Raw genomic sequence first — 72089 nt, 5'->3', positions numbered from 1 at the left:
AAATCAGTTATATTTTATATTTTACAAATTTTAATTATCTATATTATATAAATATGTATTTATGCAAAGTACATATATATTTTAGATATTTCAATACATAATTAATTCATATGTATAGATTATATACATATTAATATTAATATTATATTCATAATTCTCTGTTCCTTTTGCTATAGAATAACCATATATATCATCCTTCCAAATCACAACTTAACATGAATAAATAATTATGCCAAATGTATTGGCAGTGAAATAGATACTAAAATGGAATAAAATTATACAAGCTTTGTAGGGAGTAACAACTATGAAGAAAACTGAAAAGAGAACAGGACTGGCCAGATGAGAGCACTGGGCCATGATACCAACCAGAGAGTTCCTGCCAGTGCAGATGGCAGTGCCAGAGCAGAGATTGTCCACCAGAAGAGGATCTCATTAAACAGACAGAGCTAGGTCCTTGCTTACCGTCCCTGTTCAGTCATTGGCTGGTTGCTGTCTTGGGAAGAACACAACCTGCTTAAAAACAGAAGCAGGCTCTGAAAAATCTCACTACTAGAGCCTCAGTTAACCATCCTCTTAGCAGAGAAGCAGTATATCATTTTTTGAAAGGGGTTCTAAGTTTCACATATCTGTGTGCCCTAGTAACTAGCTCCAAAATGGCATAATATAATGATTCTTCTATAATGGATATCAAATTTTATTCAATCCCAAGGAAAAGAACCCAAATATTATTAATTTCTGCATTAGGTTCACAAGTTAAGATTTTTATGTAATTCCTATTTCTAATCAAATCCCATCTCCATTTCATATTTTTATAATTCAAGTCACAGCCTAAATTTGAAATTTAATTACCATCAACAGTCTCTATAAGTCATTGAGGAAAACAAATGAAAAAGCACAGAGCAAGTATATATAATAAAAATCATAGACAATAATTCAGATAGTATATTTGTGTGAGTGTGTACGTGTGAATGTGTGTGTGTGTGTGTGTGTGTGTATGTGTTGGGCTGGATGATTTTGTGACTATTTCTAGTTACCAATTAAAATTTTTTACTATGTCTTCAGGTAGCACAGAAAATCAAGACTCTTTAAAAATAAAAGCATATATATAAACATAAAAACTTGTTAACACATCTTGGCTAAATACAAAAGTACTGAAAAAAATGATAAGAGGAAGATTTAGGGGAAAATTACAATATGATTGATCACAGTGATTGACATCTTTACTAACAACAAAGCCCTTACCAAAGAAGAGAAAAAAAACATAATTCCCTTTTCTTAATGAGCAATTTATACAAGAACACATTCAAATGGCTATAAATCATATTAAAAATACTTATATTCAACATTGAAAATAAAACACTTACTGAAATTAAAATAAATATAATTTTAAAGTCAGCCCTTTTGTAAAAATTAAAATTACATTAAGTTTGCTTGCTTAATAGTTACTGATAATTTTATAAAATCTCTATATATGCTTGTAGGAATATCAGTAGCATAACACATTAAAAAAATTGGACAGTGATTCCATTCCAATGAAAAACACTTTAAAATACACATATTTGAACATATTCTTGCATATGTGTGGATAAGTCAGGTATGAGAAGTTTGTGAGGAACCGAAATTTGTGGAGTTACATAGCTTGACTTTTGAGGCTAGGTTAAAAAAGGTAATGCTGCTTCCACCTTGTGTCCTCTTGTTGGACACTCTTAGAAAACAATTTCCATATTTTGAGCAAGGTCAGGTCACATAATGAGGGTCTAGCTTGCAGAATGCAGCTAATTTCCCAAGGGTTAGCAGGCAACAGCTGAGAAAATGAGCCTTCAGTACATTCCAGTCCCCAGCCTTTGAGCCACCCCAGATGATGCTGCATGGAAGAGTGTACAGGTTGATCCCCTGAACCCTTCACAATTTGCCCATTGTTGTCATTGTTTACAATCATTAACTTTTGGGGATTTTCTTTTTTTCTTTTTTTTTTTTTTTGAGAGATAGATAACTGGAAAACTTGTATATCCCATAAATGACATGTTGCATTAAATGATATAAACATACTTAACTTTACTAATTACTATTATTATGTGCTCCTAAGTATCTGAATAACTTTGCCTGGCGTACCAATGCTAAAAATTTGCTACTTCCTCACATTTATGTTAACACTTTAAAAAATAACTTTAAATATTGCTTATGTAATGGATATAATGTAAAACATAATCACTGTTTTGAATGTTATTTCGTTGATTGTAAATAATACTGACCATTTTGTTCTGTGCTGATAAACTATTCAGTTTTTTCATTATGTAATTTGTTTATGCAGAAAATGTTTCTATTATTATTCTGATTCTCTTTGTCTTATTATTTACAATAATCAATGCTTTTCTAGATATGATCCTATGTTATTTTTAGCTGTGCAATGATCTCACTCAGCTAGCTAATGATTATTTTGACAAGTGTGTCTATGTAAAGTAAAAATCATAATTTTGATATTTTAAAATCTCTTTATCTTATGCTTTTGTTTTCAGTATCCTTTTTTTCCTCATTCCAAGTTCACATATTATTATTCTATACTTTTTTCTATTCCTTTTTCTTCACATTTAGGTCTAGATTTTCTCTAGATTTAATACTTATTCATGTTGTAATCTCCTACAAGTAGCTTATAGAGATACTTCTTTAACAACTATGAATTTTATAAAAATCGAAACAAATATATCTCCTGTCTTCTGTTCTTTCAACATAGCTGGAATCACCAACTTTTTCTTTTAGATGAATAAACATATTTTATAACCACATCTAAGAAAGAAAGAAGCTGCAGTGATATGACTTGTAAGAAAGTATTTATTTTATTTTTTCACATATTTGAAACATGACTAGTTTTAATTTATTTAAGAAAGATAGGGAATGCATTCCTATGAATTGATTTTCACATTTTTTTGTCTTGTACCTAAAGACTTCAATAAAAAATTTCTCAAATTATTCACAAATTCAAGACTTGTTTGGCTGTGTGGAGCATACTGTTTCTATGTCCTGAGCTTGATACATTTTTCACTGGAATTATAAGTAGTATTCGATTATATTATTCAACCCATGATCTTCAAAATTATTTTTGAAAGGTCATTTTCAATGCAATACAATATTTGTGAGAAATCACTAATAAGCCAATGTTTGAGTATTTTTTATTTGTTGTTAATGTTTTTCCTCTATGAATAAAATAACTTTTTGTTATTAGTATCAGAGTAAGATTGTTATGTTCACATAATGAGAATGTATCTGATTTTCCAACTGAAGGAAAGAATCACAACTCATAACCATAATTGCTTACAATTTATAGAACATTTCCCTATACAAAATTTTATCTTGTCTTCATAAAACCCTGGGAGGAAGATGTATTTATTATCTTCATTTTATACCTGGCCAGACAAAGCTTTATAAAAGTTATATTATTTATCTACAGAATCAGAGTAAACTTCCAGGATTAAAATATCAGTCAACAGACCTTATATAATGTTAGGAAAGGTCAGGCAAAGGTAAAGATAACATTTATAGGAGACTTACAAATGGTACAGTTAGGAACAGAGAATATTAGGTTAATGAGCACTTTCGAAGCCAACAGGGGAGGATGACCTAAGAATTGGTTGCATTTGTCCAGAGAAGGAATATATAGTGTTTGATATACCATGAATCAGAATACTTTGGTTCATGTCCCAACATTTTCACTGTGACCTTGACCACAACAACATTTAATTTCCCTTGGCAACAGTCTCCATTATCTATAAAATTAAGGGTTTGATCAATATAATCCTCTACATCAGTCACCACTTTATGGTTTCATTTTAGAATGGATATATTTAGCAATAAAGCCAATTCTTCAACAATGCACTGATTATATCTATCTTCTGTCATGATAAAGAAGTCAAAGATACACAATTTGAGGACATCCCTCAAAGTATCTACTCCCTTTCACAGATTTATATATCAGATGTATGTATCATTTCAGACATTAAAATATCTACTAATATACAAGTATTTTTAGCTGGCGCTGCCATATTATACCATTACCACTGATAAACATCTTTGGTTAGAATAAACTAATTTTGATCATCAGGTATTGATTTACCTAGTTCAAATAAGTTCCAAAAGCTGATACTGGAAAAGCAATAAACACCAACCAATGCTATAGGATACAGAATGCAGAATGCTTAATGTCAAAAATGTCCAATTTTCATAGAGCATCACTTTAATAAAATTTATATTTTATTTAGAATTTATTATATTTTATATGTGATAATATATCATATAAATATTTTAAAATCTTTTAAAAACCCTTCACATATAACAACTAAAAACTTTCCTTTTCCTATTCATGATTCTAAAACATTTGATGATCATGAGTGATAAATTCATTCCTGAGCCTACAGAAGTTTGACTATGCCCAATATATTCTATGAGTACTACTGTCACTGTGGTAGCAGATGATTCTCCCACTTTGTTTATTAAAGTGAAACTTTATTTTAAATCCTACTGTTATTGTTCTGTTAATAAATAAATTTACCCACTGCTGTTTTATTTTCTTTTTTACTACTAGCTCCCCTTAGCTTTTGTGATTTACTAGTAACATTACTGACTACTCAGTCTCAATTGTGAGTGTGAGTTCCTGTCTCTGTTCATCTCATGCATTTATATCTTTCCAGGTGTTCTTTCTTAGACCTTCTATGTTTCTGACTTTCCAACAATGATTATAAGCTAAACCAGACCCCAAATTTCTCCTAAAAATATACTTCAATACCCTTTTACTCTCCTGAAATAAAAGATGAATATTTCCATTTCAGATACATAAAGAGAGAAAGTAAATTAATGATTCCTTTAGAATGGGATTAGAAGGGAACTGGGGACCATGGGGTATCTTCTTGGACTGATAAAAATGTTCTCAAATTAGATACTTGTACTAATACTTAGATACTTGATGCACAACATTATAAAAATACCAAAACAAATCACAAAAACCCACCCAAAATGAATTACACACTTTAAAATGGTTAAGATGGTTAATTTTGTTTATGTTAAGGTCACTCAAAACAAACTCCTGAAACACTTCAGCTAAAACAATACATATATGTCATCTATATGTATCTATATGTATATATGTATATCTCTGTGTGTGTGCGTGTATGGCAATGTGCTGAGGCCTGAGGACCTTGCAAATATGGTTCCTGGAGGTAGGAAGCACAACAATAAAGTGCTATTTAAAAAGCTGGGGAAAAAGTGACCCATACTGAGTAGAGGTGGAAATTTGACAATAATGTTGTCTATAGTAACATAGTAAACAAAGAGTTTGTATAATGAACTTGTCATTGTAGCTAAATATTTTCAGAGATATTTAGACATATTAGCACCTTCAGCCCAGAAGGTGCTAATTGGCTTTGTCTAGCTGTCTAAAGTAATATATGAGAAGAAAGACATACAATAAGAAGAAATTTTAAAAGTTGCCGAAGAATATAGCTATATTAAGGATGCTTTCCACTCAACAAATGTTTTTAGGAAAGAAGTGTCCTTAAGAAAAATATGAAACTCAGGGTTTAGCCAGAAAAAAAAAAAAAAAAAGAATAGTTTCAGTTTGAAGATGTTGTATCATATTTGTTTAATACTTCATAAAAATTAAAAGTGCTACTTCATATACCATTATTGGAAAAAAAATAAAGAAATCAGAAAATCTTAGAACACCTCTCTCTTCAGTCTTTTTGTTAGAAATGAAGTTTTTTAGGAATCCCCCATAAACATGACTTACAGCCTTAATTATAGAAGGACCTATGCTGAAAATTTATGTGGTTAAAGCTTTTGTTTAATTGAATAAAAAATAATTTCATTCACACAAACTTCTACAGTTTTCAACCAAATTATACTTGCTAAAAATCAGGGGAAATTAAGTTCTAAAGATCTGCTGTGTGACATTGTCCTATAGCTAACAATAACGTATGTATACTTAAGAAATTGTTAAGAGGATAGATCTTATAGTAGTGTTCTTAATATAATAAAAACAATTCATTCATTAAATTAAAAAAAATAATGAAATAGTGCCTCTCATTTCCCCACTTAGCACAGGCCCTTAGCAGGCTGAGAAAGCTGGTCACCTGGTAATAGCATACTTAGGAAAAGGAGCTCCTCATCATTAGTTGAGGAAAACCACATTAACAGGTATGGGTAATGGTAAACTACAGCAGGCAGGATATCTGAATTGCTATGAAAGGCCATCTCCCCCAACTGCAAACATTTAAATGCATGTGTGATGTTCCAATCATCCTGTTCTTTTCTCAACACAGTATGTTGGATACTTAGGAATTCGCAAGTCTTTGAGTCCACTTTGACGCAGCTGAGATGCTGAACTCAACAAGCCTATCTATACCTTGACTTGGTTTAAATGATAAAATCTTGAACCTGTAAATAATAACATAATTAGAAGAGAGGGAAAGAGAGAATGTATTTTCATATGGAAATGCATTATTGTAACAAGAGATTGAACAATGGTATGTAGTTTTAAAAAATAATATCCCCCAAATTCCTTCCTTCCCTGTAAAAGCCCCTGAATCTAAGATTGTCCTATAATAATTTGATGAAGAGATGGTGACAGAAATGACATTTAGAGGTTTCTAATCCCAGGCCTTAAAACAATAAAATAGATTTGATTATTTTCTTCTAGAAAACTTGATCATGGGTTGCTCCTCTTGGAACTGTACCATACCAAAGAAGGAACATAGTGGGAAATAGGCAGCCTGGTTGACAGTGCCAGCAAAGCTCCTAAGGAGACACCAGCATCAACCTCTAGGCATCTGAGTCAATCACCTTGTACATATTGTGCCATTGATATCTGCAAGAGACTGTAGACCTAACTATTATTCAGAGGGGTAGGAGATTCAGCTGAGCTGAGTCCATGCAAGGTTGTGAGAAATAATAAAACAATTGATTTAAAGCATCAACTTTTATGGCCTTCTGCAGTAGGGAATTACTTAAATGTCCACTCAGAGGAGCTTGTATAAAAGGACTGTCACATAGTCCTTCAATAAAATAGGAGAATGCATAAATATAAAATATGGAAGAGACTCACAACTGTGATGTTGAACAAAAGAAGCCAGACACAAAGCACTGCATACTGTTTGATTCCAATAAGATCATATTCATTCTCTACCAGGCAAAGCTAATCAGGGATGTTGTAAGTCAGGGTATTAGCTGCTCTTGACAGGAGGCAGTGACTGAAGGGATGAACACAGGGTTTCTGGGGATCAGGCCATGAGGCAATATTTTGTTTTTTGATCTGGATGTTAGTTACAAATGTGAGTTATAAAAATTCATCAAATGATGCATTATGCTCTGTACAGTTTTCTGTATATTTGGTGTAATTTAAAAAAAAACTTGTATTTGACTGAAAAATTATAATGATATACAATTTCATTCCTATCTGATTAGCAAATTTTAAAAGACTGATAAAGCAAATTGTAGCAAGTATTTACAAAAATAGAAATATTCTTGCACTACTGGAACATATACAGATTATTAAAATCACTCCAGAAGGAAATTTGGCAGTAGATAACATGTGAAAATGTACTACTACAGGACCAGAATTTTTCATTTCTGTCTATTTATATACCTTAGTGAAGTTTGTGCATGTGTGCATGAGGAAATATGTACAGGAATGTTTTACTTCAGCATTCTGTAATGTAAGATTTTCAGAAAAAATAAAAACAAAAACAAATAATTACTCCTCATAAATAAAGAATGGCAAAATAACTGAGAGTATAATTGTAAAAGTAAATATGATACAACTACTAAAATGAATAATTTTAGGGGCACCTGGGTGGCTCAATTAAGCATCCTACTTTCGATTTCAGCTCAGGTCGTGATCTCATGGTCCTGTGACTGAGCCCTGCAAGAGGGCTCTACGCTCAGCTTGGAGTCTGCTTCAGATTCTTTCTCCTTCTCCTTCTCCCTCTCCCTCTGACCCTCTTGTTTGTGCTCTCTCTCAGATAAATAAATAAATAAATAAATAAATAAATAAACAAACAAAAATATTTTAAAAAACTGAATAATTATAACTAAATTTATCAATATGAACATACTTCAAAAGAAAGTTTAATTAAAAAGGAAGACATTGACATATACTCTATAGGATATTTTTAAAAATACAATAGGTTTTTATAACTTTTTACAGATACAAAAAAATCTAGTGACTATATAAAAATACTTTAGTAGATTACTTTAAAAAATGTTAATGTCTTTGGGGAAGGAATGTAGAGAATAGAATTGAAAAGAACACAGGAGCTTGAAAATGGCATCTGCACTACTTAATTCCCAAAAGATAATCTGAAGCAAATATGGCAAAATATTAATATTGAATGATATATTCCTCATAGATAGGTAAAATTAAGTGTACAGTTTCTCTAATTTAGAAATGTAGTTATTTATCAGATGTTTATGAACTTAGGATTTTTGTCTATCTGCAACATTTGACGATTAGAATTCAGTTTTGTGTCAAGATCTGACTTTAGGGTAATATAAATTTTATTTTATTTTTTATTTTTTATTTTTTTAATTTAATTTGTTTTATTTTATTTATTTATGATAGGCATACAGTGAGAGAGAGAGAGAGGCAGAGACATAGGCAGAGGGAGAAGCAGGCTCCATGCACTGGGACCCCGACGTGGGATTCGATCCCGGGTCTCCAGGATCGCGCCCTAGGCCAAAGGCAGGTGCTAAACTGCTGCGCCACCCAGGGATCCCGTAATATAAATTTTAAATCTTTACAATCAACTTAATAAGGACTTTACTTAACATAATTCTCACTGATATATTTTGTTATCAAATATTTTGAGGGTATGAATTTATTTATTATGCTACCTGTGCTCAAAAGTGTTTTATCCCAATTAAACTGAAACCCTTTGGACAATCCCAAAGGAGATATTGAAAAGCTCACAATAATAATGGAAATGCCATTTTGGTTTAGTAATAAATAATACCTTTATGATTGTTATCATATCCAAAAGATTGTCTTTAAAATTCAGACAGACACTGAACCTAGACACCACCAAAACCCTAGTGTTCTAGGTTGCTATGTTTGGGCAATTTGTTGTGACATTCAGTATTATTTATACTCTGTTGGTGGTAGACATGTTCCACTGTTTACCTGAATAGAGCTTCCGTGCTCTATAACTACTTTGACTATTACTAGGATTACCATTGACCACCATTATTATTATTTTTTAATCACATTTCCAAAAATCAGAATTATATTATAACATAGCCAGTTCCTTATGACACAGTTTTGCATCCCAGTACTCAGGTCATAAACTGATAAAGGACAATTTATTTTTTATATTAGCTGTTTTATAAACCTTTGAAAGAACTCTGCCCCAGGAGCTAGAAAATAAGAATTTGAGTATTTACAATAGAAGTTTATTGAGCTCCTGTGATATGCCAAGTTGTGAAGTGCTCTCCTTAAGAAGCTTACGGTCTAGTGGTACATACATTTAGGTAGTAAGTAGGTTCTTTACTAGGCAGTTGGTGGAGCACACATCAAGGTAATCGATGCATTGCTATGCAATACAGTAGGTATGTAGACAGTGATAAGTGAAGGATTGATGAACAGTCATATACAGAGACACCCAAAGGAGGTTTTGGGGGAACTGCCTGGAATCATAGGAGGAAAAAAAGCAAATGCACTTTAAGCGGCTGTTAGAAGGACATGTCCATGTTATTAAGTTTGAATTGAGAGCTGAAAGAGGAGAGTTCTAAGATGGCAGAGTATCATCAAAGGTAATAGATGCAACACAGGAAAACAGCATGCAAATCAGCCTTAAATAAATATCTAAATAAATATTCAGTGAATGTGTGAGTGGTATTGACAGGAATAGAGGGATAAAATAAAGACCAGATTATTATAGGATCTTTATGAGGGATTGGAAAGAGATCACATTTTAGAAATAAAATCAACAGACTTTGGATGTACCAGATTCTCACCCATATGGTATGTCTTTCTTCTCATTACTACAAAAGAATTATCCAAATACACTGCAAAGGCAATTCCTTGATGTTGCACCAGGTTTCATTCTCTCATCTACAAATAAACTTTCCCTCCCTCTTCTACATAATAATTATTTTGCATTAGGTAGGATAATCTCCATTGGTACACAAACATGCTGTTTTTATAGCCATCTTAAAAACAAAATTGAAAAAAAAAAAATCCTTCTCTTGGAAGCTACTACTCAATATCTTTGCTCCCTCTTGTCAGATTGTCTTCAAACTCTTTGCCTATTTATTCTTGTGTAACACTAACATCGGATAGTCCTTGGTCATTCCAGAAGAGTCGATGGCTCCTGATTCATGCCTTCTATAAGTCCATAGTGCAAATTTGATGTGCAGTTCTGTTATTATATCTGCTATGTCCCAGGATGCATTGGGCAATGAGGAAATCTCACATCTGCTTATAAATATAATTCTGGAAGCTTATAATGTGTACTATGTTGTTATATGACATTGATAACCAGTTTTTTATTGTTTGTTTGTTTGTTTTATACATAGCCCACATGGCTCTCATGAAATCTAAAAGCATATTGGGCATCTAAATTTGGATGTACTATAGTCCTAAATATTCCCAATACTATACCCACTTTTCTTATTCTGCTTCTCTAACTATGCTATTATTCCTGTGTTTTCTAGTCTGACAAATGATAAACGACACATCAATCTATTCCTACTCTATCCTACATATCAGTTATTTATTCCTTTGGTCTTTCAGAATATTTATTAACACTTGCTATTTCCTAGGCAATACTCTAGATGGTGGAGCTTTAGCAATGAAACAAAAACAAAAACAAAAACAAAACAAAACAAAACAAAACAAAAAAACAGTCTCTCTCTACCTTTAATAGTTTGTATTTCAGTGATTGAGATGAACAGTACACATCTGGAAATGTCAATTTCTTTTCCTAGGGGCAGCTCTCCACTCTTTTGCAATTCACATAACAGCCCTCTATTTCTATCTATAAATTGTAGAATTTTTTCTTTGGTATGTTGGCCACCATCCCATTATGTTCTACTAACTTGGGTGAATTCAAATAGAAACTTGTAAAATGGTCTTCTTGAGTTTATCTCATTAGGCTTGGGGTTCCGGAAGAAGAGGAAGCATTCCTGTATCAGAGGGGTGAAGCTCAGCCCACAAAAAACCTCTTCCTAATTTCCACCAACTCATCTGTCAACTTCAATCTCTTTCACAGCCTGGAGGAATTTGGTCTACTTTGGTCTCAAAATCAGTTTTCTCATATCTCCTCAGTGTATTATGTCCAAGTTCTTAAATACATAACTTTGGAAAGTAACTATAGTTGTCACCTTTTAAAAAAATAAGTTGTAATGGAGAAAGAATATGTTAGAGGCATGGATGTAATTCCTCTAGAAATAGTAGAAAGCTATGATTCTTAAAGGGTCCAACCACTGGTAATAAGAGTATTTTAGAAATTGTTGTTGCTATTGTATTCTATCTTATTCATTGGTACTATTTGTTTTTAGTGGTGTGGTGATATAGCACACTGTGGATGTTATTTGATTGGCAATATACATATCACTTTGGGATTTGTATAATTTGAGCATGTACAAATCACTCAAAAACAAAAACAAAAACAAACCTTAAGTGTTTTCCGTAATCCTCCAGAACATTCAAATATTCTGCTAATCATTCATGGTGGTGAAACATATGAATATATTTGTCTAAACAACACAATTCTATATAATAAAATGATTTTTTGCAAGAGTTTACTCAATCTACAAATGCAACTACCACATCAGTTGAAAGAATATAGTACTTTGCATTGTTCAAAATTATACAATTTTTTCATTGTGTCAGGAGAACATGCTATTATCTTGGTAATGTTGCTTGTGATTTGAAATTTACCATATAGCATTCCTATGACATTAACAGGTAGGCTACCTGTATGTGTAAGTAGATGATAACTTTGTTATGTCTTCCACGCTAGTCAGGATACACATACACTTAACTGTAAAATGCTTTCCTTTTATTTCAATTTTATTTTAGTCTAAGAAACCAAAGAACCAAAAAGACTATTAAAATATATTTGATTGTGGTTTCAATTAGCATTTCCCTAATGACGAATAATGTTGACCATCTTCCCATGTGCTTATTGGTCATTTGTATATCATTTTGGAGAAATATCTATTCCATTTTTAAGTGGATTACTTGTCTTTTTATTGTTCTGTTATATACTGAACAGTATATTTTATATTTAATATATATTTATATGCTTAATAAATGTATTACTATTTTATATATTTAATGTAGTTTATATATTCTGAATACTATATTCTTATCAGATATATGACTTGTAAATATTTCCTTCCATTTAATGGTTTTTCTTTTCATATTCTTGTTATTGTCTTTGATGAACAAAAGTTTTCTGAGATAATATGAAATTTTTTTTAACAAATAAGATTAGGTCAATACCCTTTTCAAAACTATATAATATGGCACAAACATTACTGATTTTAGTATGTCAAAGTAAATTTTCTCAGAAAATTACAGCTACATTTGACTTTATAGGTAAAGTAGATATTTGTCTATTTGCCCCTGTTAAAAGAGATATATAACAAATATTCTTATTTAACAAATAATAATTGAGACTTAGGGAACAGTATAACTTTTAATGTTAGCTTTTCATAGATTATAAAATAAAGGCATTTTTTATTCATATTAAATTCATATAAATATACCTTTAAGATAGAAAGAAAAATATTTTCCTTAATGGAGGTTATGGTCACTAAGCAGATCATAATATCTGCAGGCCAAATTTCTAAATGTGAACATGGGAATCTATCTGTAACAGGAAATAGAGAGAGGAAGGGCAGAGTGGAAATCAAATGCCACCTTTGCCCAAGAAAAGGCATGCAATTTTTAACAAGTCACTGTGAAGACAAAACATTTCTGCCTAAACTTTTCCTTTATCTAATCTTATATACCACCATTTTCCATTTCTACTTTACACCTACACTTCACTAGGCCATTCATTATGTGGAATTCTTTTATCATAACTCACAAAAAAATCTCCCTCTCTCTCTTATTCTGTCTCCTTCCAGTTTGAAGGCTCTGTGTGCTCTATTTTGAGATGACCAAAAAAAGACTTTGAAGATACATATTTACTCCCATATTTATATAACTGTGCTATACAATATGGTGGCCATTGGCCATATGTGGTTATTTACATTTATATTTAAATTAAGTAAAATAAGATAAAATAGAAATTTTCTTCCTCAGTCACACTAGCCATATATCAAGTACTCAATACATGTGGTCAGTGACTACCATAATGTACGATGAAGTTATTCAAAGTTCTCTCATTGAAGAAAATTCTCTTGGGTAGCACTGTTTGAGATCATGACAGTATTCATATACACTACTTTAAGCCACTAAATTATTGCCATTCACTGTGGGAAATCGTTGAGGAATTATTAAGAAAAAACATATAAACTATTATTACAGTATTTACTGGAAAATGAAAACATTAGGAAAATCCATTAAATTTTCAGATGGTCATATTTTCCAGCATATTCTATAGCCCAATATTTCCAAAAGTATTTAAAATGTGAGAGAGCTTTTATATTTAACAAGGTTGAATATAATTAAATATATTTACGAGTATCTTTCTAACATCAAAAATTATACACACACACATGCACAGATATATTATAAATATAATTTCTCAAAATAAGTTAACTTAAATCAATGATTAATTCTAGGAATATTATAAATCTCAGGTTAGATAGAGTTTTTTCAAAGACTCCACAATTTCTAAAATTACTGGTCTCTCCCCAGCTGCTGCTTTTCAAATGTATCAGGGTTCAAGTACAAAGAGAAAAAAAATGAAAAGAAAATAGGATATTAACATTTCTTAATTTTTATAGCACAAATATCCCAAATCACTTTAAAAATAGATCACATGTAGATATATATCTGAATCCAAATTATTGAATATATAAGTAACTAATCATGAGAGAATTTGTTGAATTTTCATCAAATTGTTCAAGTCAGTAGGGTGCATACATTTTGCATTCCAAAAGTATCCAATAATAGTGTTCAATAATGGATAACATACTGCATTGATAATTTAATCATATATAAACATGTAGACTATATTAAGCTCTAAGCATTGCACCCAGCTCAACAAACACATACACATACACACAGACACACACACACACTCTTAATATTTCCTATTACCTTTGTTCACTGGTTAGAGGGTTTCATTCACGTTCTTAGAATTATTCATCATAAAGTTTATTTTCCTTATTGTTATTTTATATCTATAATTAATTTCCAGAGATCAAGTCTAAAAGAAATATTAAATAGTCGCCTATCTACATGCAATGGATTGAGGACTGTTTGAGAATTTGTTTCCAGTTGATCTCTGGAGTTGACTCGATCTGAATAATTAGGTGAATTTTCCATTTTCCCTACGGGCTTATATCAAACATGCTCACAGGCCCATTCATAATATAATTTGAGGATCTTCTAAATATCTCCAAAGAATGTCTTATATTCTGACTTTAGATAATACATTTTTCAACTCCAATCTAAGGTGAAATAGATTAAGAACTTTCCTCTAACAAAACTAGTTTGCTGGAAGCAAGTGCATTTCAAAAAGCAGACTAGAGAGATTAGTCTATGATACCGAATAGTGCCTTAGGAGGACATGTCAGAAATTACCATAAAATAGGGAGCTGTAAGTAGTGAGAGAATAACTGGTAAGGAAACTAGAAGGAAAGAAAAGTAGAACACGATAAGATAAAAAGAAAATTTGGCATTTTTCTCCGAGTACTCACACTAACCTTAGGCTTTATCTTTTAGAATCATATCCCAATTTTTTGTTTGTTTGTTTCAAGTACAGAAATTTAATAAAATCAAATTTTTGCTTAAGATCTATGAATTTTTACATATAAATCTGTCACCCAAGGTGTTAAATAAGACTTACTGCTATAGAAAACAAACTGATGGTTACCAGAGGGGAGGTGGGTGAGGTGATGGGAGACATAGGGGGTGTATATTAAGGGGAGCACTTGTCCTGATGAGCACCAGGTGTTGTACAGAAAGGCTGAATCATTATATTGTATACCTGAAACTAGTATAACATTGTATGTTAGCTACCTGGAATTAAAATAAAAACTTAAAAGACTTAATGAAGTGTTATAATTAATATTCTTCTAGACTAATGTATATAATCTTGTATTAGTTACTTATATTCCATTCCATAATATTCTATTTTAACTATAGAATTATTTTAGCAGTGTGTTTCAATAATTATTGCTCCTCTCACCATCAGTTATAAATTATACCTTTTCTGGTTCTTTGTATAGCAGACACAAAATATTTTTTTCAAAGTGATTATGCTTTTATTATTACTCATTAAGTATTTATTGAATGTTCAGTCTGTGCTATGCACTGGATGTACAAAACTAGGTATAATCACTGACCTCTAATGTCTCCAATGAATTACATTCCATTTAGAAGGAAACATTCTAAATAATTTACTTTCGACAATGTGGTTTCCTAATAAAGAATCTCAGTGTTCATAGAGCAATGGAATCAATTTTCACATTTTCTGTTTTAAATTGCCTAACCAATTGCCACCCAGCCAGTAGGACTTCATGGCTCATACTGAACTTATCTTTATTTATATTCATTGGAATGTTTTCTGATGCACATAATATACCTGTCTCAATTGAATTTTAAAAGTAAGGAAAGTATTTTCTCTAACAGAGCAAAAAGTTCCAAATAAGTGTTCCGAGAGTTCTTATCTATTCAATGATAGCACTAAAGTCTCCATTTCTTTCCATTTACTCTGTCAGAAGCTTTGCTGCTTTCTGTCACATTCTAAAGATGGTTACTATGGTTTCAGGGGAATAAGAGGTGGAGGTTGAGGGGAAGAGAACACTCTTCCAAAGTGTTTTTGTCCTCTGAGTTAGAAAAAGCTTTTAGAATTTTGCCAGATATGTTTTTCCTATATTACAGTTAAGAATTATATCATAGTCCCACTCTGAAACCAATCCATGATGATAGTAATTGGACCATCACACATAGCTTAGACCAAAAAGATTTTATTTTGTGTACTAAATTCTATTCCCTTGGAGGATTGTGGCAACGTAAAGTAGGGTAAATCCTTGAGAAACAAACAAACAAACAAACAAATAAACAATTATGGCTTTACTGAAGAGGAAGAGAAGAAAGATAAATCTGGTGGTGAAGGCAGGCAACCAGGGCCTTCTACCCTGTGATCTATAACATCTTCTCAATCTGGCAGGACTTACTAAACCATCTGCTTTATAGTTTCAAAGTGCTGAGAGGGTCTATTTATCTTGCCTAAAATTACAGACAAAAAAGAGCTACTCATTCTGTCACCAATAAGACTATTTTCCTAGACACCAGTATTCTCAATCATTGAAGTCTTTTTTTTTTAAATAATATTTAGCTTCAAAATATCTCCCCAAACCTCTCACAGCTGTAGAGCAAAGAAAAACATAGCCTTACTAAATACGCAGAGATTTTTACACAAATTACTGCTATTTCTTAATTCACTTTAATTTTATAAATTTAAAATTCTTATTCCTGCTTCATTGGTACAGAAGATGGGATTCAGGGAGTATAATAATTTGCCTAACAGCTTCATTCCTCTATCAAAATATTTCCCTTTTTTGGTGTTTGCAAGGCAGGGGAATATTTACAGGGAAAATATTCTTGCTAAATACATGAAAGCTGCAGTTTGTGTGACACAGCTAGTGAAAATCAGATCTGAAACTGGAACCCAAGTTTTCTCATCAACTTCTATGTTCCACTACAACAATATTATATACAGGAATCATAACTATAGGCTGATTATTTTCACCAAAATTACCTTGACTTAATTAGGAAATTTCTAAAGTTAAGGTACAAAAACAATAGGCTATGTACAATCACAAGAGGCTATTACTCCCATCCTAACTACCACCACCCCCCCACAAAAAACTCATCTTTCATAAGCTACAGAAAAAACATTGTTTTCTTCCTCAGAGAGCTGACAATAGAAAAAAGGAGCTTAAGAGAACTAAATGCTAGAAGTGAGAAGTATCATATGAGAGGACAGATTGATGACTTATCTTGAGACTGGAAAAACAATGAGAGAATCCACCAATATGGTGTGGTAAGAAACCAGAGAACACATGGTTGAACTCTTAATGTAGGTACAACAGATTAACAAGGTTCTCTAGCCAAAGAGTACGTTGTAAAGCCGGCGATATTTTCCTAGGATCTTAACCAAGTGATTTGGGACACTAGGCCGAAAGATCAGGCTCTGGGTGGAAGATGTGAGAGAAATCTTCTCTGAGGCAGTTGGAGCTTCCAAGTGTACACGAGGTCAGGAGAGTCAGGAGAAAAAACTTGAGAAAAATCACTTAAGACCTGTACCTAAGGGAGCAATGATCATTATCCATTCATGTATATATCAATTTATGTATTTATTCTTCTCCTGCTTTAATATTAATAATCAATTATCAGTTAGATACTATATGCCAGGCACTGTGCTTCATGTATGTAAAGCCTTGTATTATAAAATTAGTATAATGACTCCAAGAACTCAAAGTAGAAACTAAGACTTATTGAATTTAAGTAATTTGCCCAGAACCATGAACTAGTAGGTAATGGAATCATAATTTGAGTCTATGACAGACCATAATATCTGTGTTCTGCCTGAATTATTCAGAGATAATGTATCCTCCACAATATTTGAGGTTCTTATTAATAAGAGCAAATTAATAACAGAAGGCTATGTATTTATATAGCTGATGCAGATTGATGTGCTAAAATATAAAAATAGGTTCATGTTTTAAAATCTTCCAAAATCACTTGTGTACCTTAATCAAATTTATATTACAAAATTGTGATAAATATTCACAGAGGTTTACTTTTTTGAACATGTGATTGGTGCTTTAATATAAATTATGAAATTATACATCTTTAAATAAAATGAGATGCATCTTTATACCCTTAGAGATAGTATTTCCATTTCAATTTATTTTTATAATAAAAGTGATTAAAATATTTGAACATATGTTAGAAATATAAAGGTGCTACCATAACATTTATTTGATTCAGAAAATCTGCCCCAAGGGTATTTTTATTTTATTTTGTTTTGTTTTTATTCCAATAGTAACAGATTGCCAATGCCATCGGTATTGAATGATTTTAGAAACTGCTGATAGTCTAATAAATTTGACTACTTAGGAATGAGAAATAGAATTAAGCAGGTAGAACTAAAAATAAAGTTGATCTAGTAAGGCCTGAAGGATACAACTATAATCTGCTTTCACCCCCACCCCCATAAGTTATCATTCCTTTCTTTTGTCTGTGCAGTGTGTTAAACACAACCTCCTAAATTAATCACCTTACAATGTAAACTGCAAGTAATATTCATGTTTGTCAAGGTTAATCTTGGCTCATTAGAGAACTGAATTTAAAATGCCTTAAGCCAAAATAATGGAATAAAAGAACAAAAGGGAATGAAATTTATGAAAAGCATGCAAGCAAGGATGTGCTGTATTTTATGGGACACAAGGGCAGGCAGTACATTCAGACCTCCTGAGGGCTGAGAATCTAGATGTGGAAATCTATCAAGGATCAAAGCTTCCACATCATCAGCCTTTCCCCCTCTCCTCCCCTGGAGCCACATGACCTCTCATCTCTGCCCCACTTTGTTATGTCTGCTGCATTCTTTTCTTCATAGACTGGCTTTCTCTACTCCTTAGTAGATGAACATAGCTTTGCAATTCACATTATTTTGATTATAGTTTATAATCAAACTATATATTATATATTTATATAGTGGGGTTATAATCAAACTATATATATATATATTTATATAGTGGGGTTAATAAAGTTGCAACACTCTACCATGCTAGATATAGAGGATTTTAAACTTCATAACCAATTGTTGGAAAACACTAATCATTAGATTATTAAAATAGACCCCAATACATCTAAACATTTTAGACATATATGGCTTGAGACACTGTTGTCAGAGCCTTAGGCACTGCTAAAAAGCATTAGAAATTAGCAGTCCTTAACTTAATGTGTAGAGTTATTCTTTTATACTGAAAAATTTGAAAAAATAAACACATCACCATAAAGAGTTTTGAGTCTGAAAAGGCAAAGATCTGAAACGTATAAAGTAAATGCCTTATACAATGAAGGTAGGATATTTCTCAAATTGCATTCTTCACTTCAGAGGAAATAAAAATTCTCTTATTTATAGGTGAGAATATCAGAAGGAGGTAGTAGAAGCAAAATAGAAAGATAAATGAATATCCATGAAAAAATACGTTGTTGCTATCCTTCTTTCATCCCCAAGACTGAGCATCATGGGGAGTTAGACTGGGTATGTGAGAAAAATGCCAAATCAAGCTCTGGAATCTGATGTCTCTGTTTATGGAGGAAAAAGGATTCAGCAAGCCTCCCCACAATCTTCTTTATTAACAGAATGACAGAAAAGGACGCTGAGCCAAGACGTTCAAAACACTAAAAAACAAAATGGAAATCTAGTAAGTTTGCAAAGAATAAGAATGGCCATCTTCAAATGAAAGAGAATAGTAGTCACCAGAATTTACACTGCAAAATATGTGCAACACAATAAAGTGGCATAAAATACAGTTCTACACCAAGTTTAACTCTATTTTAAGTATGAGGCCTATGAACAAGTACTAAAAATAAACAAACAAAAACCAACAACATAAAAACCTATATATAATATGTTCAGACTACATAGAATATCTTAAGAAATTCCAAATAAGATCAATTAGGTCATATCCAATAACCTCAATGTATTAAAGCAATATAAATAGAAAGCAGTAAAAGTGAACAACTCAAATATACCTGTGAACAACTCAAAAAATTTTATAAGAGTATTTGATTTGTAAATGACAGTAGAAATGGAAATAGAAAAAGTAGAAATAAAAATAGGTAAAATAGACTTACACATAAAAAATAGAATATATAAAGTAGCTTGGAGTGAAACTTCTCTTCATAGTTTAGGACATCTATCTCAGAAGTAGATTAAATAAAAAATTATATATATATATGAGACAAAAATTTATATATATATATACATATATATATATGACAAATACAAAATGTACCTAGCAAGTAGTTCACAAATGAAATATTATATCTTTAAGATGTCTTAGGGAAAAAAATGACAAAACTTTAATATCAGGAATCTATGAAAAGACCAACAAAATAAAACAGACTTAAATTTCAAAATAATAAATTTGCAAGTATATGATGAAAAATTAAGAGATCTAATACCAACCATAATTGTAGAGTCATTAATTAAAATCTAAGTTGGCTTTTTGAAAAGATAAAAATACATAACTTTAGCAAGTATGAGAAAAATACATTACATAGCATAAATACATGTTATATCTATTAATATAATACATAATTACATATATTAATTTATAAGGTATATATTTCATTCTATTTTTTCTTTTTTTTTCTTTTTAGGACTAGTTTCAATAAGTAGTTTTATTACTGGTTAGATTTTATAAATTCTGATATTTAGCTATATATTTTAAATTTAAGATAAACATACACTTGTACCCCAATATGTTTGTGATTACATGGATTATTTTGCACTGAATTATAATTTACAATAGTGATGTCAAACAAAATAGAGAGAAAAGAGGAAATAAACCTAAAAGAAAATGATAAGACAGTACGAGTTCAGTTCCTAAAGTCTCAGGGTCTGCATGACTTTTTTTCTTTTTTTTTAAGATCTTATTTATTTATTCATGAGAGACACAGAGAGAGAAAGGCAGAGACACAGGTACAGAGAGAGGCAGGCTCCATGCAGGAAGCCCGACGTGGGATTGAATCCCGGGTCTCCAGGATCAGGACCTGGACTGAAAGCGGCTAAACCGCAGAGCCACCTGGGCTGCCCTAGGGTCTACATGACTTATTTAACTCATTCATTCATTTTGTAAAGTTAGGTTAATATGGCTTAGAAATTAAACAAGAATCACACATTATAAACACCAAAAATGTCACTTAATAAAGAATCAGAAAATTTGAAAAATACTACATCTTGCATCATATCTAAGAATAATTTCAAAGTTTCATGGGTACCTTATGAAATATTAATTCTAGTTTAAAAACTACAGGTTGTAAATATGCTGGAACTTATAGTTAAAAAATAGTTAAAAATAGTTTATATGCTACAAATATAAAAGTTCATAGATAGCTTCAAAGTAAATAAATTAAGGGACTTCTCTGTGTTCAGGAAATTATTAAATATATCTGAGGAGGAAAACCAAGAAAAAGACTTACCCATAAGGCTGATTCTTCCCAAAGGAGGCTGGAGTGCCAGCAGCTGTGTTCTCAGCCTGGTCAGGGCTCACATTGGAAGATATAAATCCAGGTCCATCTGACTCTACCATAAATAAATTACATGAAAAATCCAAATTTTTAAAATTAGAAATTGAGTTCATAAAATCTTTTAGAACACAGTATAAAAATTTAAGAATTTAAAAGACAAATTGAAATTCAGAAGACTAGCAGTTACATCCAGGGTTCCAACAATTAGTAACAGGGGTTTCAAAAACAAAGAAAGAGGAGGTATTTGAAATGTTGATGGTCATATCAAAACTAAAAAGTGCAAATGTCCTCCCTTTGAAAAGAAGTTTTAAAATCCTTATGATTAGTGCTCTAATGGGGATTTTTAAATAATTAGAACAAATAGATTATTTTTTTTATTTCTGAAATAAGTACACAAGATTATCTAAAAGCATTTGTCAAATAATAAGGCTTTTATCTTACCTAGTAAAAACAAACAAGATATAAAGATATAAACCTTATAAAATGTACTATTATCACAATGATGTATAAATATACCCAAGGCATAGCAGAATTTAGTAACAGTCTTATGATTATATGTTAAAAGTAAATTTAGAGAAGCAAATGTATTTTCAAAAATTAAAAATAGAGCAATAGCTATTTGTGAAAATGTAACCTACAAAAAATATTGGTTACAAAACTGACAGCTAGTTTAAAAAGGCTACAAAAAATATAGAACTATTAAAAATATAGAAAAAATTATAAATTTGGAATAGGAATTGTATTAATTTCCTTTTTTTTTTGTATTAGTTTCCTATTGCTGCTGCAATAAATTATCAAAAATTTGGTGACTGAAAACAATACTAAGGTTTATTTTCTTTCTGTACTTAAAGTCAAGTCCAAATGGATTTTATTGTTCTGAAATCAAGGTGCCTGCAGGGCTGCCCTCCCTCAAGAGGAGACTCAAGAAGAATTCCTTTCCTTGTCTTTTTCACCTTCTAGAAGGTGACCTTATCTGCTGACCCCCCTCCTCCATCTTTAAAGCCAGATGTAATAGAACCTTCAAATCTCTCCCTGCTATGTTTCACAGTGAAGTCTCTCTTATAAAGATCCGGTGATTACATTGAACCCATCCAGATAATCCAGGATTTTCTTCATATCTCAAGATCCTTAACTTAATCACATTTGCAAAGTCCATTTTGACATTTAAGATAATATATTCATAGATTTCAGAGATTAGTATGTGAAGGTGTTTTGGGCATCATCACTCAGCCTACCACAGACATTTTTGCTTTCTCAAGAGAGCACGCAAAATCCATAAAGATATGTACTGCTAAATTTGATGACAATATTTAAACTCAAATAAAGCAAAAGCACTGCAAAGTTACATATCGGGGAAACAGACTAGAAGAAAAAAATTGGTATACTTATAACAAGTATTATTATCAAGCATATTAAAAAATTACCAGTAAACTAATAATTTAAATTAACCTGATAGCATTATAGTTGAATAAAGTTTAAATGAGTAATAAAATCTGAAAAGTCAACATCATGGATAGGAAGAATGCATATTATTATTAAATTACTGTTTTTTATCATCAAAGTCCAAATTGAAAATAGATTGAATTTGTAATTGCTAATATGTTTTAAGGGAAGAAAATATTTTCTTTACCTTCACAGGTTCTTTTTTCTGACCTATTAGTTAAACTAACATAAAACAGATTAACAGGAGAACACCAGATTTAATTTTGTATGTATAGGAGGCCAACAAAGGTATGAGCAGCTCAAAGACAGCCAAGCAATCAAGGTTTACAAGCCATCCTAAACTAAGGAGATGGGGCAGGGGGCTTTATCTAAATTTTCAGAAGCAGTTAATGGGGAGGTAAAAAGTTATTCCTAAATAAATGTGTGAAAGTGGCATATTTTGGGAAGACTTATACTGAACACATTCACTACATTGATTAAACATTCTGAAGGGGAAGTCAGTATTTATCCCAGTGAAATAGGTCTGAATTTTATGTTTTTGGATATTTTTTTTATTGGAGTTCAATTTGCCAACATAGAGCATAACACCCAGTGCTCATCCCTCCAAGTGCCCCCTCAGTGCCCATCACCAAGTCACCCCAACCCCCGCTCTAGTCCCTTTCCACCACCCCTTGTTCATTTCCCAGAGTTAGGAGTCTCTCATGTTCTGTCACCCTCTCTGATATTTCCCACTCATTTTCTCTCCTTTCCCCTTTATTCTCCATCACTATTTTTTTATCTTTGCCAAATGAATAAGACCATATAATGTTTGTCCTTCTCAGATTGACTTACTCCACTCAGCATAATACCCTCCAGTTCCATCCACGTTAAAGCAAATGGTGGGTATTCGTTGTTTCTAAAGGCTGAGTAATATTCTATTGTATACATAGACCACAGCTTCTGTATCCATTCATCTTTCGATGGACACCGAGGATCCTTTCTCAGTTTGGCTATTGTGGACATTGCTGCTATAAACATTGGGGTGCAGGTGTCCTGCCCTTTCACTGCATCTGTGTATCTCTGGGGTAAATCCCAATAGTGCAATTGCTGGGTCGTAGGGCAGATCCTACCAGACAGTTTTCCAGAGTGGCTGCACCAGTTCACATTCCCACCAACAGTGTAAGAGGGTTTCCCTTTCTCCACATCCTCTCCAACATTTGTTGTTTCCTGTCTTGTTAATTTTCCCCATTCACACTGGTGTGAGGTGGTATCTCATTGTGGTTTTGATTTGTATTTCCCTGATGGCAAGTGATGCAGAGCATTTTCTCATGTGCTTATTGGCCATGTCTATGTCTTCCTCTGTGAGATTTCTCTTCATGTCTTTTGCCCATTTCATGATTGGATTGTTGTTTATTTGCTGTTGAGTTTCCTAAGTTCTTTATAGATCTTGGATCTGATGGGTCATTTGCAAATATCTTCTCCCATTCTGTAGGTTGTCTTTTAGTTGTTGACTGTTTCTTTTGCTGTGCAGAAGCTTTTTATCTTGATTAAGTCCCAATAATTCATTTTTGCTTTTGTTTCCCTTGCCTTCATGGATGTATCTTGCAAGAAGTTTCTGTGGCCATGTTCAAACAGGGTGTTGCCTATGTTCTCCTGTAGGATTTTTGATGGATTCTTGTCTCACATTTAGATCTTTTATCCACTTTGAGTTTATCTCTGTGTATGGTGTAAGAGAATGGTCTAATTTCATTCTTCTGCATGTGGCTGTCCAATCTTCCCAGTACCATTTATTGAAGAGACTGTCCGTTTCCCAGGGGATAGTCATTCCTGCTTTGTCGAATATTAGTTGACCATAGAGTTGAGGGCCCATTTCTGGATTCTCTATTCTGTTCCATTGATCTATGTGTCTGTGTGCCAGTACCATGCTCTCTTGATGACCACAGCTTTGTAGTACAACCTGAAATCTTGCATTGTGATGCCCCCAGCTATGGTTTTCTTTTTTAAAATTCCCCTGATTATTCAGGGTCTTTTCTGATTCCACACAAATCTTAAGATGATTTGTTGCCAACTCTCTGAAGAGAGTCCATGGTATTTTGATAGGGATTGCATTAAATGTGTAAATTAACTTGGATAGCATTGACATTTTCACAATATTAATTCTCCCAATCCACGAGCATGGAATATTTTTCCATCACTTCTTCAATTTCTTTCAGAAGTGTTCTGTAGTTTTTAGGGTATAGATCCTTTACCACTTCGTTTAGGTTTATTCCTAGGTATCTTATGCTCTTGGGTGCAATTGTAAATGGGATTGACTCCTTAATTTCTTATTTTCTCTTTCTTCAGTCTCATTGTTAGTGTATAGAAATGCCACTGATTTCTGGGCATTGATTTTGTATCCTGCCACACTGATTTCTGGGCATTGATTTTGTATCCTGCCAAATTGCTGTATGGGTTCTAGCAATCTTGGGGTGGAGTCTTTCGGGTTTTCTATGTACAGTATCATGTCATCTGCAGAGAGACACTTTGACTTCTTCTTTGCCAATTTGAATGCCTTTTATTTCTTTTTGTTGTCTGATTGCTGAGGCTAGGACTTCTAGTACTACGTTGAATAGCAGTGGTGGGAGTGGACATCCCTGTCTTGTTCCTGATCTTAGGGGAAAGGCTCCCAGTATTTCCCCATTGAGAATGATGTTTGCTGTGGGCTTTTCCTAGATGGCTTTTAAGATGCTGAGGAACGTTCCCTCTATCTTACACTCTGAAGAGTTTTGATCAGAAGTGGATGCTGTATTTTGTCAAATGCTTTCTCTGCATCTAATCAGAGGATCATATGGTTCTTGTTTTTTCTCTTGTTGATATGATCTATCACATTGATTACTTTATGAGTGTTGAACCAGCCTTGCATGCTGGGGATAAATCCCACTTGGTCATGGTGAATAATCTTCTTAATGTAAAGTTGGATCCTATTGTCTAGTATCTTGTTGAGAATTTTTGCATCCATGTTCGTCAGGCTTGTTGGTCTATAATTCTCCTTTTTGGTGGGGTCTTTGTCTGGTTTTGGAATTAAGGTGATGCTGGCCTCATAGAACGAGGTTGGAAGTATTCCATCTCTTCCTATCTTTCCGAACAGCTTTAGTAGAATAGGTATTGTTTATTCTTTAAACGTTTGATAGAATTCCCCTGGGAAGCCATCTGGCCCTGGACTTTTGTGTCTTGGGGGGTTTTTGATGACTGCTTCAATTTCCTCCCTGGTTATCATCCTGTTCAAGTTTTCTGTTTCTTCCAGTTCCAGTTTTGGTAGTTTGTGGTTTTCCAGAAATGTGTCCATTTCTTCTAGATTGCCTAATTTATTGGCTTATAGCTGCTTATAATATATTTTTAAAATCATTTGTATTGCCTTGGTATTGGTTGTGATTTCTCCTTTCTCATTCATGATTTTATTAGAGTCTTTTCTCTTTTGTTTTTAATAAGGCTGGCTAATGTTTTATCTATCTTATTAATTATTTCAAAGAACCAACTCCTGGTTTTGTTGATCTGTTCCACAGTTCTTCTGGTCTGTATTTCATTGAGTTCTGCTTGAATCTTTATTAACTCTCTTCTTCTGCTGGGTGTAGGTTTTATTTGCTGTTCTTTCTCCAGTTCCTTTAGGTGCAAGGTTAGCTTTTGTATTTGAGTTTTTTCCAATTTTTTGAGGGATGCTTATATTGTGATGTATTTCCCTCTCAGGACTGCTTTTGCTGTATCCCAAAGATTTTTAACTGTTATATCTTCATTCTCATTAGTTTCCAGGAAGCTTTTTAATTCTTCTCTATAATCCTGGTTGACCCTTTCATCTTTTAGCAAGGTGGTCTTTAAACTCCACGTGTTTGAATTTCTTCCAAATTTCTTCTTGTGATTGAGTTCAAGTTTCAAAGCATTATGGTCTGAAAACATGCAGGGGACAATCTCATTTTTTTGGTATCAGTTAAGACCTGATTTGTGACCCAATATGTGGTCTATTCTGGAGAAAGTTCCATGTGCACTTTAGAAGAATATGTATTCAGTTGCATTTGGATGGGAAGTTCTGTGAATATCTGTGAAATCCATCTGGTACAGTGTATTATTTAAAGCTCTTGTTTCTTTAGAGATGTTGTGCTTAAGATCTGTCAATTACAGAAAGCGCTGTGTTCAAGTCCAAGTATAAGTGTATTATTATCTAAGTATGTCTTAACTTTGGTTATTAATTGATTGATATACTTGGAAGCTCCTGCATTAGGGGCGTAAATATTCATGATTGTTAGGTCCTCTTGTTGGATAGATCCTTTAAGTATGATATAGTTTCCCTCTTCATCTCTTACTACAGTCTTCAGGATAAACTTTAATTTATCTGATATAAGGATGGCTACCCCTGCTTTCTTTTGAGGACCATTTGAATCGTAAATGGTTCTCCAACCTTTCATTTTCAAGCTGGAGGTGTCCTTACTTCTAAAATGAGTATCTTGTAGACAACAAATAGTTGGGTCTTGCTTTTTTCAATCCAGTCTAAAACCCTGCATCTTTTGATGGGATCATTACGCCCATTCACATTCAGAGTTACTATTGAAATATATGAATTTAGTGTCATCATAATACTTATTCAGTCCCTGTTTTTGTGGATTATTTCTTTGGGCTTCCTCTTTCTTTTACACAGTCCCCCTAAATATTTCTTGCAGAGCTCGTGGTCACATATTCTTTCAGTTTCTGCCTATCTTGGAAGCTCTTTATCTCTCCTATTCTGAAGGAGAGCCTTGCTGACATCGAATTGTAATCTAAATTCTGTAACTCTGTGGCAGAAAGTACTGTTTCTGATTCTTTCTTTTGTGGTGAGTTCTTCTTTCTAGTCATTTTGCTCAGTGCAGAGTGGCTAAAAACAAGTTGTACTTGTTAGAAGCACAGACTCTTTGTAGCATTCCAGCTGTTCTCTCTTTAAACCTCAGGTTGAGGGCAGCCCAGGTGTCTCAGCGGTTTAGTGTCTCCTTCAGCCCAGGGTGTGATCCTGGAGATCTGGGATCAAGTCTCACATCAAGCTCCCTGTATAGAGCCTCTTTCTCCCTCTGCCTGTGTCTCTGCCTCTCTCTCTCTGTCTCTCTTCTCTCTCTCTCTGTCTCTCATGAATAAATAAATAAAATCTTAAAAAAATAAATCTCAGGTCAAATTCATAGGTTTTCAGGATGATTTGAAAGCTATCTAGGTAAATTTGTGGGGACAGGTGACTTGGGGACCCTACTCCTCCATCATCTTGCCCGGCAAGCTCTAGGTCTGAATTTTAACTCTAATCTTCCCTTCTAATACTTTGGAGAGATATTTATCATATACCCAAAGGAACATGAGTAAATATACATTTTTAGGTTTTTCTTACTGTGTTATAGTACAATATCTACAAAACCTAAATGGCTTTTACTGGATAAATCTTTAAATAATGATAGTATGTAAATGATATAGCATGCTATTCAATAGTGAATGATTTCAATAGATATGAAAATATCTCCATATCATTAATTTGATAGACAGGGATGCTATATTGATTTATGAAAAAAATACACACATTTATTAATTCTTTCAACAGAAATTAGACTTTCAATATTTGACAAATAAAATTACAAAATATCTAGTTAAATTTAAACTTTAGATAAATAACAAATAGAGGATATTATATTTCTGGTTGCTATTTGCTTCGATTACACTATTATAAGTTTGAAATGAATGGCTAAGAACATTTTTAAGTTTTATTTTTTTTAAAGATTTTACATATTTATTCATGAGAGACACAGAAAGAGAGGCAGAGACACAGGCAGAGGGAGAAGTACTCTTCCTGTGGGGAGCCTCATGTGGGGCTTGATTCCAGGACCCTGGGATCATGACCTGAGCCAAAGGCAGACACTCAACCACTGAACCACCCAGGCATCCCTGAAGTTTTATTTTTGAAAGAATGAACATGGGCAGCCCGGTTGGCTTCAGCAGTTTAGTGCTGCCTTCAGCTCAGGGTGTGATCCTGGAGACCCTGGTTTGCTGAAAAAAACCTTAAAGTAAAGCTTAGATCATATTCTAATTAATGTTTATATGGAAATATTTTCATTATGAAGTCTTGAAACACGTCTATACTGAGGTTTTTTTTTTCTTTGAGTTCAAAAACAGCAATTTCATTAAAACACATTTTTGTGGATTAGATAATGTGGTAATCAAATTATTTAATCTTCTTGCTAGTGAGATACTTACTCTTTCATGGATATTGACTAATCTCCAACTCCAGCCCAATAATTACAGAGAATTAAAAGATGAGTGCTTGGGTACTTAGTCGGTGGAACATTGACTCTTAATCTCAGTGTCATGAGTACAAACACCAACATGGGTTTGTTGTTGCTGTTCTTGATATAAACATGGTTTATCTTGTAGAAGTTTGATGTCTCACTTTGCCAGCAATCCTAATCCAGGTAAAGTTGGATAGCTTTTATACAGACGCTATTTGTATGGCAAATTCATAAATATCTATTTTTTTTAAAGATTTTATTTATTCATGAGCGACACAGAGATAGAGGCAGACATAGGAGGAGAAGCAGGCTCCTCATAGGGAGCTCAACGTCAGACTCAATCTCCGGACCTGGGATCACAACTTGAGCCAAAGGCATATGCTCAACTGCTCAGCCACCCAGGCATCCCACATATCTAATTTAAAAAAAAAAAAAATTTCTTGGGTGGCTCAGTGGTTGAGCGTCTGCCTTTGGTTCAGGGCCTGATCCCAGGGTCCTGGGATCAAGTCCTACATCGGGGGATCTTCACAGGGAGCCTGCTTCTCCCTCTGCCTATGTCTCTGCCCCAATCTTTGTGTCTCTCATTAATAATAAACTCTTTAAAAAAAAGAAATTTTGTTAAATTCATCTACTAATAGTTCATGGTCTATTCATAGGAAATAGTACAAATAAGAAAAACATAATTGTTAGCAGCAGATGGTAAGGAAATATAGCCATTAAAAGTATTACCCTGTCCTCTGACTTCCCTCTCATCATAATTCTCCTTGTGTCTGGTGAGATAGAAAATTGAAGAGTTTGGGGGGATCTGACTGAAAAACAGTTGAGTTGGAGCTGTGCAATTTTTTTAGTGAGTTGGAAAAATGTCTTTGTGTGTCACTAAAACAAGTGAGGAACATTTAAAATACACAAACTTGGAAGTCCAGTACCTTATTTTATTAACTTTAAATTTATGTATTCAAGAAAATATGAGAAATTTAAGATAAATTCAATAAGAAAACAAAGTCTGATATATATGTGAGAGAACAAATTTTTCTGATATTGAAAAGCACATTCTAACAAAATTTTTATTGAAGTATGATTAACATACTATGTTTGTTTTAACATACTATGTATATTAGTTTCAATTAAACATTTTTCAGATTTCAATAAAAGCCACAACTTATTTAAAAATATGTAATTGGGGGGGGGGGCACCTGGGTGGCTTAGTCAGTTAAGCATTTCCCTTTGGTTCAGGTCATAATCTCAGGGTCCTGGGATTAAACTTGGCAGCAGGCTCTCTGCTCAGAGAAGAGTCTACTTCTCCCTTTCTCCCTCTCCTCCCGAATTTGTGCCTGCACACATGTTTTCTCTCTCTCTCTCTGTCTCTCTCTCGTTCATACTCTCTCTCCAAAGTAAATTTTAAAAAATCTTTAAAAAAATCTTTTAAAAAATTATGTGACTTTTGAACTGAAATAATGACTAATAACTTTGATTATTAAATAATTCATCAAAACTAGTGATTCATGAAGTAGATTAAAATTGAAAAATTCATGCTGTTTTGGCAAAAAGTATTGACATTGGAAAAGACACTAAAATTGAAATATACCCATAAAGGATATCAAAAAACAAAATGATTAGTGGTAAATGCAGTCAACTCAAATGTGTTTTTGATTTGTCACTACTGCTCAAGAATACAAGAAATTACCAAAAATATATAACTCATTTATGAATAAATTATGTCTTCTAAAATTCATCAAATTATCTTATGCATTTGCAATATGTCACTAATACAATATGTAAAACTAAAATATATTTATATAAACCATCAATAGTAAAAAAAATAAATTTTGACACCATGCTAGAAGAAATCTCTCTTTCATTTAAGGTTATATCATATACCCCGTGTTTCAAAATACTGTGCTGTACAGAATAATCATTTAAGTAAATTAATAAGAATAATTGTGATTAGAAGAGGTTATTTAGAAAGTTTGTTTCTTCTAAGCTTTAGACAAGATTTTAAAATCTGTGGACTTTAAGGAAAACAGTAGCTTAAAGTGCACATGATTCTTTGAATAAAAAACCTATTTGTAAGTTCTTTTTATAATAATTTCATTTCAAATTTCACTTACTATGCAACTCCTATGTTCCAGAGGCTGTGTTACACAACATATTGAGATTTCATAGATTTACTGGACATAGCTTGGCAAATTTTAATGCCAATACAATATGTATAGAAATAATTATAGTAAATTATGATGTTTTGATATATGCATCAGTGTGGTTCTACTTTAAAACAAGAAAATATTAATACAGAGTTTCTAGAGAAATTGTAAAAGATTTAAATCTTAGTGAATAAATAGCAAATCACTATATGGGTGATTTTAGGAAAGAAGTTTTCCCAGAACACACAGATTGGCACAGTAACACAGGGAAGATCACAGCAGGGTCAAGGGAAGTTTGAGAAATTCAGTATCAAGGGTTTTCATTCATTTTTGTTCTCATTTCACCCAAACGAATTTTGTGAAACTAAATATCCCCTTGATCATCTAGTTGACATGTAGAACTTTCATCATATATTTTAAATATAAGCATTTTAAAATTGTTATGTTATTCATTTAAATATACCCAATCAATTCTGAATATCTTGAAAGTTTGCCATCACTATCTTCCACATAAGGAAATCTATAAGTCAATTCTTGTTGCACATTTAGGTATTATTATTACATCATCCTTTTCACTTCTGATGAAACCAGTCCATCCTACTTCTTCCACAGGCTGGTATCTTCAAGTAATACACATTTATGCCATAAAGTCCTTTATCAGTGACCAGATTCAAGTGATATTCAATAAAATTTATATGTAAAGTAAATTTTAATTCCATTTTCTGTGATCATAAGAGTCTAAGTTTCAAAAAGTTCCTTGGAATTGGATTATCATTATAATTATTGGTAGTACAAGATGAAATAAAACACTAAAATTATGTTACAAGTTTTCTTAAACATTTACTATAATAATCTAAATTTTTCTTAAAATAAATCCCTGAGTGAGACTAATAGGACTTTTTTTGGGTAAGTAAATACTACTTAATACTAGAATAATACAGTACCCAGCACAATTTTATTTCTATATTTCTTTCCTTTTCTTAGGTAGATGTTGAGAAAGTATGTTTACATAAATAGATGGTCAGGGAAACTATTTCATTTTGCTGAGGATTATTTTTCAGTTCTTTGAATGCAATAGGTACATGCCAAAAATTATGTAGCTACCTATTTCTCAACTTATTTTTAATAATCTATCACCTGAGAACTCCATTAGGTTTTCCTTCCAGTGTGTTGAAAGTAAATAACAGGAAGCCTGAACAAGGGGTTTATTACTTACTCATTAGTGTCACTCACTTTTGCAATACCAACCTTAATGCTTCTAATTACATCTGAGGGTGCTTCAGTTATTCGTCCTCTGGGGCAATGCACCATAGTAAAGGTGACTATATTGTTTATTATCCAAACTAAGAATAAAAGTGGGCAATATTAGTGAGCAAGCAAGAAAATAGGCATGGTCCAGACTAACATTGACAAACCAGCACATAACTGTCACCTTACTGATAAAAAAAAAAAAATACTGAAAAACAGAAGAGAGACATGGTTTTCTCTAAAAAGTTAGGGAAGGGAATTTGTAGGGAGATAGATGAAAAACTGCAGACTTATTTTATTGGGCACATACATTTTTGAATAGATACATTTTACGCTTAGACAATTGCATGTGTGAAGGGTCCTAAAATGCCCAGTCATATATGCCACACTTTGAGGACAACCTATAGAGGATAATCTCTAGTGATTAAAGAACATGAGGAGTAGAACATGTGTGTCCATGATGCTAATGCATTTGGAACTTTTTCTTTCAGTAACATGAAATTATGTTCTCAGGCAATTGAGATCGATCACTATGTCTAGTTCTATGTATCTCATGTGAGGGTACCACGTATGGCTCAAGTGTCTGCGAGGATGTGCCAGTCAAAAGACACATCCCTAATTAATGAAGTAAGTTACTACCCCAGTTCACCTTTAACTTACAGAAGAAAGGAAGGAAGGGAGGAAGAGTAAAGAAAGTAAGAAAGAAAAATTTACAACAGGGAGCTTTCCTCTCCTAATAGGCTCATTTCTCTGCAGCTCCCCCTACCCCAGCCCGATTCTGCAAACTTTGCCCTATGAATATGAATGGTATTAGTTTGTGGTGGAAGTGCATAAACTGGGAGGATCTATCACTGAAATTTAGAGCCATATAAGCCCTTTGTGCAAATTTTTTTCTGTGAGTTAAAGGTGGACTGGGTTTACTTCACTATTTCAGTCTATATGTGACCTTCTTACCAGTGTCACCAGTAAACTTTATATCCCCACACTAGCAGAGTCATTCAATTCGGTTTTCTGTGAAGCAAAGAAAATTAAGAAAAGCCAGATTCCTGAACATTTAAACCACACCAGCTTAGAATGCCAGTCTTGTTCTGCCCTTCTTTTCTTTTCCTCTTTTCAAGAACTTTATTCCATCTCTCCAGTGGATCACAATTTTTTTCTCTTTCCTGAAATAGTCTAGTATCTCCCCTGTGGAAGAAGACATAAATTCTCCTTGATTCAGGTTCCTGACCTCGAGAGAACCACAGGTAGAATTCTTCCATTTCCATTTCAACAGTCTCTCCATTTCCAGACTGCACATTACTTCCCCATCTGCTCCTTTAGGGAAGACAGCCCTGATGGACAAATTCATGCTTACTTGACCTCGGCATGTTCACACATATTTTGGCCACACTACTTGCAAAAATTTCATTGTGCGCTGGTATGTTTTCCTATTTATCTGACGTTCACTTGATTGATGGGTAATATATTTGCTTTTTGATTATTTTCTGTTTTATTTGGTTTGTTTTTGTTTGTCTGTTTAGTCATAATAATAGGAGTTTCCTGAAGTCAGAATTCTCTTTTTAATCACTGGTGCAGAGTGAAAGGTATTTTTTGTAAAATTATTTTATTGAATGTATAGAACCCAGAGATCAATAGTTGATGCGACACCACAAACTCAATCAGTAATTAGAAATAAGTTTATTTGAGTAATTGTTGAAAGGAAGTAAATTTAGGCTATCTTCATTTTCTCAATTTAAGTACCTTACCTATTTTATTGATCCTAGATCTTTACTTACTATTTCTTTTTTAAAATTTGTTTTCTTTTTCTAGTTTTCTTCTATTTTCAAATATATGCATTGAAGTCTGTAGATTTTTTCTCAATGCCCTATTATAACTACAATCAACACCTCTATTATGTCATATTTTTATTATTTGGTTCAAAATATTTCCTACTTCCTAATGATGTTTCTGTATAAATGGAAGTTATTTAGAAATACATGGGTAATGTCCAAACACATGAAATTTTATAGTTGTTTTTAAACAATTGATTTGTAATTGAATTTATCCTTTGTCAAAGAACACACTAAGAGGCTGATATCCATAATCTAATTTGAAAAAGTGCTTCATTGGTACATTTGGTACCACCTTTGTATAACCTCAAGTCAGCAGCTATAACTTATTTTTTTTTTTTTGCTATGCTTGCCTCTAGCATCACCCCCTCACTGCCTCCAAATTGCTGCTTTTAATTTTCTTTGTGCTAGGAAATCAAATAAGCAAGCACTTTTTTTTTTTTAATGGTGTCTAAAATAAGAGTGTGTAAGACCTGAGGGACTTTTCTATGAAGAAAGTGCTTGGCTTTTAGTTCGCAATTTATGTCACATTTATGTCTTTTGAGGCCACTAAGAGACATATGCTTGTTGATTTTCAGGTTCATGACTCTGTGATCTGATTAGTTGAGTTTATCAAATTTACAATGAGTGCCCACTAAATGGCAGGTACTGGACCTAAGCTGAATTTACAAATGTGAATAAGACAGTATTCACCATTTAAGCTCTTGAGTTCAGTAGGGTAAAAAGTCAGACACATATACAGAAAATGTCAACATCCTACAACAAATGCTGTGAAAAAGGCTCATTTTGGAACTAGGCATCTAATCCATCGTGAAATATGTGCGTTGGAGAAGAGGAGATAAGAAAAGGAACTGTGTTGGAGATGACACATAAAAGGCATTCTAAACAGAAGAGAAACATCATTAAAAGTATAGATGAAAGCAAACAAACAGCCCAGTGCAGGTGGGGAACTATAGGCCTGCACTATTGGAATGTAAATTGCATATCTGGAAAATAACAAAGGAAGTGATTACTGCTTTGCTTGATCTCTATATGAAATGTTTTATACCTACAGAAAAGGGATAAGAAAGCTACCAGTAGATATTACTATGTGATTTAAATCATTTTGTAAAGAAAACACACAGATTCACGAAGTTGGTGGAACTCTCCAATTATCCTTATCACAATTTTCATCTTCACAGTCCTTAAGTTTAGAAAATCTTATGAAATTTGGAGTCTATAGTCTTTTGGTTAAAAGTTTGAATTGCGCATTTTGTGGTGGAGTAAACTCACACGTGCATTTTTCTCTGTAGGCAATCCACCTAAAATAACCCATTTTTCCTAGGCTGGAACTTTGTATCTCTAAGTAACCACTGTATTTTATACTGACATTTTGTTGGTAATCCAAGTACCATCACACCTATCTCTGAATAATGGGTGATCTTCACACCAGGGCTTCTCAAACTTTAATGTGCATAGTAAATAATTACTTTGTTAAAATATAGAAACCTGGACTCCATTTCCAGGGATTCTGTCCCATAGGCCTGGAAAGAAGTCAGGTAATCTATATGCTTAAAAATTTCCCAATTTGTTGATGTGTTGATCAATGGTCCACTTTACATAATACTGCTTCATGCCATAATTTCAATAAGAAAGCTAACATGTCTTATACAATCGTATTAGTAGAAACTGTTTCATATGTCCATTTTAAGTCTCAAATAGCCTGTACCAGTGATTTTTGTAATTACTACCAAATTTCTTCCTGGCTCTATGTGATAAGTTTAGTACCTAGAAATGATATAGTAAATGTGGGGTCCTAAACCAAAGAAAACAATCCAGGGACTGCCCATTCAAAATGTTATCTTGTTCTTGACTTTTCCTCTCTTGACTTTCCTCTCTTGGTTCCTTTCCTCTTTTGACTTTTCCCTCCACCAAATCATTTTAATTGAAAGAAATACAATTCCAAAAAAAAAAAAAGAAAGAAAGAAAAGAAAAGAAGAAAAGAAAAGAAAAGAAAAGAAAAGAAAAGAAAAGAAAAGAAAGAAAAGAAAAGAAAAGAAAAGAAAAAGAAAGACAATTCCAAAACCAAAAGTAATGAAATCAATTTAAATCTTTACTGAAGCCTTTCCCCAAAAGCCAAGGTGAAAGCTTATATATAGCGCAGAGAATAAAGTCTTGAAATCTGCTTTTGTCATCTTTCTTTCAATTAATATAGATGAAAACCTGCATCACCAACCAACATTTTTCCCTTTGCTGTAATATATCCAAGTTCCTCATTAAATCTGCACTCAAGGGCTCTTGACTTTTGTAACTGTGCCTTTCTTCTTGACCTTAATTTATTATGTTTCTTTCTTTCTCCCTTTGTTCTCCTTTCCTACTATGTTTTTATGAGTCACATTCTCTGGAGCTAGACTGACTGGGTTTGAAGCCTGGCACAGTTACCTAGCATACTATGAATGTGCACAAGTTTCTCAAACTCCCTGTGCTTCAGTTTCCTCATCTGTAAAATGTGCTTCTAATAATATCTTCTCACGGGGTCAGTGTAGAATTAAATCAATTTTCCTTGTAGAATACTTAGAAAAGAATCTTGTACTCAAGAAGTGTTTTGTAAGTATCTTCTATTATTATAAGGTCTATCTATCATAGTTTCTGTGTTATTCATATTTATGATTTTCAAAGAGTTAAAGACAAAAATATGTACTTGAAATAAGGTGGCTTCAGAGATGACTTTTAAAAATTACCAAGTTTTCTAAATACAGTGAGAATGAATAATTAAGATAAATTATTATAAAACCACATTACTTTTTTTCTCAATTATTTCCCAAGATAGTGCCCAAGGACCTGAACAATTACCCTCATCAGTTATGTCATAATGAGTGAAGAATGTCTGGTGACTCATGTATGCTTTCTTCACTCAGAATCTCTCCTTCCATGAACAAAAGCCAATACAAAGACTCAACTCAGATATCCTACCATAAGTACCTCCAGTCCCACCTGTACAGTTAAGTCCTTGTGCCCACTTTTCCACAGAATTGTATGGCATCCTCCCTAACTGCAGAGAGGCAGAACAAACAAACAAACAAACAAACAAACAACAACAACAAAAAAAAACACCTCATTTTTCTTTTTTCGTAAACAGAATTTATTTTCTTTGGAAGGGTGCTTTCTACACTGGCCACGATTAACCAATAATAGCCTATATTTCTAAAATTAAATCTATACTTTTGATATGGGGGAAATTTCCAAAGTTTCTTGAAGACATTTATAAATGGAGTTTAAAGAAAAGATAAGGTTGCAGATGAGGTGTTGCTGGCATGGATGAAATGTGATCAAGAAAATCTTATTTAGGGGCACTTGGGTGGCTCAGTGGTTGCATGTCTGCCTTCGGCTCAGATCATGATCCCAGGGTCCTGGATGGAGTCCCACATTGGGTTCCTGCAGGGAACCTGCTTTTCCCTCTGCCTATGTCTTTGTCTCTCTCTCTCTCTGTGTCACTCATGAATAAATAAATAAATATTTTTAAAAATCTTATTTACGATTGGCCCCCAACAATGAGGAGAGATAGGCAGTGTACTTTAACACCAAGCAAATGCAGTATTTTCAACAATACACATAGATTTGTAGGTCCTTTCTAAAATATACACTGAAACAGAAACTTTAAAAAGTCCTGAGTACTTTTGAAGAGTGAGGTTCTGTAACCCAAGCTTCTAATCAATGATTTTAGATAGGAAGGAATAAAAAATTCTCTCTATGGCTGTAATATGTGGTGCCAAGTTTACTCCAGAGAAAATTTTTACCCCACACATATAAAAACTTTGAAAGTAAAAGCATATATTAGAAGTGTTTGTAAACACCCGGCTGTTTTATTTATAAAGAATTTTGTGCTGACTCAACTAAAATCAGTAAATTGGTTCCTTGAAACTTCATTATTATAAGGTATTTTGTTTTGTTTTGTTTCATGTGGGAAAGTACTGAAGGGAATATATTTTACTATTGTGGTGAAGAGAAGAAAAATACTGAATGACTTGAATTTAACTTTCTTTTCAGATTGGCCTTAAATCACTATTTTTTAAATTAAAATGACAAACACACATCAAACAAAAGTTCTTTAAAAATCATATTGTGGCATTCACACTGATTTAATGAACTCTTTTGAGGAATACATATCTAATATGCCATGAGAAATTGGTGAGTGAACTGTTTGTTCCTATTAGTTGCCATTGTTTTTTTCCAAAATAAACTTTATCTAAACAATAAAAAAATATTTAAAAAAATATTTTAAAAATATTTAAAAACTATTTAAAAATTTTAGTTTTATTTTAGAGAATTCACCATTAATTAGAAATTTCTTTCAATGATGTCCAAAAATTCAGCTTGGTTTCTCTATCTGAATTTCATATATTAAAGGATACCTCTGTAATCGTCAAGATTGCATTTATCACAACAAAGTAGATTTCATGGGATTTACCTTTCATTTTAACACTTGCTGCTTAATTAGAGTTGGTTTTCTTTTTTTGTAATAGTAAAGAGATCTTATGATTACTGGTTTTATGTAAATAGCCTCTACTTACAAAAAAAACAAAACAAACTTTTTGGGCTCTGAAAAATTATGCATCCATGTTACAGATGAAGAGTAAAAAAATAGTGAAGTTCTGAAAGCTACATTGTATTCTGTAGGCTACAAAGTGCTATGCAATTTCCAGTAGCTGATGTCACAAAATATTTGTTAGGGCTGATTATGTAAACTGATAGAAAAAAAAGGATAAATATGTGAAAACTAGTATGCAATCATTTCACACATATTACCAATGGCTGAGGAAAAAATTTAAATTATATTTGAATAATTATGTTCATCTACGTGGCAAGACTTTAAAAAAATCTTACACAATAACTTTATTTATAAAAATAAATTAAAGGTATCATTTTAATTAAAAATGTGGATATTAATTTATGCAAGGAAGTTAACCACTATATAATAACAATATTTTAATACTAAAAGGATAATACTAAAAAATAAAGCCTAGAAAGTGCTAGTACTGCATTTATTCTTTTAATATTTTACATGTATTATAGTAGTATTTTTCAAATATTCAATGGCATGGAAAAAAATTTTAGTGCATAAGGCCATGAGGAACACAAATATAAGACAAAACTAGCACTAAATATATTACAATTTGTGTGTGAGCAAGGTTAGAACAGACATTTTAAACAAATTCTGAAAAGCAACACACATTGTATTTAACTTTTGGTAATGTATTTGGAGTGATTTGTTTTCTTTTTCTATGTAATTTCCCTATGAGTCAGTCATTTCTGTTTGACATAAGCCATTTGTCTATTCAGTTAAAAATAGTGTGTGCTTTAGAATAAAGGAGTATTTCTATTTAAAAAATGATTTTTATAGAATATTACCTACTAATACTTTTATTTATGTGTTCATTTCCTATTGATAAACTAGAGATCTGGAACTAGCTAAAAGGAAAACAAAGTAAAGTGGAACTGAGGAAAATAAATAGTATTTAAAATAAAAACTGGCTGTATCTACATCTTCTGAAAATCTTATAAAATTCAAATTATTCTTACACCTGTGTGAGAAGCTTGTGAGAAAAAGAAATGATAAAATCCAGTCACTGATTCTGTGCTGTTAAAAGATGAGCCAGAGAAAATGTTCTTTTTCTAGCAGATCTCATTAAAATTCAAATGTTGGGAAAATTAAGAATTAAAGGGCTCTGAAGGTCAGGTTGAAAGGAAAAAATAATTGAGGAAAAAACAAGGAAAAAGATGGTGCTATTTGTACTGAATGAAGAAATATGTAGACTTAACACACACTTTGTTGTCATCCTATAACCACAAGAGGGACCAACCATAAAATAAAACTTAAACTGTGACTAGCATATCAGAGTATGGAAAGATTCTGGTTTCTCTATAGCTAAGCTGCTGGAAGACTCTGTCTCTAGATGCCTTTTTATGAAAGATTACACATTTCCTGTTTGTTTAAGCAGGGCTGATACTGTACCTTGTGGTCAAAGGCATTATGACTGATACATTATTTTCAGGTAACCTCAGAAGACAGCTGGATTTTACAAAGATATAGAGGTATCAGGACATGCAGTTGCACCTCCTAGGAGACTAGAACCAGAAACAAAATCCATTAAAAAAGAATTGCATTACAATGTGTCTCCTCTCTCTCACCTTATCTTTCACCCTTCCCAGGTTTTTCTTTCTCCTTCTCCAGATATTTGCCACATTATGTTACCTTTGATTTGAACACATAAAAAAAGCCTGATAAAGGCCTGGTTTTAAATTTCAAATTCCCAATAAATTACTGACATTTTCTGAATTATGTTTGCCTTGTGCAAAGGGAAGTTTTTCTTAAGATTTTCTGTGAAGGAAAGAAAATGACTACTGACAATGTTGAAGTCAGTTTCTCTCCTATACATATCCAACTGATAAATTCTCTTAAACTTTTTTTTAAGACATTTATTAGTTTTAAAGAGAAAGAGAGAGTAAGGGGGGAGGGCGAAAGGCTGAGTGAGAAGGAAAGAGAATCCTATGAGAAGTGTAGAGCCCCACAGGCTTGATCATAACCCTGATATCATGACCTGAACCAAACTAAGAGCCAGTCACTTAACAGACTGCACCACCCAGACACCTCAAATTCTTTTCAACTTTTGAGAGAGGCAAATTATGCATTTACCAAAAACTTCCATGTTTATTTGGTGCTTCTTTTTGAAATTCATTGACATTACTTTTAAGTGAAAGTAACATTCTAATGATCTTCTCTTGAATAAAGATGAGCTGGAGATTATGAAAATATTGTTCACCAAATTTAGAAAACGTAATTTATGACCTGAAGACTTAATTGGTACAAATAAGGACAGAAGTAGGTGGTATTACTGAAGTTGCATAAGAATCTACCCAAAGTTTTAAGCATAAAACAGTCATTTCACTGGGCTTGGGGATCTGAGGCTTAGAAATTCAAGAACAGAGCAAGGTCACTCACTCACTGATATATTTGGGCCTCCTGGAAAAAACAGTAAGTCTGACTGAACTTAACAGATAAGGGCTGGAATCATCTGAAAACATCTTAATTCATACATCTGGCAATCGATTGCAGGCAGAATTTTGACTGGACTGTCATCGTAGATGAGTCATCTCCATGTGATTTCTTCATGTATGCTCATTTGGGCTTCCTTACAAGATGGCCACAACTGAGTTCCAAAAGCAAGACACTTGCTTTCTTGAATTTCTAAGCTTCTGTGAGATGGGCACTGAGGGGGGCACTTGACAGGATGAGCACTGGGTGTTATACCATATGTTGGCAAATGAAACTCCAATAAAAAAAATACAAAAAAAATTTTTTTAAATTAAATTAAAAAGAACAAAAGCAAATGTCTCAAAAGATCAAGGAAATATATGCTACTTTGATGATCTAGTGTCAGAAATTACTTCAGATATATTCTTTCACTGAGGACAGTTGTGATACTACATGTAGTCCAAGGAAGGAGACACTTGGCAGGACTGTCAATGTTACATTGTTAGAAGAGCATGTAGGATAGGAGATATTATTGTGGTCATCTGTGAAAAAGGCAATATGCCATAGGGCTTATATTTAATAATCTTTACTGATACAGAGTAGAGTATTCTAAAAAATCAAAGGGTTCTATTTATATTTGCAAGATGGGCACAGCACCCTGCCCACCTGAAGTATCTACAACCTACAATTAGATTTCATAGATGTGCAACTGAGTCAACACAAGGTGGTCTGCTGAGTATCAGCATGGTCCGAAAAATAGTCAATATGTTTCCAGCAACAACTACATAATTTTAAAAGGTTTGTATATACTATATTTTAGTTTCAATTAGGAGGATATTTCATAAAACCATATATCACAAATATGCACCTAACAGGGCAATAACGTTTTTGAAATTGTACTGGTCTTAAGCTACCCTGTTTTTCTACCCTTTCTTCAATAGTCCCTCAAAAGCAGCTAAGCATGAACTCTGATAATGATCCATTTACATAAAAGCTTTATATAATTGCCATGAAATTTGCCATTTGTTCTACTACTTCGGGGGGAAAAACTTTTCTTAATATTTGCACTATCTTCTATTTAATTTTATTTTAAACTTTTTCCTTGGAACCAGATGAAAAGTTTCTATTGTTTTGCACCTTGTGTCTCTATGGAGATACACTATGGACTTATAGGAAACTTACAGGTTTTTAACAGTTGGAAGGCCAACACTCAATATTTATCCTGAAGTTGCCATGGCTACTAATGCAGATAAAATTTGCTGAACAAGTTCAAGTTAGAGATAGCCTGAAAAGCACAAGAGGTCTCATTAAAGGTTTCAACGATTAACCACAGTGAAAATTAGTGAGTGAATGTGCTGTCTTGATTTCCTATTCTGTTGATCTTGCTCATGATAAAGTGAGACTATTTAGGAAGAAAATGTACATTAATATAGTTTGATAAGTGTCATTCTTTTTGTTGATGAGATGACAAAGAGAAAATTAATCTTACTCCATTATCACCTAAAATCATCAGTGTAAAACAGCATCTGCTAATGTTCTTTACCTAAAGTCAGAGGCTCATAAGCTTCTGTTATTTGTTAAATATTTATGTTATACTTTTAACTACATTAAAATATAGTAGAAACACATGCATAAAAGAGAGTATATATATGTGTGTGTGTATGGAATATTAATTTATTCAGGATTAAAGGAGATTTCTCTTCTCAGGATTGACCTATTTTGACTTTGTTTTTGTCATTAAATATATACTTGTTTATATTTTAAATGCTAAATTATGAGTGAGTCCGAGCTCTTTTTAAGTCGATCTTTGCAAATATAGTCATATAAGTAAACTCACTTCCAATTTTATTCAAAGGTTTTTGTTACAGAAGTCAATAATAACTTTAATGTAGAATTATTTTATTCAGTTAGGATGTACTCAGCTGTTAGAACAATAGGTAGAGTCCTGGAGTTTGAGTAGTTTTATGTTAGTAAGAAAAAAAAAAAAGCTATTAATATAGTATAGGTAGAAGTCTCTACATAGAATTCCAGGTTTGAAAGTGTAAGTAAGCCACCCAACTGTCCTAAATGGCTCAGGATTTAAGGTTGCAAGGTTTTTAATAAGCCTTAGAATTGAAAATGGGTAGTTTGGTAGAAATGGGTAGGATGGGTAGAAATGGGTAGGATGTGTGATTTTTACGGCTATATCTGGAGAGTCACAGTCAACTTGAGACAACTGCTCATACAAAAATTGAGTTATAGATTTAGGGGAAATAAAAAGTGTATCATAGTATGGTAGGGCAGCCTCTAACTCTGACCCCCAATTATTCCCATCTCCTGTTATTCAACCTTATGTAATTATGACTCTTGAGTGTGGGTTGGACCTAGTAATTTGTCACTAACAAATAGAAGATAGTAAAGCTATGAAATGTTACTTCTGAGATTAGGTTACAATAATATCTGGTTTCTTTCTTACTTGCCTTCTTTTTCTTTCACTCTGAGGGAAGCCAGCCACTGTACTGTAAGCTGCTTTACTGAGTGACCAACAAAGCAAGGGTGTAACTGAGGTCAGTCTCCAACCAAGAGCCCGCAAAGAATTGAAGACTTTGAACAACCTCAAAAGTTTGGAGTGGCTCCTTCCTCAGTTCATGCTTCAGTTGAGACCTTATCCTTGGACAATACCTTGATTGCAAACTTGTTAGAAAAGCTGAGCTACAGCTACTGAGGTAAGCCATATCTAGATTTCTGATTCATAGAAAATGTGAGATAATAAATATTATTTTTTAAGTTTCTAATTGTTGAGATTATTTGTTATATAATAATAAAACCAATACATATACTATAGTTGAAGAGGAGTGGAATCAGTTGGAAAATGGGCATAAGATTTGTGTGATGAAAACGCAGTTTTAGGTAAGATTTTAAAATGACTTAATATCCATATCTGTATCTCTACCTTCCATTCAGTGATGATGTCCAGAGTTAGTATTCTCATCTTTTCTCCTGATTTCTTGCTTCTAGTTTTCCTACACTATGCAATAAATTCCATAAAAATAAAAATTTTATTTCTAAAATATAAAATACATGTTATGTGACTCTCCTATTCATGATTCTAAGATAAATCGCATTATTGTTCCTCTTATGTTACCCTGCTTCTTATCGTTGGAAGAATGTCAAAAGTTATAAAGATAAATCCACCTGTATACTTTCTTTTAAACTGCTTATCTCTACATGATTATTTATATTTGATTTCACAATGCATGTGGCTAATAGCCATTTACTGTCATGGAGTAGGCATTTAATAAAGTTCTGTTAAAATGACTGAGTTAATACCTCCATATTCATTCCTAGTGATTAATCCTGAGCTTCTCTAGAAAAGCTAAGTAAAAGAGTTCATGCATTATCAGGATACTCCATGAATTCTCCCATTCTCTAGAAGAGAATTAAATTATAAAATATATAGAAGGTAGATAAAATATATTTATCTGATGATAAAAATGAAAATAAATTTAAAAGATAGAATATATTCTCCGAGCTTCTCCTCCATTGTGGAGAATATTTTGTCATAATCACAGTACAATTGTCATATAAGAAAAGAAGAAAACATATTAATCTGTATTTTTTTCCTTAATTAAGATTTAACTATGGTAGACTAAAATGTATTAACATATCTGAGGTACTGGGATATTTATATTATACCTGTATAAAGAAGTTCTAGCTTGGGGCATCACAGGTGGCTCAGTGGTTTAGTGCCACCTTCAGCCTGGGGCATGATCCTAGAGACCTGGTATCCTGTATGGAGCCTGCTTCTCCTTCTGCCTGTGTCTCCACCTCTCTCTCTCTCTCACTGTGTCTCTCATGAATAAATAAATAAAATCTTAAAAAAAAAGTATTATTTCTTTTTCCTGATTACATTTCTATTCTCTACTTAGCTTACTTTAAGTCAATACCATTTAAAATATTTCCCAATGCTATACTATTCTAAATTAAAAGCATTAAATCAGGTTCGCAAAATTGATCCTCAGTAACTACCCATTTTCAATTCTAAGGCTTATTAAAAACCTTGCAACTGTGGATATTTCAACAGGTAATCTAAAACATTCCAGATGATTCTATTTGTCCCTCTTCTTCTTTCATAAACATTCTAGGTAAATTCTTTCATATTCACATTAATTTTATTGATATTTACTTGCGTAAGAATAGAGTCAGGATCATTGATAAATTTTGTGTTGTCCTTTGGATCACTTATCTTTAAGGTAGAAAAATATAAACACACAGATGTCAAAGCATAGTCTCTTATACTATGGAAAGTTTCTTTTTTTTTTTCCTCAAAAACATACATCTATAATGAATTTCAGCAAAAAATTTACTTTTGAATTGAAAATTCCACCATTAAATACGTTGTATCTTTATAGGTATAAAAGCCTAAAGCAAAGATAAGAGAGGGCCCCCCCAGTTACCTCTTTGTCTTCTACGTTGTCTCCTTTTCTATTTCTCCTTCCTTGTGAACCCTGACTAATCAATGCAGGTCTCTCAGAAACAGGAAATACCGTTTTGATGGTTATTGAGATCACAACCACCCTGAAAGTGAGAGGAACAACACAGGCTGAACCTTCAGTCCCAAGTTTCAGTCAGAGACAAAACTGCTGCCTGAAAGCTACAAGGGCATTTACCCAACATTCTTCTATCCCATTAAAGCCCTCAAGTCAGTATTAATCAGTGAGTCATCCAATCTTTGGTGTGCCCTGACAGACATCAGCTGAAGAAAGCTTCTAATTGCAATCAAGTCTTTTAATTAAGTTTTAAAGTTTTAAATAACAACCTACCAATAATTTTATTTATTGGGTAATCTTTTTCAAGTCCAGACAACTCTAAAAGCCAATCTTGTAGTTCTGATGTAGCTCCTTTCCTTGGAGTCTGTGGACATCCACAAATAGTCTTAGACTGTAGTTGTATAGTTGGCAAGAGAATACAGGACTCTTTGAAACCATAAATGTATTCTCTGCTTGAATGTTGTACATGGATAGGACTCAAAACTTGCATAAGTGCATAGGCACTTCTTGGTTCTGAGGGTACTTGAGTTTTACTTGGTGTCAAAAATGGGGTAAGGCATTGAATTTCCCAATGAGGGGGTCCATTTAGTATCTCTTTATTATGTTATTAGAATAAATTATATTTCATCTCAATTTTAAGGTATACAATATAAAAATTATTTTTGGTACTGTTGAATGTTCAGTAAATTATTGCTAAATTTCCCAGCCTGATGTGAATGCTTCCTGGGGCAGGGATGAGGATTGATTTAAATAAGTTTGTCAACTTTGGATGAAACAAAACAAGAGCAAGAGTAGTAGATTTCAATAGCAGAAAATATGATTTGTAGAACAATAGTTTCATTGAATTGATCAATTGGCAGATAAAAAAATACAGCCACCAGCATTAGAAAATATATAAGCATTTTCTGGAAATTAAAAAAAAAAAAAAACATTGTCATAAAAAAAAAATGGACAAGGAAGGTATCCCACATAAATGAGGGACCTAAACCACAAACTAAAGTGATTTGGGCATTAGATATAACCAAACAACCTCTTAATATATTGGTTATTCAAATTATGCCACTTAAGAAAAAAAATTACTGAGATACCTGGTTGGCTCAGTTGGAAGAACATGGGACTCCTGATCTCCAGGTCCTGAGTTCAAACACCATGTTGGGTGTAGAGATTACTTAAATAAATAAAAATTAACAACAGCGACAAAAAGATTACTTTGGCTTATTACCATCTACATGTTAATGTCCTACTTGTTTCTAGTAAAAGCAAATATTTGACTTAAAGATATTGTATTATTTACATTATTTCTATGGATTATAATGAATTTATAAGTAAATATCTTCTAGAAAGGAAAAAAAAAGAAATCACAAGAAAATATTTCTTTTATGAAAACATGGGCTTAAAATAGTTATAGAGGGGGATCCCTGGGTGGCGCAGCAGGTTTGGCGCCTGCCTTTGGCCCAGGGCGCAATCCTGGAGACCCGGGATCAAATACCACGTCAGGCTGCCGGTGCATGGAGCCTGCTTCTCCCTCTGCCTATGTCTCTGCCTCTCTCTCTCTCTCTATGTGACTATTATAAATTAAAAAAAAAAAAATAGTTATAGAGACACCAAATTTCTTCATAGCAAATCTTTTGAAAAATATATCACACATGCAAATAATATATAAAGTATGAAAGACAAATGACCAGCAATGTGCTAAAAAACCAAATTCTTCTAATAAATTTGATGTTTTTTTCTGCCTTTCCCTCAATAGGTCTTTCCAGCTGTAGATAAAACCATGGTAATTCTGTCAGCTAGTTGTGCCCATGAAACTAAATTCTGCCTAATGAGTTGTAAAAGGAAATGTAGACTGGGGTATTTGATATAGTCGCCGAAGGGAAGAGGTAGGCCCTTCTTTGTCATATCTTCTTTCCTGCTACTTAAATGTTGGCAGGGTGGCTGGACTATGAGACACATGTGAGTACGGAAGTCAGAGCAACAAGGAATGTAGAAGGAGTTCGGTCCCAAATAGAGGTATGATCAGCCAAGCCAGTCCTGGACTGATTACTTTTGGACTTAATGTATGTGAAGGAGAAATAAACTCCTATCTCGTTAACACATCTATTAATTTTATATTCTGTCACTCTTAGTCTTACTTAGTATATACAAATAAAAACATCTTCTCCTAGAGTATTGCATGTCTTTTAGCTTAATTAATTGTATTTTGTCTTACAATGCAATGCTATGAACATTGTGATAAAGTTAACATTCAACTGTAAGTCGTTTTCTTTAGATAGACATTCCTAAGCCATAATATTTTAATACTGTATAGTGTTTTCTTATATTGCTGGTTTTTTTTTTTTAAATTTTATTTATTCATGAGAACATACAGAGAGAGAGAGGCAGAGACACAGGCAGGGGGAGAAGCAAGCTCCATGCAGGGAGCCCGATGTGGGACTCCATCCCGGGACTCCAGGATCACGCCCTGGGCCGAAGGCAGGATGGCTAAGCCACCAAGGGATCCCCTTATATTGCTGTTTTTATGAGACTTTGTTGGCATAGTGGTTGGATTATGAGACACATGTAAAGTATATGTATATATAACTATATATTAAAGAATAACCATATATAGTATATATTATATGTAGTTGTAACTATAACAATAGTTATATATAGCCATAATTATATAATTATATATATAGCTATAATTACAAACTAAGAATATGATAAAATATTTACTGAATAAAATGGAATATTATTGAAAGGCTTAAATACTATTTGGAAGTTTTATCAATTACTTATTGAATTATTAAAGATAAAGTTTTATAGCAAATTGTAAGATATATGTGTAATTTAAAGTGACAGGAATGCCATCCATCAGTTCCATATTTTGAGAAGTATGTGAGAAGATAGTTAAACACTTATGAAAAAAATGCTTAGTGTACCCATACTTGGAAGGGCATAAAACTTTGGTAGATATATAAATGATTCAGCCATTTAGAAATATCACAAACCTTGTGACTCTGATTAATATATTATTTTTTTTTATGTCTTTAGACTTATTCATCATTCTGAATGGAATGAGATGAGACTTTATTAGTATACTCAGTGTTTCTGTAGGCAAATGGAAACCTTCTCAATTAAGCTAGTAGTGATATGAAATCATTTTTGGAAGTTATTCAAAATATGCAGAGATAATTTATGTTATGTCCTAAGTCAGTCTTCCAAAACATTCATTTTTAAATTCATTGTATTGGCTATATTTTCTGTTTAAACTCAATAGGTCAAAAATATTTAATTGTTCAGGATACTTGAACATGACTTATAATATTCAAGATATTAAACTAATAAATGTCAAGGTAGATATGTCTTTTGGCATCTGAGTTGCACTTTAAGAACTGACCATAACTGTGAACAGTAATCAATGATTATTAACTAATAATAAAGAGAATGTAAATTTGACAGATTTTAAGCAACATAATCTCATCACTAATCAGTTACGATACTGGGATGCCATTAATTTTTAGTAATTGTTCCACATTTTCATTTTGTGGAATTTATATGAAAAAAAATGAGTACTTGAACAACTAATTCCTAAGTAAATATGTGAGTATAATCAAAATCCCCATCCACCTACATCTTCATAAAAATGACAAAGATATGATAAGAAAAACATCCTATATAATTGTCACTAATACGTTTTTGAAGGCTTTATGTGAATCCATTGTTTTATTAATCTAAAACCAAGTAGAGATATAATAAATATGCTCAAAATGGAATGTATATTTAGAAGACATTTAACAATAAAGAATTCAGAGGTATTCTGTGATTCAGATAACAAAAAGGGTAAAATGAGAATATGTTTAATGCCAAAAATGGGACATTATTTATGTTTTGCTTCTGTAATTTCATACATTCAGTAGTTGTATTTTAATGCATTTCAGTTTATACAACAAAATAGATATAGTTAACAATACCTGGGCCTATGTATTGAGTTAAATTGATCACTTTATGAAATTATTATTATGTATAAAAATATACAAAAATAAATCATCTTATCAAGGGTTTAGATTTCTTTGATTACTCTTTTTTTTTTAATTTATTTTTTATTGGTGTTCAATTTACTAACATACAGAATAACACCCAGTGTCCGTCACCCATTCACTCCCACCCCCCGCCCTCCTCCCCTTCTACCACCCCTAGTTCGTTTCCCAGAGTTAGCAGTCTTTACGTTCTGTCTCCCTTTCTGATATTTCCCACACATTTCTTCTCCCTTCCCTTATATTCCCTTTCACTATTATTTATATTCCCCAAATGAATGAGAACATATGTTTGTCCTTCTCCGACTGACTTACTTCACTCAGCTCTTTGATTACTCTTGTTTTAAATTTTGATTATGCTCCAAATAAAAATCACAGTAAATGTTTTTTGGGGAGATCATAGTTTTGTATGAAGATCATTTATCCAGACTGAAAAAGATATCTTGATACTAATAAAGAAGATTAAGTAGAGCTTTGATTTTTCCCACTTTAATAACAAATATTACAAGAAGGGAAAGTGGATACTTCGGTGGGAAAGTGAAAGAAATAATTGAATGTACAGTAGAGTGCAATTTACCCGTAGGTGTTAGAGAAATGAAGCAAAAATGTGAGATTATAACAAAAGTTTTCATTTCCCAGTTTGAAAATTCAACAATTAGAAAATTAAACTATGCCTCCAATAAACAGTTTTGGCAAAAATAGTTTTTAATCTGTACTGAATGATTGAAATAGTCACAATCTATGTTTGTGAATCTATCAATTAAATTAAAAAATATTTTCCTCTCAATATTTGTCTATTTTTGTCTGTTTTGAAAACCATCATTTTAATAACAATTTTATTGCCCACTCAAAATGTGAAAATAAATTTTTTTTTAATTTTTTTTTTACTTGAATAACAATGTAAATTCATGATTTCCTTTTAGTTGATAGTTACCCTAATTGCTAGCACTATCTTATCACAGTATGAAAATGTGACCAGGGGCACCTGAGTGGCTCAGTTGGTTAAGCATCTGACTTTTGCTTTTGGGTCAGGTCATGGTCTTAGGGTTGTGGCATCAATACTTGCTACAGGGTCTGCACTCAGCAGGAAGTCAGCTTGTTCCTCTCCCTCTGTTCCTCCCCTGCCTCTCTCAAACAAATAAATAAATGAAATCTTAACAACAAAAACAAAAATGTGACCAGAACAACCTTTACAAATTAACAAAATCTAAAGAAATAATAAACTTAGTAAGTTAGGTATTTTTTAATCATAACCATATTTTTCATTTATATTATACAGATTATACTAAGATGTAACAGGTCACCATTGCTTATGAGAGCAGTTGGGATTATGATAGATATTAATATGTCTTGGTTCTTTTAATTGAGAAATACTGTCTCAGCATTGTAGAAATGTACCACTGAATTATTCAGGTAGTTTATATCTCAAAAATATGTAGTTTAATGAAGATTCAGTGAATTTCATTTTTTAACTAATCTTGGATGCCCTCATTTTAGAAAGTCTAGATGGTTAAAAAAGCTAGACTGTTTTTCTGGCTTTGGAACATGTATTCTTAACAGTATACTTAAAACAACAACAAAAATAACAATGATAAAAATAATAGAAAAAATAACTGAGATGACTGAATTAATGAGAATAATACGGATAATGAAGAGTGAAAAACATTCAGAACTTATATTTAATAAATTAAAGAGCATTGTAAAGGGCACATTGGGAGACCAAAAAGATCTTTCTTTTATATTTCTCTTTATTGATTTTCTTAGTATACAAGAATATATAATATAGAAAATACATTAAATAAAATGCAAAAATTAGAAAATATATATTTGCCAAAGAGTAAAAATGTTGAATAATATAATTACCTGATTTGCTAATACATATTTTTATATAATTCAGATCACAGAGTACAGATATCTTGGTATATGTATTTTCACCAACATTTTCTATGTAGTTAATTTTAATGTAATCATAATTCTTAGTGGCTTCATTGCTAAGCAGATATATGATGATATACATAACCTCTTTACAAGAGTGGATATTTAAGAGATTTTTACCCACATTCTTTAGAACTATAAATATTAATACAAAGGGAAATTACATATTGTTTACATGTGTATTATTTAACATATAAAGAATTCTTGCAATTTCTGAAATCTAGTATTTCTATTTTTCCTTTTAAGTTTTGGATGTTTTCCATAATACATTACTTATAATATTTTATATTAATACATTAGCTTCCACTTCATCTGTATTTTTATTATTATTATTATAGGCTATGTGATGAAATTCTAAATCATCATCTAAGGTACTATTGACCTTAATTAGAATAATGACCTTTTTATTATCTAACAATACTGTTAATACACCTTTGGCTTATTTTTCTATTTTTTTCCCTAGAAAACAATCGTATATATGATATATCACATAGCCCAAATCTTCTGTAATTGGGGTTAAATCCTATTTAAATATATAATAACATTTAACAAATTTTACATCTTTTCAATATTTATTTATTTTTGCTTTTCAATATTTAATATTTAATCAAAGGACATTAATAAAAGATAATATACAGAACAATAAAAAATGCACAAATCACAATTATAATTAAGATCACAATTTCTGGGCCACTTAATTCAAGTTAATAAAGAAATAAGGTCCTACTGAAGAAATCCTACACAAAAATTAAAAACTCTTTAAAAATTATAAGGAAACTTTTTCATAACTTTCTAGTCTTACTGGCTCCTATTTGTTACTAATACATACTCTTAGGACCAAGTAGAAATCTGGACAACTTTCCTTCTCTAAACAGGCTGCCTAAAGCTCTCACTAATGTTATTGCAAAGATCACTCATATCAAAATTACGTTTAATAAATCATGGCACTTCTGGTCAGCATTATGAAGAGGAGAATAATGAAGAGATAAGAAGATAAGAATTAGATAAAATAAATAAAGGTGTTGTTAATTAGGGACTATATAATCTATATACAAAATCTCAATATAATCAAAATACAAACTATTAGAGTAAGAGACTTTCACATATTTGCCAAATTCAAAATCAGACCCAAAATATAATATTATTTTTCAACATCAACAATAAATAACTACAAAACTTATCAAACACAAAATACCATTCACAAGATTCTATGTTATAAAGTATCACAGAATTAGTTGAACTAAAAACTTACGATATCTCCAAGGACAAAACTTTAAAACTCTAAAAATTATGCTATGTGTTCTAAACTTTCCCATTTTATAACATCCTCAAATCTGGAATGTCTTATCATCAATGAGGTATGAAAACATTATGTCATAATTTAATTAACAGTGTTTTTTTTTTCTTAATTGCCAATAAGAGCATATCTTCCAACCAATAGAAACTTAGATTCAATGATTCATGGTAAAGGATACAGATGATGGTCTGAATTACTTGATACATATTAAATTCTTTTGGATGAGATGACTTAATATCATAAAGATGTTTGTTTTACCTAAATTAAGCTACAGAGTTAATGCAATCCTAATTTGAATCCCGTGGGGTTTTTCAAAAAGTTGAAAACTCTAATTAAAATTCAAATGGAAAAATAAAAGATCACAAAAACTAGTTATTCTTATTTTAGAAAGTGAGGAACTTGTCCTACCAAATATTAGAATATTCAGGTAGCCCTCATTTTTCACAGTGCTGCAAGGACCATACACACACATGCACACACACACACACACACATATACATTAGCAACAGGCCATAATCATGAAAACAGTCTAAACAATCAATAGGAAGAATTACTATTTTTCTAAGACTTTTCTTTTTCTTAAAATATTAAATTCAAGTGTTGGTTAAAATATATACAGGAATAAAAATGATGAAATTAATATTCACTGCACTGTAACATAAAGCATTAGATATATTGAGTTAAAGTGTTTTGCATAGGTGTAAAAAAATATCAAGAATAGTTTGAATATTGTTTGACTTCCTCTTCTGTCATATAACTCATGGTATGGAGTGAACATCTTTTCTATGCTTTGAAGATTGTTATACTTCTTTTTAAGTTTGGATCAGCTTCCTATATTTTATCCTTTTCACTTCCAAGGCCTTGAAATACTCTGTGAGTTTCTTTCATATGAACATTCTGGCTGGTGACACCTCCTCTGGAATATCTTCATCCTATTCATCAAATGACTTTTCTCACTGATGCTAATAATTTCACATTCACTAAGTTCCTCTGGTTGTATATCTACAGTGTCTCCAACAGCAACAGTGTCCATATTCTTATGGGCAGTTATTTCTTCTATAACTCCATCTACATTTGGTTCATTTCCAGCATTATCTATTTTCATTTCTTTACTGCACTTTCATTTTTTTTGCACTTTCATTTTTATTAAACAACTGCTTCTTTAAACATTTTTTATGAAATGTCATATATCAATGAGACAGTGAGAAGCACAATTAATAAACATGCTTTGCTGTGTGTAACCTGAAAAACAGATTTACTGTGACTGATCACCAACAGACTTTGAAGAAGTGAGATGATTGGTCTCTGATCATGATGTGCACCTTTAATGTGCTTAGTGGTAAGTGAAGTGAAAAGCTAGCAGTGAAGTCTGTACTTATGCAATTATTCACAATTAATTTACCCAACCCAGGTAACTAAATTTTGAATGGTGTGGTTGGAGAACTGGTGTTATTTAATTTACAGTTCACTGAAATTCATGCAGATCAGAACCATGCAAATCAGAACCAAAGGATTGCCTGTACTTCAAAGGCAAAGTAATAAAATGGCATATTATTGTCACAACAACAGACCAATAGAGCAATGTAGAAAGAACAGAGTGCTCAAAATCAGCCGCAGGCAAATCAATTGGGCAAGAAGCATTTCTTTCATAGATGAAGTTAGGCAACTAACTAGCTCTCTTCATGGGAAAACATGCAATTGTATACCTCCTGATACAAAAAAGATGAAATAGGCTGAATTTTTAGTATTTGAAACAAAACTATAAACTTAATATAGAAAAGTATAAAAAAAAAGTATAAAAATATTTCTGTGAATGTGAAGTGAAATAATTATTTTTTAAATCTATTTTTTTTGTTTTCCCTCTTCCCTTTCATTTACTGTTTGACCATGTGAAATGTTAACACAATTCTAAAATCACATCTATTCAAGAAATATCCTCAGAGAATGTTTCTCTGTGCAGCTCTTCCACTCCATTCCCATCTCTCCTATCCTGCTCACTTTTTTGTTCTGCATGGACATTAAAGGAAGTTAAAGCATATGGTAAACTGAGAAAGAACATCAAGAATGTATGTGATAGGAATTCTAAAGTATTTTTAGAGAGAAAGAAGAAAAGAGTCAGTAAGCTAATAAAAATTTGGTATTTATCTGAAGAAAAAATGTGAATACAATAACAATATAAAAAGGGGTTCATAATTCCCATGATGTTTAGATAAATCACATGTCCTATCCATCATCTTTATAGATTGTTAAACATTTTAAGCAAAATATTGATTTTTGGTGAGTATTCACTATAATGAATGAAAACACACACATACTGCTTTGCTGTTGTATAAATTTATACAATCACCCTCCCTATCATCTACTACAGTTGAAAATGTGCACTACTCATTAAACATAAAATTCATTTTTGTTAAAAATAGTAAGCACAAAATCCAGAATAATGGTTATTTCTGAAGCTGGAGAAAAGGAACATGGTAAATGACACTTTGAAGTTAAGAGAAATGATCTGTTTCATAAACTGATTCATAGACACACTGGTGTTCAACCGATCACTAACTGCAGAAGGCGGAATCCTTTGCCAAAGATACCCACCCTCTAATCCCTGGAAACTGTTCACACTTTATGTTACATGATAAAACGGGGTTTGCAGATATAACTGAAGTTAAGGGCTTCAAAAAAGGGAGTTTATCCTGGATTACATCAATGGGCCAGGGAAGGAAGATATTCAAAGTGTGAGGGGGATCCCTCCTGCTGCTGCCTAAGGGGACCCAGGGAAGCAGGAGAAGGGATGCAAGCAGCTTCTAGGGGCCTAAATCTAAATTTAAATGTAGTCCGCCAACTCAGTGACATTGGTGGCAGATTCTTCCCCAGAGTCTCCAGAAAGGAACACAGTTCTGTCAATACCATGATTCTGACCTTGTGAGAGTTCAGGCAGAGGACGTATTTGAGCTATGCTGTAATTATACTTCTGACCTACAGAAGCATGAGATAGTATTAGGAGTGTTTATTTAAGCTACAATATGCACAGTAATTTATTAAGGCAGCAAAAAAAAAAAAAAACAGATACACTACTATTCTTATGCTACAGATACATTTAAACAATTATTGTATGAAGACAATGTTTTTTTGTTTTGTTTTGTTTTTGTTTCTGTTTTTGTTTTTAAGAGAGGGAGTAGTGGAGGGGTGGAGGGAGAGGGAGAGAGAATCTTAGGCAGACTCCATGCCCAGGTCAGAGCCCAACATGAGGGCTCCATCTCACAACCCTGAGATCATGATCTGAGCCAAAATCTAGTCAGATGTCTTAACCAACTGAGCCACCCAGGCACCCTGTCACTGTTTTATATCACAAAAAAGTTTACCAAAAGTGAAACTTCTAAAACCTTAATTTTTCTTCTTTTTTTTTAAGATTTTGTTTATTTATTCATGAAAGACACAGAGACAGAGAGGCAGAGACATAGGCAAAGGGAGAGGCAGACTCCCTATGGGGAGCTCAATGAAGGAAGGACCCTGGGATCACATCCTGAGCCAAAGGCAGAGCCACCCAGGCACCCAAACCTTAATTTTTCTTATGTACTTTATGTCAGCTCAAAAATTAGAATTTTAATTTTATATTTTTTTAGAAATTTAAAAATAAGAATGATAAATATTATTAGGCATAAGTGAAAAGTGTACTCAAAAGAAATTTAAAACCTTATGGCTTCTAGAATTAAAGATGTTTTGCTATATAGTAAATAGAAGGTTTCAAATTCACAAAGCTGATAAAACAATTTCAGGTTCTTGTACCCTTCATACTATTTTTGTGCTATTTATCTTTTTCTATTAAGAACAAAATGAGCATAAGTATAGTGTTTATCAATCCAACTCAAATGTACTTTGACTCAAGCAAATGATAGTTATCCGTACAACTAAATTTATTAGCAATATTTTGTTTCTGTTTTGTATGTTTTTGCTGCATATACAATGAAGTAATTTAAGGAAGGGCTTGGCAGTCTATGGCCTACAAGCCAAATCTGGCCTGCCATCTTTTTATGTAAATCAAATTTTACTGAAACACAAAATCCATTTATTTATTGTCTACAGCTGCTTTAATGCACAAAGAGAGAGTTAAGTGGTTGTAACAGAAAATATATGGTCCACAAATCCTAGATTATTTATTATCTTGCTTTTTATGCAAAAGTTTACCAAATCCTGATTTAGCTCTCATTTACTAAAAAGTAAATGACTTTTAATGGTAACTTCATGGGGGAGAAATCCATCAAAAACAAGTGAATGATGACCAAATTTTTTTAAAAAATTTAAAACCTACTATCTTTCAAAATTTGAAAAATATGTAATTATAAAATATGTTCAGATATTTTTTTAAAAGCTCTTTTAATCCAAGAGAAAGCTTCTAAAGATAGCATGGGGAATAAAACTATGTGGAAATTTGTATGGAAACATATCCAAGAACCTAAATAGTATTCCATGAAGGTCAATATGCTCTTGATTTTCCTATCTCTTCATATTTTTAGTCCTGTAATACCCTCTCCCTTTCCTTTTTTTTTTTTTTTTTTTTAATTAATGGTCCTTTATTTCATTAGTGGGTCTTTAAATTACATATAAGACTGGCTAGATTTGCTCTATAAATGCAAAAGGTAAAGTGATTAAATGGAACAAATACATACCTTTATTTTTTAAAGTATGAAAGGAGAAATAATCTTGTAGCTTATCTTTATTCATAGAATTGCTAGAAGAAATCATGAATTGATTTCTCTAGAGTAGAAAAAAAAAGTGAAAGTTGAAATTGAACCATATTCTAAGAGAAGTATAATTAGATAAAGTTAATGTTCCAAACAGGATCTATATGTTCTATTTCTAATTTCTAATCTTCACAGAGATTCTAAATCTTTTCCGACTCCTGGCATAGATTTAATCATCACTCTCCTTGAGTGTGATTTGAAATGAATTATATAACAGTTGAACAAGGAAAGTCTCCAAAACTAAGCAAAGCCTAAAACAAATAGATCATAGTACATAAATAAACAGCAGCCACAATACATATGTATAACTAGTTTTACATGTACATTTTTTTCATGAGTCATCAGGATGTGGCAAAATGCATTTAAATTAAAATAATTAAGTATCTTAATGCCCTTTTGAGTTTTTAAATCTTTTCTCTGCCAAAAATGGATAAATACACAGAATTATTGATTTTTCTCAACTAAAAAGAAATACTAGATTGTTATGTGGTCTTCTAAACTTTCACCCCTGACATGGTTCCTAAACTTATCACTATATAGTCAGATAAGGAGAGCATGAGCATATGTAAGCATGGAGCTTTCTGTTGGTGTGATCAAAATAGTGATTTGAAAAGTTTGTGATGGAGGCAGAAGTGGTTTGTTGAGAGAAGAGAAAGATCAGAACATTTTACTCTGGAAAGCTTGAAAGTTAAGTTTATTTTTTTCCCTTGTCCTTAAAGTTGTGACTTAGTGTTCTCTACTTGCATGGAGTTAAGACAAGAACACTTCCATGTTTAGAAAAAAAGTGTCCTTGCAAAGAATTATTTCAAAGGGAGTAAGCGTAAGAATGAAAGGCCCAATAAGCATTCCATTATTAATTCAATATACAGTAAACACTAAGAAGCAGGGTACTGTCATTTCTTAAGATGGGTGATCTGGAACAATCTCTAGCAGACCATTTGCAACCTATGATTTGAGTCTCCTGAAGCAGTGGGTTCTCAAAGACAGTTTAGCAATTCTCGACCACAGGAAATTAGTATTGTCCCAAATAGAAAATCTGGAATCAGTCATTGTTGAGCATGTGTATTCGTTGCTGAAAAAGTACTATTATAACTCCCTGGAAAAATATATTGGATTGGCAATTTTGCGTGTATTCCTAGGATAACTGAATCAGATAAAACAATGAAATCTCTCTGTATCTAAATGTAAAAGGGGGGAACTTTTTTTTTAAATTTCAAGTGGGGTATTATGAGGATTAAATGATAATGTTTGAGTCTCCAGCTTCTTATATGCTCCCATGCCCTTTAAGACTTTCCTAACCAGTCCTTTTCTTTAAGTTTATATATTGCTCACCTTCCTTAGTGTTACTAGAACAATCTATAAAAAATGTAAATGTGATTAGCCACAATCCATCTTAACATCTCAAGAATGGCATACAAAAAAAAAAAGCCTAAAATGGCCCTTGCCCACTTCCTAAAATTATGTTTTGGTTATAAGATATCAAATTGTCTGTCTTTCTAAGTAGACACTTATTTTGCATCTGTGTCTTTCCACTTACAACAGCATCTTTGTGTTCCTCACTCTCTGGTATATGTGCATATGAATGAGAGGTGTTTCTATCCCTAGTTATCAGTGATCCACTTATCCCAATCCTTTAAGAGACCATGGCTTTCATGCCTTTAGTAAACAACCCCTGATAAAACAACCTAACACCAATCACTCTCCACCCAAAACATGAATAGTTGGATTATGTGTTATTCTTCTGAAGTCCTAATCCAAGCCTCATGTATGATATTTTAATATGTCTGGCTCTTCATGGTTTTTGTAAATCTTTGAGGCCAGGAAGGACAATTTATTCATATTTATAAACCTAAGTAAGTGACTAGCCTAATAAATTTGTGCTAAACTAAATAGAAAACAGTGTTTTGAGCAAGACAAGGGTAGTATTCAATACACATGAGTTAAATATAAGCATTTTAAAGAAAAGAGAAAAGCAGTACAAAATAAAATGAATTTTAAACTACTATATATTCAAATTTATGTTATTCTTTAGAAAACTAATGAAAATACAGGAGGAGAGACTTAAATAACATTTCTGTGTAGAAGTTTATCATTATTATTATTCTATGTCTAATATCTTGTGGGTCTTCACAGCCCTCATCTTTTTTTTTATTCCTATAGTGTGTCTCTGCTCACTGACAATTTAGAAAAAAAAAAATATAAAATTTGCATTTAAGTGCCCTCGATCTATGACAAAAGATTTAAGAGGATGTTAGAGATATATTTACTGATTTAAGTCTCTGAATACTTTTGTAAATGTTGCTTCTTATATAAATAGATCTTGGTCTTTGAAAAATGTGTTCTCAACAGAAGTGTCTTTAAAAGTGGGGAAAATTTATTATTCACATTGGGGAAAATTTATTATTCACATTAATGCTTGATGAGGTTTTTTTTAAGGCAAATGCATCTTATTATTTTTACTGTATGCATGCACCTAATATTTTTAAGTAATTTAGTTATAACTCTAAGGTTAATTATTTATTATTTATTTAATTTATTCTTTAATTTTAGTAACACCTGATGAATGAAATAGGGTAATAGATTCAGCAATTATTTTTATTTTTATTTTTTTTTAAATTGTGCGACAGCAAAATAATTTGGGACTTCATATTACTACAAAAAAGGTCTGTTATTCCTTCTGTGGGAACAATTAAATGGCACTCTGGCCTCGTTTAATCCTAAACTCATTCATATCCCCGTTCTCTTTAAATAAATTGTATAACATAAAAGGATGAAAAAATCCAATGGTTTTTATAAAAACAATAGTTGGATAAATTTAAAATGATATCACAGTACAATTTTAGAATACAGGATTTTCAGTTCTATACTCTTTAGCAACATATCTTAGATAATAAGATCCAAGTGCAGAAATTAAATTTAGAATTTAAAGTGCAATCTGTCTCAGAATAACATCCTACCTGAAAATAAATTATGCATGTCATGGCTATTTAGCTAGTGAATCATTTACTTATTCATTTGATAAATATTCACTGGGAAGCATTCTGTGTGAGGCACTCTTCTAAACAATGGGAACATAGTATGCACAAAGTGAACATGAAATGGTCCCTGCATTTGAGGGGCTGATTTCCAAAGTTGAAAGATATCTGACAATATTAAATGGACAAGGTGGTTTCAGAGAGAGACAAACACCATAACAAAAAGAGAATAAGGTGAAATGACTCTGAGGAGAAAATACTTTTGATACAATGATCAGGAAATGCCTTCATGGGAAAAAAAAAATGTTATACTTGCTAAATCCTGAAGATAAAAAAGCAGTGAGGCTCATATAGTATCTATATAAACCTGAAAAAAGGTAGAGCAAGTTAATGAGGGAACGCACATGCTATGTTTATAGGAAAGTCAGACAGTCAGTGAGTTTGAAAGGACTGACCAAGGTAAAGATGGAAAGAAATGATCTCAAAGTGAGAGGCAGGAGTTCTGCAGGACCTTTCTCTAGTTAAGAGAAAGGGATATGGCTCTTATTACAAGATGGAGTAGATATGGAACAGCATCCAATGCAAAGATTAAGTGGTGACATTATATGGCTTACATATATAATAAATGCAGCATGGAAAATGAATAGTCTGTGGAAAAAGTAGATACAAGGGAGCAGTAGGTTCAGTTATAAAGCTACTGCAGTATTCTGGCTCACTGTTTTTAATGCTGCGAGAAAATCTACACACCTACATGTGTATTCTTTCATTAATTAATTACGCAAATATTTGTTAATATACTTGATCAAAGAATGTGCTAGAATTGAAATTATAAAAATGAACTGGACACAAGCTTTGCAGGTGATGAAGGGCATCTAACATCACAAGATAAGTCCAATATATATAAGTATGTATCCAGGTCTAAAGTACACAAGAAAGAAAGGAGAACTGAGCTGGCTGCGACTGGGTGAATTCATGAAGAATTTTCACTAGGGTAAACACAGTGCTCAGTCTATTAGACTCGTGTTACTAATTCTGAAAGCCATCAGTCATTGCCTACACATGAGGGTAGTAGTATCTACTAAAAGTGAATAAAGAAGGTCAGGATTTCCCAAATATTATTACTTGTTTAGCTACATAAAAAATATTTTTGGCATTGTACTTGAGAAGAACAACATTTTTTAAATAAGAACATACATTCGGAGGTGAATCTACCACGAAGTAAATGAAGTTAAAGTTTCACAGGTCCTCATTGAATAGATCCCTCAAAGGGCTTCAGCCATAGGGTTACTTTGCTTTTTATAATGTTTTTGTAGAATTTTAGAATTAAGATGGTATTTCTTCTTCCTCTGCCTCTCCAACCCCATCAGACTTAGTCTGTGATCCATTAGCATAAGTGTGGATGCAGGTATTGTAAGAATAATAATATGGTCAAGAGGAGAGGAGGTTCTTGTGACTTCATTTTCATGAGATATGTTTAAACAGTTACAGTCCTGTCTACTTACAGTTAATTTATTGCTAGAACTCACCGTTTAGAAATTGCTTCCAGGAATGAGAATGGAATAGTTCCAGATATATTTATTCATGAACTTTTTAATTTATTCAACTATCATTTATTGAGTACCTTTTATGGGTCGAGAACTGTGCTACAAACCAGGAATATAATGATAAACATAAGAGACATAACCCCACACTGATGTTTCCGACTTAATTTTTTTCTTACAATATCTTTTGTTCACTATGTTCTACATCTATGAACCTTCCTTTCTGTTCTTATTCTAGGGGCACTGTGACAACTTTCCTGGCATTCTAAGTCTAAGCACAGATACTGTGCTCACTTTCTGAGTGTTGTTTAAAGTAGGTAGTGATAGAAGTTTGTAGTAAAGGAGAAAAGATCTTTCAAAAGACTGAATTTTCTTTATGTTATCTCTATAGAAAATATTTCAAGTTATTTTCATAGGAAGAGGTGATCAAGAAGTATTCACCCAAATAATGCATAGGGAATAATATTATAGAGGTGTCAGGTAGTAAATTATAGAACATAACGGTACTTTTTTTTAGATTTTGTGATATTTGTGGAAAATTCCAATATATTTGCTTTAAAATTTACTGTGATTTCTCCTCATCCTAAGCAAATATTAATGTGTATGTCCAATATTATTTATAATGTGTATTCTTATTTCATATTATATAAGATTCAAGGCCCACAGAAAAGTCTACCCATAGATGAGAGAACTATTTATATAGCATCTTTCAAACAGTTTCTCAACTAGTGCTCTTTCAAATGTGGATTTTGCATACACATTTTGCATCTGAGTAAGAAATCAAGGTTCAGATATTTAAAGACATTTATCCTCTAGGATCATTGAAGTGAATTGAGGCTCTTCCTATTCCAAGTCCTGTACTCTCCCACATATAAAATGTTTCCCTATTTATACTATGAAAACAGACAGATGAATTTGCTGAGTTTTGCAGACCTGGGTTATTTATTTTTTCAAACATATTCTTACATAATGATAAAAATATTTTTATACATTATTGTCTTGATTTTCCAACATATTTCTGACAGCGCCTAACAGATACTCTTATTATAGCATGTTTGTTAATTTATCTAAGGTCACAGATAGGCTTAATTTCAACTAGAATCTTGGTGTATTTATAAAAAATCTCATACAGATTTCTTCCACAAGATAATCATATGCACCTTGAGAAACAAAAGAACAATATACACCCAAAGAATTTCAAGTGTTTGCCAGTATGCAATTAGAATTTACCTACAATGCAGTGAATCATTTTACTAATAATTTATGACACTGTATCTTTGTATTACTAAAGTAAGATTTTGATGTTTTTAACCACAGGGAGGGAGTAAGGATTAAGCCAGTGAACTGGAAAATCAGAAAGCTCATTGTATATCCAACAGTATTTCCTAGAAAAGATTTTTATGAGCAACTTGTTCTAGTAAAATTCAAAGTAAAATGACAGCATATCTGTGGAAAATATTAAACAATATTGCAATAATTCAGTAATTCAATACGGTTTGAAGATAGTGGTAGTTTTTAGAATAGTACATGATAATATGAGATATATTTAAAATTATATATATTAAGTATAGGGACTATTTATTTAAAATATGAAAATTATAGCATAAAGTGCCTTGTTCATTATAAAAACACCAAAAAATGCTATTTGATGTAAAGTGCAAATGCTAGAAGAAAATATATTACAAGTGAATAATCTATTAATTGTAAAACAAAGTAAATTAGCTCAAAGCATATTTTAATATAAGAACTTACTGATCATTTTTTTAAATTTTTTTTTACTGATCATTTTTAACATATGTTGAAGTTCATTCTTCTAAATACACTATGCTAAAACTACACAGCAATTATAATCTATGCCTTCTGGTGTTACATGTAATTTCTATAGAACATTAGCAAAAATGAATATAACTCAAAATTCCAATTAAATTAGTTTTCCAGATTTTTCAGAATAGTCCATTATAGATGAAACAATTGTAGTGCATGCTTACTTTCCATCGTATCATGTAAGCAGGGAAAATGAAATGGATTATTAACCTACGGAAAATGTAAGATATTATTTGTGGTGTTCAGGTATTTCTTTGACAGGAAAAAATAAAGGTTGTCATAATGAATATTTATCAGCTCCCTTTTACATCTCTAATTTTAGATTTCCTGACTCCCAGCCTATCCTTACAGTGGAGTGAGATTCTTGCATGCTGTAATGCAGAAGATTTTCCTTCCCTAGAAAGTCTGAGCCCTTCATGGCCATGCCTTTGCTGGGCTAACATTACTGCATGCTCTATTCACAGTTACCACCAGGCACAGAACATTAAGAGACACTCTGGAGAATCTCTTGAGTTCATGACATATTTCTAGCTTTCCAAGGATACTAGAATCAGTAACTCCAGCCAGTATGATAAATTTTCTATTTACCTTTAATCTATTGGCAGAAAAAGCCCACATGAGCCAGTTGGTGTTCCTCTAAAGGGAGCCAGGGACTCAGACTTGGCAGAGCCTATATTACTAGTGACAAGGAACACATACTTCACAAGTGGGTGGCTTGTGAAAAGGACACAAGAGGAGCCAATACTACCTTCACTCCATAGTCTAGAGGACTAATTCTAAGTCCTCTAGATTTGGGGGAAAGAAGAGCATAGGATCTCATATTGGCTATTGTTATAGGACATATATTTAAACCCAAATAAAAGCTCCCTAACTTTGCAGGGTGTTTCCCAAAGCTGGAGATTTAATTTAATCTTTAACAGACTACATCACCATCCCATATTTAAATTGCTTTAAATGTGGCTTCTGAATGTGATGTGATATGTAACAGGGTCTCTTGCTGATGAATCAGGCATGTTGTAAATACTCACATTGTAGTGTTGGTGGAGGCAATGGTAGCAGGGAAAACTCATTTTGGTCTGGAGTATATGTAAATTCCTATAAAGGCAAATTGTTGGATCTCTAAATAAAAGACATCTGCATCTTGAACTTGGCACCAAGGTCCTAGCAGGTGAGAAATAAGCAAGTTCTTATTCCCCATGTATATCCTCTCTTTTTGCTACTACTTCCATTCCATCTTGCAATCTTTTGTTAAACACTGAGCTCTTAGGAGAGAAGTCAGCTGAAAATGACCCTTTCTGCCCACTCTTTATTAAATGTCTTCTTTGCAATTTATTGATGCTCTTTTGTGGGCAATAATATGACAAACCAAAATTCATATGCTTCGTGCTCACTCCTGTAAGCAAATTCACTTGCTCCTTTTCCAGATTGATTTGTTTTCAATATTTAATTCTCAATTATGTCTAGCCCCTGTCCAATCAGTTAAATCTTTAGCTATTGTCTAGAAGTGTGTATGTTCATTTGAAGTCAATTGCCCTTGTGTGAAGTTAATAGCTAGGTTAACTCCTCTCACATTTACCAGAAAAGGATTATTCTTTTATCATCATTTCCCAAGGCACCTGTGACCAGGTCTGTACAGTATCAATAGTTCATGTAAGCTTCCATAAACATATTATATTTTGCTACATTTATGAACCAAGGAAGATTATCTCTTCCTCTATAAGCAAATCATAAGGAGTATCTACAAGAGAGTAGGTATGTGTTGAAGGAAAGGTGTTATAAGAAACACATGTAACATGAAGTCTAAATACCTGTACTTATAAATTGTGCCTTCTGGACATTGTTCGGCCTTACCCTGAATGTTCCATTTCTATCATATGATGTTTGCTGAATTGATATTAAATGTATCATTTAAACTTTGTGTCCTTTCAACATTTATTATTTAGTAGATCTGAAACACTCAATTCATAATGAGCAGATGCCACTGCGTAATCATTTGATGTTTCATGGTCAGATGCTCATTGTCTATTAGCTTCCAATAGCATTCTAGAAGCTGCTTTTCAGACAATGAGTAGTTCCCTGCCATAGAATGCACAGTTGCTTGAGAATCCTAAAAGTCTAATCTTAAAATCACCTCTTGAATCTTCCCAGAGACTTCACACAGCATCCATTCTCACCATGGATGTTTCCACCACCAGCAGATATGCTGGGCCATGTATTTTCAGAGGCAGAAAAGGTTCACTGAAGCTTGGGACCACTACAGAGTCCTCTATAGCTCTGTAAACTAACAAATTACTGCATAATCTAATAAATAAAACTGGTTCTTCAGGTCCTATACTCAGTAGCATACACAAGGTTTTAGAATTTTTCTTTCTTTAATGCATAGTTCATTGGTAAATGCTTACATGCAATTTAAGAAAATATTGAATAAAAAAAGAAAATATTGGAGATATACTTATTTCATATAATTGAGGTGATACTGTAGAGAGATTCCTTAAAAGATAAAATTTCCTCTTTAGTCTGTGAACTGTCTTAGACCTAGAAATTAAGCAAAGGACCAGAATTTTCCATTGCAGCATCTGACATCTTTTGCTTCTTCTTCTTACTTGTTAGTATTTTCAGGAAAATAAATATAATTATGGTAAAACACAACCATAAAGTTCCATTAAATTAAACTAGACTTGTTCACTCATATGTTCTAATTCTCTATTTCTGTTTAACAAATAAGTCTAAAACATATTGGCTTAAAACAAATGTTTTACGTTTGCTCACAATATTGTGGATCGGAAAGTCCGAAAGTCTCAGCGTGTTGATCTGTCTCTGATTCACGTATCACCTCAGCCTAATAAATTTATAGCCATGATGTTTTTTAACTCACATTTCTAGTAATTATGGATCACTGGCTTCTCTATCTGTCTTTGTGTCTGTCTCTCTTCACGTAGCCATCTCATTCTTAACCTCCTACGTGATTTGAACTTCTCATATCAGAGTTTTCTCCAAACCCACATTTCTACAGTAATCTTTCAAGAGATAGGAGAATATAGAAGTTCTTAGTCTCTTAATGCCTGGACCTGGAAACTGTCACAGGGAGACATCTACCATATTCTATTGGTCAAAGAAGTCACAAAGGCCCCTCAGATAGAAGGGAAGAAGGTTTGGATTCTACCTCTCTGTGGGAGGGGTGTCAAAGAATCTGGATCTATTTTTAATCTACCATACTATTTTGCCCATGGAAATTCTAAGGATTAAGGTACTCTGTTTGCCACTCCAGATCTGTTATCCGATATTATAAGTATAATCCTGAAGTGCCATAATATGGCCTCTGCCAACTTAAAAAAATATATCATGTCCATTAATACCAAGGAATCTAGATCCATGGTGGCATTTTTTAAAGTCAATTCCACCCTACATATTATATCAAACATTGACATGATCTAAAATCAAGGCACTCTCACCAGTGCATCTCTTATTGCCTTAGTGGAGGTAGGATGCATTCTTCACTTTAATATAACAGATATTCAAACATCCCCATAATTTATTTAGGCTTCTGAATCTTTCTTCAATGTTTACTGTGTCAATTTTAGCATATCATCTCATTTACAGCAGGCCATGATTACGTACACAATTGAGGAACCATCCCAACAAAGTCATATCACTAGTTCCAATTGCTCTGAGTAAGCAGTTAAACACAAGACATGAATATGTGCTCTCATGTCAGTAAGTTCCTCCTTGCCAGTTTTAAATTCTACCCACCCTTCCAATTTCAACAAGATCCATTCCTTCACATTCCTTTGTTTTCCTTCTGGTTTGTCTTAACTTCAGACCTCCAATCCTTCCCCATGTAAGACCCTTCCTTAGAGCAAAAGTTCTATTGCCCTGTTGGTGTGTGCTGAGACCTAACTAACTATTGGTCTGGGAGGAAATAAACAGAAGCAGACATGGACCTCAACAAAGACAAGTATCATCTTGTACTTCTCCAACAAAAATAAGAGAAGTCCTCTACTCTCTCTAGGGGATTAATGAGATCTGGAGGTTCAAAATTCTCACAATCATCTCCTGAAATACGCCAATCACATACTTACTTTTTTTTCAGAGTCTGAGTAGCTGGCATAAGATGTCCGCAAAAATTATGCATTCAATATTTTTTGCCTCTCAATCACTCTTAAAATTAAAATCAGGGCCTGTTTTTATCCATGAAATCCTTGTAGTTGCAAGAATTATGGGTCTCTTTATCTCAGCCATGGAAGCTTCTTACTTGCCCAACATGCCTCAAGTTTTTAGTCTTAATGGAATTAATTCCTGGGTGACCCACCACTTCAACTTCCACATATACTTTATCAGAATCCTCCACTCATGATATTCTAGAAAAGTGTGATCACTTTGTATGCCTGGTCTAATCACCACCTCACTTACCCCCACAATGTGGTCCTTTCTGTATAAAGTAGGTATATGGCCCATTTACAGAATGGAATGTAAGGCACAGTGCATCTGCTCTTTGTACCAACAGTCAGACTGGGTTCCCTTCCTAAAGCTCAGTTAGGGTTAATGTCTAGATTACAGGCTATTTGTTTAGAATGTGATTTCATAGAGGAGTGAGAATAAAATGAGAGAAGGTAGGAAGAAGGGTCCATACAAGGATGCATTTTTGAGTTAAGAATCCCTGTTGGGGATAGGTGTTCTTATCCTCTATAAACCTCTGAGGAATCCTATTAATGTGTCTCAACAGACTACTGAGGGAAGGCATGGAGAAGTCATAATCATTCTGTTTCTATTCTGATAGGCTGAAGGTTTCACCTAGGCCACTGGCTCTGCTGCACTTGGGGATGCACATGTATAAGTGTCAAGCGGGCTCCTGAAGACACCCCAAGTCACATCATCAGATATGTTCCTGATAAGCCAGAGAAATGTGTCAGCTGCTAAAGTGAGACCCTTTCAGTATGAAGTATGTCAAAGCTGGTGCAGAACTGTTTTCTCTAACTGTGACTTGAATCAGAAGTGAAGCCAATAGATATTGGCTTAAGAGCCTATCTGATAGAAGGTCTAAGGAAGAAATAGAAAAGAAAATTTGACAAATTTTAAACATGAAGTAATAACAACAAAATTTGCCAATGGAGTTAGATAAAAGAGTATTCAAAATTTTGGCTTTTGGAACTATGTGTATGAGAAAAGCTGAACAAAAATAGGCTTTGGATTAAAAACAATTACAATTAGGTTTGACAAAAAATACATGCCCCAAATGTTAAATTTCATGAGAATTCCTACTTAATGAATCACAGGAAGGTAAAATAGAGGCCTAATTTTCAACCTTTTTGAAAATGGGGAGAGAGAGAGGCAGGTAAATGTCAGAGATTTTAAGGAATTTTGCCAGAAAAAAATAATGCTGGAACAAATTTGAAAAACACAAAAAATTCCAGGCACATCATCAGAGAATCATTTACCAGATTAAGAAGCACTGATTTAGCTAATCCATAATGAGAACAAAGAGCAGAGCCACCATGCAAAGTTCTCTCTTCTATGCCAGAGCAAACTGGGAAGAAGCTCTAATAATCAAAAAGTTAAAACTTCATGCCAAAAAAATCTTTCAGATCTGGCTTTCTCCCATTTCTCCATAGGAGATTTTTTGAAATGGTGAATTTAAGCCTGTGTCAGTTCTTAAAACATTTACATAGAGAAGCCTACATGGTTTTCTAAATCAAAGTTCCACTTTCAATTGTAGATTAAAAAAATATGTATCCCCATAAAGATAAACAAAGGTAAAAGTAACAAGCACTGAGCATAAAATGTAATAGTACAAAACAGTTTAACAACTTCAGAGTCTTATAAATCTCTTTTTAAAGTAGAATCACTATAAGAAAACTCATGATAATTTTTAAAGGAAGGAAACCAAATTTAAAAAAATAAAAAAAATAAAAAAAATAAATTTAAAGGAAGGTATGTATTTTTGTGTGTGAAAAACTCCAAAGATTATATAACTATGAAGCTAGTTGACAAATAAGAGGAAATTTGAGAATTAGGATAAATAACTTGAAGTTAAAAACTATGTTTAATCAAGTATTATGGTTAATACAGAACAGACTGGATTCAGAAGCCAATTCAAAAATCAAAGCAGAGGCTCCTGAAGTTGTATAAAACATATAAGAAAGGGATGGAGAAGAAACAAGAGTATAGAAGAGAAGCAAAAGTTCATATAAATAAGAATGAAAGATATAAAATAATTGGAATGGGGAATTTTTTTAAAACTATGAAAAGAAACTTTAATGAATTAGAGAAATGAGTCTGCAAATTAATGAAGAGATCAATCTATCTCAGAGAATGTTTAAAATTATAAAATAAGCAAGAGAAAGCATAAATAATTTCTGTAAGTATCATTACAATGGAAACAAGTTAGCTGCAAATACAAAATTAGTTTATGCTCATTTAAATTTCAACTATAAAACTGATCAAACAAAAACTTAAGCATTGAGTTCCAGAAAACTCAGTGAAATCCAAAGGATTTTAATTGATTTAAAAATTTAATTTATCTAGGAAAGTAGCAGAAATACATTTTCATATGAGTAGAAACACAGGAAATAAACTGCTTATGGTTTTTCACACACATACACACACACGCCCTAAACATCACATCCACTAGTCAGAGGGCAATCTAAAGACAGATTGAAAATCTTTTGACAACACCTCTGTTTATATGGTAATTATATAAATGAATGCATGGAAGTGCGCCAAATCAGAGATTTGAAATCATTGCTTGTCTATTCTTACAGTAAAATAATTATAGCCATTAATAAATGTTATAAAAAGGGGTAATGTAAATGTCAAAAGAAAAATGGATGCTTTTTTTTTTTCTCTCTTCTAAGTGCCTACAAGGCTGAATGAAGTAGAGTCATTGCCTTTTGGTTGTGCAGGGAAAAGTTTATAGATATCTTTAAGAAAACAGGGACGCCAGTGTAATTATTATCAGTCTTGCAAATTATAACCAAGCAAATCAATGTAAATTCTCTAACAGTATATAATAATTTTACTTTTCCAGAAAGAGCCTTGTTAGAAATAAATTTTACTACATCATTTTTTTATTTTTATTTTTATTTTATTTTATTTTATTTTATTTTATTTAAGATTTTATTTATTCATTCATGAGAGACACACAGAGAGAGAGAGAGAGAGAGAGAGAGAGGCAGAGACACAGGCAGAGGGAGAAGCAGGCTCCATGCACCGGGAGCCCGACGTGGGATTCGATCCCGGGTCTCCAGGATCGCACCCTGGGCCAAAGGCAGGCACCAAACCGCTGCGCCACCCAGGGATCCCCATCATTTTTTTTTTTTAATTCAGAATAATACTTGCTTTTTTTGGTGCTATGAGGAAAAAGCATTTTCCTCCTAATCTTGTCTTAATCTTGCTGAAATATCTTTACTAGTGATTAGAATAGAATTTCAAGGTTGGAAATTCCTTCAATAATGGTATTCCTTCACTTAGGTCCCAAAGTACAAATAAAAAGTCTAAGGTCTTCTAAATTCAAAATGGAGGAGAAAATGAGGGAAAAATTTTAACAAATGGATTATGAGACCTGTAACATTTGTCTCTACTTTTGTTCTCTCTTGTTTATTAAGGAATATTTTCCTTAAATGTCTATCTTTTAAAGACCCTTCATCTCTTGCTTTTCTGATAACTTAAAGTATATTTTTAGTGTACCTTATTAGTTTAATATTCAGATGAGTTATATCGTGAGGTATTTTTAAGGCTTCAATTTATAGCACATTTCAGAAGAATTACTGCTTTATATGGATCATTTCTTCTAGCACACCCTTGTACATTATATAATTTTATCCCTAAGTTCCTATGAAGGTGACATGTTAATGTGAACATATCCTGGATATCCATCTTATAAAAT

At 32.6% G+C, this 72089-nt stretch overlaps 1 long non-coding RNA gene across 7 annotated transcripts; it reads right to left on the bottom strand.

Moving 5' to 3' along the window:
- Nucleotides 1-19085: 19085 nt before the first annotated feature.
- Nucleotides 19086-67273, bottom strand: LOC111091760. Of its 7 annotated transcripts, none has more exons than XR_005376067.1 (9): nt 66059-66213; nt 57793-57880; nt 46969-47048; nt 45788-45908; nt 42534-42636; nt 40332-40444; nt 32511-32605; nt 21389-21491; nt 19086-19582 (listed from the first exon to the last, which is right to left on the bottom strand). It is a non-coding gene; the product is annotated as an uncharacterized LOC111091760 (long non-coding RNA). The 7 variants fall into 7 exon arrangements; XR_005376066.1 differs by lacking the exon at nt 66059-66213 and adding an exon at nt 67083-67273 and having other exon boundaries at nt 19087-19582; XR_005376063.1 differs by having other exon boundaries at nt 19087-19582; nt 66016-66213.
- Between the last annotated feature and the right edge of the window lie 4816 nt (nt 67274-72089).

Source organism: Canis lupus, chromosome 22 (genome assembly GCF_011100685.1).
Source record: "Canis lupus familiaris isolate Mischka breed German Shepherd chromosome 22, alternate assembly UU_Cfam_GSD_1.0, whole genome shotgun sequence".
Classification (NCBI taxonomy): Eukaryota; Metazoa; Chordata; class Mammalia; order Carnivora; family Canidae; genus Canis; species Canis lupus.
The sequence above is the reverse complement of the archived record's forward strand: the minus strand, read 5'-3'. Positions and strand labels throughout refer to the sequence as shown.